Raw genomic sequence first — 66,422 nt, 5'->3', positions numbered from 1 at the left:
CGATTTTTCTGTTAACCTACAACTGCTCTAAAAATAAAGGTGACAATTTAAAAATTGGGAGAGAAATTTTATTTAAAAATATATACTTAAAAAAAATCTATACACACACACACAGTCTAGGGATTGAACCCAGGGCCTCTCACATGCGAAGTCTGCACTGTACTTGCCTATAAATTCTCCCGTGGCTTCCACTGGACCTAAAATGAAATCTAGGCTTCATATGATGTTGGCTTATAAGGTCCTCCAGGACCTGGACCCTGCCCATCTGTGGGATGCCTTCACTTCCCACCCTCCTGGCCCAGGTGTGGTTACCTACACCTGTAATCCCAGTGGCTTAGAAGGCTGAAGCAGAAGACTGCAAGTCCAAAGCCAGCCTCAATAATTTAGCAAGGCCCTAAGCAATTCAGTGAGACCATTTCTAAATAAAAAAAATAACAAGGGCTGGGGATGTGGCTCAGTGGTTAAGTGCCCCTGGGTTCAATCCCCAGTAAAAAACAACAACAAACCCACTGTCCACCCAGCACTCAGTGCCTCAAGGCTGGAGCCCTGGCTGGACCCTAAGGCATCACTGACCTTGGTCGCTGGTCTAGCCCGGCCTGGTGAGGGGCCCTGAGTGCTCAGATTGATCTCAATCTCAGAGGTCAGACCAGCATACACCCCGAGCTAAAACCTGCCCGTAACTTCCAAATTACAAACAAAACAAGATCCAAACAAGGTCAAGGTCCTGGGTGATCCTTCTGGAAGCTTCTCTCCCCTCCCTTTGCCACCTTCGCCAGGGTCACCGTGTGACACACCAAGCCGTTCCTTTCCTTACGCTCTGACCCTTGCCTGGAACCGTCCTCCCGCTCCCCCACTTTTGGGCAGCTGGTGCCGCTCCAGGACTGAGCGCCCGGGGCTCTGGGAACCTCTTCTCTAGGCCCTTTTCTCCACACCCTCTGACTTTCCAAAGACGTCTTATCTGTGGATTGGCTTTCTGTCTTCGAGCTAATCCGTGGGCACAGGCTCTGCGTGCGTGTTCTTTCCCTGCCAGATCTGCAGGGTCCAGCATCCGACACCCAGGGGAGGTGCTCAAATCGACTTCTCACCTGACCACATGAATGGTCAGAACCCAATAGCTTTATCGCTTCCCCAGCAGATAATTTTTTTAAGATAACGGGAGCAAAATTGGGCTCAGGTATCTCAGGTTCATAGAGGGACTGAGTCCAAATTCTCCCACATAAGAGGGGGCAGTGCAGATTGGATATTAAATGGTATTGGGAAATTATTGTTCAATTGTGGTATTTTGGTTTTAAGAGGGTATTTATCTCCTGCCCCTGCCCTCTGGTACTGGGAATTGAACCACTGAGTTACATCCCCATCCATTTATTTATGTATTTACTTTTGAGACAGGGTCTCCCTAAGTTGCTTAGAGCCTCACTAGGTTGCTGAGGCTTGCCTCAAAATTGTAATCCTCCTGCCTCAGCCTCCCAAATGGCAGGAATTACAGGTGTGCACACAGCACTGGGCACAAGGGTACTTGTCCTTTCGGGATGTGTGCTAAAATATTTCTGAAATATCTGTATACTCTCATGAGTTGCTTCAAAATCATATTGGACCAGGGAAGTAGGTTGGGGAGAGACAGCACAGATCGCTGTAAGTTAGGAATTATGGAAGACCAGAGAAGGGAAATGGGGGTTCATGCTAAGGTTCTGGCTACTTTAGTATATATTTGAAAAATTTCAGAGTAACAAATTGGAAGTACTGGTTTTCCCTTCTTTTTACTTTCAGCTGTGCTGGAGGTGGAAGCCAGGGCTTTGCACATGCTGGGCAAATGCTGTAGCTGGGCCGCACCCCCAGCCCTCCCCTACTCTTCGAAATGTGTAAGTTTGGAGAAGGGCTTTTTTGTGAAGTGGGGAACGTGACAGCTGCTCCCTCCTGGGGCTGGTTGTGAGGATCTCTGGTTGTGAGGATCTCCTGGGTGTGTGTGCACAGCAGGGCACGTCAGTCACACAGGAGAGTGGAGGGATGAGCCTGGAGGGATGAACCCGGCATCCTTCCCGGGACAGGTGCAGGGAAACCCACCCAACCTGGTTATCTAGGGGGAGGCCTCCCCGGGAGAGGACTGTTGGGTCTTCTCCTCCTCCAGCCCCTGACGTGGACAGCAGCTAGCCGTTTCAGGAGGGGAGGAAGCAGACCTGGGAACACCCCCCCCAACCCAGACTCAGTGAGTTCGCAGACAGGCGGCTCCACGAGGCTGCTCTCGCTCACATCTGCAGCTCACATCCGCAGCTCACGTCTGCTCTCGCTCCTGCCCGCCGCGGCCAGGACATCTTGCCCGCTCACTGCAGACCAGCCTAGGGAAGGAGGCCCGTGGGAGGACGGGACTCACCTTCCACACACATGCAGTCGTCGAAGCATTTGTTGTTGAGGCCGCGGTTGTGGGGGGTGCAGAGATGCTCTCGCAGGTCACAGCAGGTCCCTGCCACACAGCAAGAGCATGCGGTCAGCCAGGCCGAGCAGCCCCTCCCTGCCGCCCGGCTCACAGTCCCCCCAGACGGGACATCCATCATCGCGGTGGCAGACCGTGCCCCGGCAGTGTGGGCCATCTGGTGTGCAGGGCTGCCCGGCCGGAACCGCCGATGGACGTCAAGGCTGAGGTCCCTGGGGGCGGAGGGCAGAGACCCCAGCTGCCCCAATGGGTGACTGATTGATTATGGGAAGCGGGAAGGTGGTGTGGGGTCACCTCCCCAGGAGAGCGGGGGGGGGGGGAACAGCTGGGGGCTGCCAGTGTGGAGTCAGCTCTGAGCAGCGAGGGACCTCCGGGACCAGTGACAACCAGACTGGGAGACCGAAGCCCCGGGTGGCTGGAGGATCACCCCAGACAGGCCAAGACCTGGCCTGCAGCCGGCTGCCCAGGACTGCCCAGGGGACAGGCACAAGCTGGGGCCTGTCTTTGTGCCCAGGAGCAAACAGTAGCTTGGGGAGGAAGCGGGCTGTGAGGGCATTGGCCTGGCACCATGCCCAGCGGCTGGTTTGGTCGCTGTTTTGCAGAATACCCTGGGCACTGGTGGAACTGTCCAGAGGTGCGCCCCTCCGGGCTCTCCCCAGGCAATGGGGCTCAGTGGCAATGACTGATGGCCTTCAGCTGTGTGACCTTAGGCCAGACACAGCCTCTCTGGGCCCAGCTGCCTCGCCGGAAATCTGAGGAGGACAGTGACCCTCTCTCTGGGTTGCAGTGAGTAAAGGGTTAGGTGAATTGACGTACGATAGAGATTCTTCGGACGGACATTGGTGGCTGCCGTTGACATTATTTATTGTCTGCAAAGGGACAGGGAGCCTCTGACCTTGCTCATGTGCCCGGGAACCCCTGACCACCTGGTTTCCTCCCAGCCCAGAGCCTGGACCCGGGAGTACCTGGCAGGCAGTCCTGGTGATGGTCACACGGCTGCCCTTGGGCTGGCGATGTTCCGTTGCTGTCTCTGGACAGACCCCAGGGCTTCTCTGGGAACACAGAGGCAGGGTGTCAGAAGCTGAGGCCCCGGAGAGCAGAAAGGGCAGGAGTCACGGTGCTGTGCCGCTGCCCCCGCGGGGTGGCTCGGACAAGAGCCATCCTCTCTGTGCCTCGGTGTTTCTTCTCTAAACTGGGCCAACAGTCGTTCGGACCCCACGGGTCACCCTCCCCTCCCGCTGACACCCGGGCAGTGTTTGGCACGTAGGGACACTTACCGGAATTCTCCATCTCGGTCAGCTCCGGCTTAGGCGGATCCACCCACCACCCACCACCCACCTTGCACATCAGCAGATCAGATGGGGCTCACTGACCCAGCAGGTGGCGGTGGAGGGGAGCCCGGGCCTGATGCAGGGTGCGCAAGGCGACCGTACCTTTCTTCTTGGTAGAGGGCCAGACTTCGGGTTTTAAGTCTTCATAATCCGTCCAGTCGAACAAGGCCATGTCTAGCGTGGGCATCACCTCCCCGTCAGACCTGGGCTGTGACTACAGAAGACGGATGGAGGGGACCCTCAAGCTCCCCACAGATAGGGCAGGAATGTGGGGTCTGGAGGCCAGGGGACAAAGGAGAGGCTACGCAGAGGCCACTTCTGCTGGGCAGCTGGGCAGCCCGACTCCCAGCCCAGGACACCAGGGCAGCTGTCCGAGGCTCCTGCTCAGCAGCTGGGTGAGCTGCCCACGGGGCCCTTTGAGCAGGGCGCTGACCCCGGCCGGGCTGAAGGAGCTCCTGCTTGCTCAGGGGTCTTTCTTTCTTTCTTCTGGGGGTACCAGGGATTGAACTCAGGGGCACTCGACCACTGAGTTTTGTATTTTATTTAGAGACTGGGTCTCACTGAGTTGCTTAGCCTCTCACTTTTGCTGAGGCTGCCTTTGAATTTGTGATCCTCCTGCCTCCCGAGCCGCTGGGATTACAGGCGTGTGTCCCTGTGTCCGGCGTGAACAAGTCCAGCCGCTCCCTTCTCTGTCCTTTCCTCTCCTCAGCTCCCTGAGGCACTGTGGTGGCCAGGGACGAGGACTCTGTCCCACTCAAAGCTCCCATGACTGGCCTCCAAACTACTGAAGACCAGAGACTATGACGGACTCTGCACAGGGTCACTGCACACAGTAGGACTCAGGCAATAGCTATATTTCCAGAGCTGGGTTCTCGACTGGTGGCCTTCAAGGGACCTCCAATGACATAGCTAACCATGGACTCCCTAGCTTTCTTCAGAATATCAGAAGGGTACAGGACCCAACAAGAGGACAAGAAAAATCTAAGTCCCTCTTCATTCATAGCAGACCCATTCCAAGGCCACCCTGGTAACGCTGAAGCCTGCACACAGAGCTCTTCCTGTGCCTGCACGCCAGTGGTGGACTGTGATTTGTAGAGTGGGCACAGGTGGACATTAACGACAACTAGTAATGAAACAATCATAGAGATATGCTATGATGAAATTACGTGAATATGGCTTTTCTCTCTCTCTCCAAATCTCCAACTGCATGGCACACTCTTCCTTTCTGTGACAGGCGAGAGGATATGTGAAAGAAGTGCTTTACAGCTTGTGTTCGTCATCTCTGAATTGCCAGCAGCCCTGTTCTTGTGCTTTGGGGCCATTATTAAGTAAACTAAGAGTAACTTGAACACAGGCACTGCTGTACCACTACATCAATCTAATGCTAACTAGTAGACAGCTGTAAAGAGACTAACGGGGAGGTAGCATATACAGCATGGACACGGTGTATCTGATAAGGGAACCATTCATGTCTCTGTTGAGACTAAGTGGGATTTCACCTTGCTACTCCAGACAACAAAACCTATGAATTGAGTTGGGCACAGTGGTGCACACCTGTAATCCCAGAGACTCAGAGGGTAAGGCAGGAGGATCACAAGTTCAAGGCCAGCCTTAGCAATTTAGCAAGATCCTTAGCAATTAGGGAGACCCTATCTAAATAAATAAATAAATAAATAAAGTCTAGGGATGTAGTTCAGTGGTAAAGCACCCCTGGGTTCAATCCCCAGCCCCCCCCCAAAAAAAAACCCTATGAATTATTTATTTCTGGAATTTTCTATTAATGTTCTTGGACTATGATGGATTGAAATTGTAGAAAGTAGACTACAACAAGGGGGGAAACAACTGTACTGACAAAATATCTATTTTTATTTACTATTTCTTATACAATATATAAAATAAATTATGTATATTATGGATCCTTTCAAATAGTTTTATTTAAAAAAACAAACAAAAAAACAAAACTCAAAGCCACCATAGAGGACAAGAGTGGCTGGGTTCATTCCTACATGCCCTCCTGGTACTGCCACTGGGTGGCACTTTTACTGTGTTTTCTGGTTTGGTTTCCTGTCTTTCTCAAGAATCGGAAAGAGCCGGGCGTGGTGGCGCACACCTGTCATCCCAGCAGCTCAGGAGGCTGAGGCTGGAGAGTTCAAAGGCAGCCTCAGCAACAGTGAGGCACTAAGCAACTCAGTGAGACCCCGTCTCTAAATAAAATACAAAATAGGGCTGGGGATGGGGCTCTGTGGTCCAGTGCCCCTGAGTTTAATCCCTGGTTTCAAACCAAACCAAACCAAACCAAAACCCAACCAAACAAACAACAATAACTACAAAAAACACAAAGTTGGTCCCGGTCAGGGGACATGGTGTTCACAGCTATTGTGACTGTGCTCTGTCCTCTTCTGGACTCTAAAGCTCTTTCCCAAGGGCCTGGCCGCTCTGTGCACAGAGGCCAGTGTGCTAGGCTGCACTGCTTCCTTGGCAGTCCCCAGAGTGGCCCCAAGCCCCTCTTCCCCTGGCAGGTGTGCCCTTCCCCAGGAGGGAGGGGCGGCTGGGCGGGGCTGGACTGCACTGGCATCTGGAGACCAGGTGTCCACCTGGGCCTGGGCCCCCCAGCACCCTCCTGCCGGGCCTCGGTCCCCTTCGTGTACTGAGAGGGCTTCCCGTGACAAGGTCTGAAGTTCCGGCTCCGAGGTCTTGGGCACCTTACCTGGAGCCTCAGCGAGGTGACAGGCAGGATGAGGGACTCTTCGGTGGCAGGTGCTGCCTCCAGGGTGGTTAGGAAGAGCATGGTGGGCGCCAGGCTGGTGGAGGACTCCTCGGGGGCAGCAGCCAGGGAGGGGTCTTCAGAGAGCTCTGCCCTCCTCCTCAGGGAGCTGGGGCCTGGGACCGGGGCAGAGGCAGAGGGCTTTACCTGCCGCCGCCTGGGTCAGCCGACGGTCCGACCTACCTCTTCTGCTGCCAACCAGGGGCGGCAGGGACTCAGGGACAGCCCTGGTTCAGCCACCATCAGGCAGCATGCCCCCTGGGGAGCTCAGTGGGGGCACAGGCGAGGGCGGGGCAGGGGCACTGGTGGGATTCACCATGGAGGCCTTTGGGAAGGCTGGGAGGTGCGCACGTAGCCTGCCACACACCTTGGTGCTTCCTATGTGCTGACATTAGTCACCACCCTATTTATTGAGCACCTACTCTCCTGGATCCCAGAGGAGCCACTTCACAAATATTAGTTCATGGCAGCAGCTCTGGGAAGTGGGCGCCCTGTTTATAGAGGTGGAAACTGAAGCACAGAGATGTGAGGTAACTTGCCTTAGGACTCACAGCTCATTAGTAGCCTTGAACCCAGGCTCATCTGAGTGCAAAGCCAATGTATTTAACACTGATATCACCTGCCAAGCCCCACGGATGTGGGGTGGTTTGAGTGGGAGGGCGAGAGTGCAGGGCCACAGGGGGCTTATGAATGGTGGGACTTGGACTTGGAGGCTGGAGGACGGGGCTTTGTCCTTGCCTCTTTTGCTGTGAGTTCAGCTGGGTCCATTGGGGTCCCCCCACCCTGAAGAAATGAATCTCGGGAGGAGACGGGGTCTTGGGAACCATTCACTTTTGCAGCCTCACGCAGGTGACCGCTGGGGAAGGGGGCGGAAAGTCAGGCTGGGGCCCTGGTTTGGTTCTGGGTCCTGGGGGGCTCAGGAGGCCTGGCAGGGCAGAGGGCCCCGCCAGCTGCAGCAGAGCCCCGGCTCCCCGCCTTCCTCCCGAAGACCTCCCACCCCTTCCCGTCTGTGGCAGTCTGTGGCACGCAGAGGCAGTGTCCCCTAGAGTCAGTCTGTCACATAGAGACCTGGAAGCTGAGCTGCCTGTGGGGGCCCAGGGCTGGGGAGGGGGTCCTCCTGGTCTGTCAGCCAGGTTGTCCAGAGATGGATGCACCCAACGGGGAGGCTGGGCCCAGGGCCTGAGGCTGAAGCTCCCGTGTGTAGGGAACGTGGGGAAGTCAAGGGAGGTGAGCGGGGGCAGGGGGAGGAGGCCCTGCCACACTCAGGACAGACGCAGGAGGGACAGGGATGGGCCATCCCCCCGCCTCAGCGTCCTGAGTAGCTGGGGTCCCAGGGGTGCACCTCGGTGCCACTAAACCTTCTGCCTTCATCATTTCACAGTGCCAGGAAGCTACCTGTGTCCAGGTTGGAGGACACAGGTTAAGGGACCTGAAGGTTGACTAGCAGTGGCTGCTGGTGGCTCCCAACACCTGCGTTTTGGGCACTCTTAGAGCAGAGCTCTGGATCCACCCGGGGGTGAAGGGGCCGCCCTCCTCACTGTGCAGAGAGGAAACTGAGGCACAGACCAGGAACTTGGCCAGGGCCACAGACTAGTGAGGGTGGGGCCAGGACCTGATCCCGGACAGACCTGGGGTCAGAGCCTGTGCTCTATTCCAGAGTGGATTAAAGGTGTGCTTGGAGGGTGCCGAACTATTCCATCTCTACTCAGGACTTAGAGTAATAGATTTAGGTCAGATAAAAGGTAGAACTTCCTGACTTAAGAAGATGCTCTATGGAGGAGACTTCGCTTCTATTGCTACCCATCCCCGTCGGCCTCCTGTGTCCCCCCCCTCCTCTCCCTTCCTCCTCTTCTTTCTGGACCCTCTGACTTTAGTGGGCCTCTCTCCTCTCTTCTGGGTGCACTGCCTGCCCGCTTTGGGGCTTCTGGCTCATCTCCCAGGAGCCTCCTGCAGTGTCGCCCCTCTGGCCTCGCCCCTCTGGCCTCCCTCCCCTGGCCTGGCCTGGGCCTTGGGATCTGAGCCCTGGCCCTGCCCCTCCCGCGGGTCCCCGGGCCCCCTCCCCGCGCAGGTCTCGGCTACCTCGGTGCAGCTCTGGCCTGTCCCTGCGTCTCTTGTGCTTCCTGCTGCGTTTCTTCACCCTCTCCCACCCCGGGGACCTGGGCTCCTTGTTCGAGGAGGGCACGGCCAGCCCCGGGACCAGGTCCTTGTCCAGCAGCAGCCCCCCAGCCCCTGGCAGCCAAGAGGCCTGCCTGGAGGTGGTGCCCCCCGCCCCCTCCTGGGCCCGGCCAGGCGTGCCCGGGCCCCGCTCCTTCTTGCCCGGGCCCCGGCGGCGGTGGTGGCTGGCCTGCGGTGTCCACGGGGCAGGGAGGTCCAGGAGGTTCTCGGGCAGGCTCCGGGCAGGCGTTCCGGGTGCGAGGGACTCTGCCAGGCTGGGCTGCAGGAGCACGGGGAGGACGAGGAACAGCAGCGGGGCGCTGCGGAGGGCGGGCCCCGCCATGGCTCCTCCCTGCAAGAAAAGCAGCTTGCTCTCTGGGTGGCTCCTTCTGGGGCCCATCCCAGGTCCCCGCAACCTGCACCCGGCTTTCCAGGCCAGCTCCCGGGGGACGTTGGGCCAAGCCTGGAGACGCTTTGAGTTGTCAAAGCTGGGGATGCTCATGGTGCCCGGGGTGGGCCAGGGACGCTCTAAACTGCCTCCAGTGCATGAGGTGGCATTAGAGGGTCCCAGAAAGACAGCGGTGCCAAGGTCACAGATTGGATCACTGAAGCCGTGTCCAGGTTCCAGACTGGACCAGATGCCTTTCTCGGCCCTTTGCCGAATCCCCTGGAGCAGCGCCAGCCCCTCGGGGCTCAGAAGCACACCTCTGGTCCCTGGGACTTGACCAGAGCCTCCATACGTCCAAAGGGACCGACGGAGAGCGCAGGGGCCTGTGGGGTTGCCCTGGGGCTCTGTGTGGACCAGTGTGGCCCGTCCTCCCAGCTGCTCTCTGAAATGGCTCCTGTTATTCCCCCCATTTTTCCGAAGCAGCAATTAAGGCACAGAGAGGGTAGGGGACCCCTCGTAAGTGGCCTTTCTCCTGTGCTCCTGAGCCTCTGTGGCTGTCCCGGGTCAGCTCAGCTCTGCCCTGGCCCCTGTACTTTGCCTTCCACCTTGAGCTCTGAGGTCCCTGGGGGTTCTGACCCTGGGGGTTTGGGATGGCTTCCTAGACTTGGCTCTGACCCCTGCAGTGCGGAGTGACTGACCCCACCTGTGCGCCCCCTCCCCCCAGAAGCAGAGTCGCCTGGGGTCTCAGGACCCTCGCTCCAGGCTGAGGAGGAGCTGACCCCCTGGTGGGTCCCAGGACGTCCTGGCTAAGGCGAGGAGGCCTGCAGCCGGGGGCCGTGGGGTGTCTGTGGGCTCTGGAGACACCCCACTCCCCCCCCATCGGCCAGGCTCTGCAGATCAGCAGCTGATGGGATTTTTCCGGCCACCCCCCCCCCCATTCCCTGAGACTCCCACAGGTGCTGACGATGCGGCTTCCTTGTGATTTGAAGCCACATAATGGCCCAGGGCTGAGGGAAGGCCGGTGGCCTGTCGTGATCCTGTCCCCAGAATCCCTCCTCCAGCGGGCTCAGTGCCTGTGGCCCCCAACCCCACCCAGGCCAGCTCCCGCCCACCTGAGGGCAGCGCCTGGGACTGCCACCGCCCCCAAGCCCTGACCAGGCTGCCCACTCCCGGGCTGGCACCTCCTCCCAGACTCACGCTGTGTGCTCTCTGCCATCCCTGCCCAACGTGTCCTGGTCCCTAGGGAGACCAGGAACCTGGCCTCCACTGCCTGAGGGTCTGCTGTTCCAGAGCCATGAGCCGAGCACAGAGTGGTCCCATCAATTTCCGTCTTGTCCCCTACCCTGGCTGGGAGGGGGGCTTCCACCGGGGGCCAGGCTATGTCAAGGTCTCTCATCACATGTCACTCTGCGCCTGAGGTCAGACGCCACAGAGCTCACCCACTGTCCTGGCCACCGTGCAGGCAGCCAGTGCCCTGGCCCCACCTCCCACCCTTCCCTAATGAGAGCCCGAGGCCAGCCTCCTGAAGCCCCAGGCAGCACCCGGCAGGACCAGGCTGCTCTAAGGCCTGTCAGTCAAGCGCTGCTGGGCTCAGGGGACGCTCAGCCCTGCCTCAGGGTCCTGGCGGATCCAGGGCTAGGTCCAGACGGCCACTGAGCCTGACAGAGCCCGGCCTGGCGCTCTGCTCTCCCTGCGGTGGGAGACTTGGAATCTGTGTTGGGTCCATGCAGGTCCAAGAGCCTGGCTGCCCTTCAGTCCTGGGGGGACACCGAGAGCCTGGGCGAAGCCTGCAGGACACCCCGCCCACAGGGAGCCTGGGGGGTGTTTTCCAATGAATGGACTCACCGCCCTCCCCTTCCAGAGGGGGCCAGGAAGGTGGCAAGAGGAGGCTTGGTGGGGGGGGATGGGGAGGGCAGTCTGGGGGCGCTTAGAGCAGTTTGCTGTCCCTGTGGACACACTTGAGGCCAGGCGACGGATCTCTGGGCATGGTGACCAGCCTGGGCGTTGGTCTTGGGGGTCAGCTCCTCCCCAGGAGATAAAGCCATCCCTGCCCCAGCGTCAGCACCCCAAACTTGCCATCCTTCCTGTTCCCCCCAATTCCCTTGCCCAGCCCCTGTCTGTGGGCTCCCTCGTGGTACCAGGAGTCTCCACCTCAGTGCCATCTTTGTTCCCAACTGTCCTTTGTACCCCGCGAGTCACACAGAGTCTGGGCACAAGTGGGATTTCAGGGCGGGGGCCTGGCCTCTCCCAAACCTCCTCAACACAGGCTGCTGCTGGCCCCCCCCATTGCCGTCCCACTCGACGACTCTGTCACTCAAGACCTTGTAGAAGGTGGCCCTAACCTCGCCTGCAGCCCTGCTTTCCACTTCCTCCCCTTCACAGCCCACAACGACTGCTTCCTGGGCCCCAAACGCACCGCCCCGCTCCCGTCTCTCGTACCCTCTGCCAGGACAACCTGTCGCCTCCACCCCCAGCTGTCTCTGCCCAGCCCTGCCCCTCCTTTGGGACCCATTCCCGATGTCCCTTCCTCCAGGAAGCCTGTCCAGGCCCCTCCTCAACGTGCTCCGCGGTGCTCCCGTGGCTCTGCCCAGCTCCCCGAGGACCCCCCGTGCCTTCTGGGCTGGGATTATGGCGCCTCTCAAAGCCCCCGACTAGACTGGCAGCTCCCGTGGTGCACGGGGACCCTCCAGGTCCAGGCGCCCATGAGCTGGGACCGGGATGGAAGTGGATTCCCCAGGATGTGTGCAGGCCCCGGGCCGAGGGTGTGGGGAGCCTGGCGGCCCCTCTCCTCAGCTCACGGGATCTTGGCGCAGCCCAGCCGCCGCGATGCCAGCCTGGCAGAGAGCCACCCAGAAGCCGTGCCAAGGATCCCCGGTGACGGTGGCGCCAATCCATTTCTGTCACTCTGGAAGCCAGCTGGAGGCTCTGCCACAAGCACCAGGCGAGTAGGGGAGGCAGGTGCTCCCCCATCCCCGCCCCCACCCCCCATGGTTCTGCTGCCTGGCTCACAAAGCGCCCCGTGGGCCTGGGTCTGATCTCCCCCTGACTGGGGACAGTCAACAGCCAGGGTGCGCCCTGAGGATGTCAAGACCGTCCCCAACCCAGAGGTGGCTCTAATAGTGAATCATTAAAAAACAAAATGGAACAAGTTACTTGGGGAGGCCCCAGCTCTACGGGCTTCACTGGCCTCCCAACTGCCCTGTCTCAGGTCATTTCCCACATTTATTTTTTTTATTTTTTTTTTAAGAGAGAGTGAGAGAGGAGAGAGAGAGAGAGAGAGAGAGAGAGAGAGAGAGAGAGAGAGAGAGAGAGAGAGAATTTTTAATATTTATTTTTTAGTTCTCGGCGGACACAACATCTTTGTTGGTATGTGGTGCTGAGGATCGAACCCGGGTCGCACACATACCAGGCGAGCGCGCTACCGCTTGAGCCACATCCCCAGCCCCCCACATTTATTTTTGTACCAGGAATTGAACCCAGGGACACTTGACCCCTGAGCCCCATCCCAGCCCTTTAATATTCTATTTAGAGACAGAGTCTGACGGACGGGCTTAGTGCCTTGATTTGCTGAGGCTGGCTTTGAACTGGCGATCCTCCTGCCTCAGCCTCCCCAGCCGCTGGGATGACGGGCGTGTGCCCCTGCACCAGGCTAGTTTTCCACGGTTTTACAATGGGGAAAACTGAGGCTCCAGGAGGGCACGTCACAAATCCAAGATGACACCACCGAGGCCTGGGGGGGGGCGCACAGGGAACCTGGTCCTCGCACTCATGGCTGTGCCCAGAGCTCCACCAGGGCCACGTGCCTCTCCCTCTCGGTGCCTGTCATCCTGTCACTGCTGTGACAGCATCTTTGTGGCTGAATGCTGGCAAGACCCTGGCAGCTGGGAAAAGGAAACTATCGGGAGGGAGAGGGGTTTCTCTCCTGGCCCAGCCTGCCCCCTCCCTGCTGTGGGGTGGGGATCGGTCTCCAATCTAGAGGCTCCAGGGAGACTGTCATATGCAAATGAAGGTGATTAATCAAGCTTTGAGCTCAGTTTGATTCCTGAGCCCCTCCCTCCCCTCAGTCTTTCCTTTGGGGACCACCAGACCGGGGAGACTCCTGCGCCACCTGCCTGGAAGACAACTGTGGAGCTTGCCGCCTGGCGCCCGCCCGGGGAGAGTGGCCAGCATTCCCGCCCTGCTCCTCTGCCCACCGGTTGCCTGGTGGGCTGCGGTGGGGCGGAGGGGTTCCTGTGGGAATGCTGGGTCAGGGACATCAGAGATGCTCCGCTGGATCCCAGGGATGGCGCCTGTCCACGCTCCCAGCAGGACAGGCCCTGACCAGAACTTGCACCCACCCACCTCCTCCCTGAGCCCAATCTCCTCCTCGTGGGGAAAGCGGTACGTTGGAGCCTCCTTATTTGGCACAGATGTTTCGGGGGTTCTGAAGCATGAGTCTAATTCATTTTAAAATATATATATTTTAGGGGAGGTGTAACTCAGTGCTTGCCTGGCGTGTGTCAGGTCCTGGATTCAATCCCAGAACCACACACGCAAAAAGAAAATTAAAAATACATGTATTTTAATACTATTTTGAAGCTTAGCAAAAATAAGCACTCTGATAACAAACACTCTCAAATGTCTACTCTACCCATTTTTTTTTTTTTTTTTTTTAAACAGGGTCTTGCTAGGTTGCTGAGCCTGGCCTTGAATTTGCAATCCCCTGCCTTAACCTCCTGGGATTACAGGAGTGCACACCACGCCCAGCTTCTTTACCCAACTTTTGCACAGGCCCAGCCCTATCATAACCCGGACTTCTTCTATTCCCTGAGGAGAATCCAGGGATGGAAGGTGACTTGTTGAAGAGGAAAACCTGCTGCAGTTCGGTGGCCCACGCCTGTCATCCCAGAGGCTCGGGAGGCTGAGGCAGGAAGGAGTTCAAAGCCAGCCTCAGCCAAAGCGAGGCCCTAAGCACCTCAGTGAGACCCTGTCCCTAAATAAAATACAAAATAGGGCTGGGATGGGGCTCAATGGTTAAGCGCCCCTGGGTTCAATCCCCAGTACCAAAAAAGAAAACAAGAAAGGACTGGGGATGTGGCTCAAGCGGTAGCTCGCTCGCCTGGCATGCGTGCGGCCCGGGTTCGATCCTCAGCACCACATACCAACAAAGATGTTGTGTCTGCTGAAAACTAAAAAATAAATATTAAAAAATTCTCTCTCTCTCTCTCTCCTTTCTCACTCTCTCTTAACAAAAAAAAAAAAAAAAAAGAAAGAAAGAAAAAGAAAGAAAGAAAGAAAGAAAACAAGAAAAAGGAGAAACCGTTGCCGTGTCAAAGTGCTTCAGGGCCTGCTCCAGGATTTCTGGACGTGAACCACCAAAGCGAGTTAGAGGTCTAGCTTTGCAATGGGTGGGACCCACATCGATGGCATTGTTTTAGATTCCTGAGGAAAACTCCCCTTCCCCCCTTTATGGACCTATTTTAAATAAGCAAATATTATAAAGTGGGGGCATAAATTAGAGGAGATTTTAATTCGAGAGAGGAATTCCTGGTGTGGGTGCTACACTGCTCATAAAAGACTGCTTTTATTGGTTTCCTGGATAGTATGGGGATCATGGATTAGATCTAACTTGGGAAAGATTTCTATTGCTTAATATGTGATTTTGGTGGGGAGCAGGGGAGGGGGGTTAGACCATCCCAGTGGCCCTGTCTGTCAGGGAGCCTGGGAATTTATCATCTGTCCTGACAAGTCTCCTCCATCTGTCCGTCCAACTGCCAGAGGAGCTCTCCGGGCTCATGGGGAGGGGTGACAGATCATTTGCCCCAGGACCTGAAAGAGCCTCCAGGGGCTAAGGACATGTACTGAGCCAGCGCGTGTTCAGAGGACACATTTATGAATGTGAAAAGACAGAGCACAACGTGGGAATCAGGAGACACTCCCAGGCCAGCCTCCGGGAGCGCGCCTAGCTCTCTGTGGCTGACCCTGGGCATAGCAGAGACCCTTAGCGGCTTGGCTGCTGGGCTGGGCACGCTGAGACCAGCACGGGGCCTCTTTTTAGTGGGTGCTGCTATCTTTCGGGGGCTCTTTGGAAAGGAATACAAGTTGGGGAGCAGAGGGCTGAAAGGGGTGGGGTACCAAATCTGGCTGCAGCTCCAGGGCGGAAGCGCCCCTCCCCATGGGACAGTTCAACCCTCTCTGCTCCCCGGGAAACTTGAAGGCAGCCATTCTCTGCCACATGTGAGCAGGGAGGGACCTCGACCCCTCAGAGGCCAAGAAAAGTCTCCTAGCCAGGGAGGACATGCAGAGCTCACCTTCACACACGGCCTCCCCCTGGGGCCCTCCGGGAGGCCAGGGTCCAGGTGAGGAGCTCTTGAGGCTCATGGGAAATGGGGTCTCTAGGCCTGCAGACTCCAGCGGGCATTCCTTGACTTCTCCCACAGGGACCCTGGGACTAAAGGCTGAATTTTGTCCTCAGATCAGCAGCCGAAGACCAGGGGGTCCCGGCCCCTCACCTCTGTCCCCGCTGTGTCTCAAGTTGGTGAATGCACTGCTCTGTGCCTTGCCTGTGACTTCTGTTAGAGTATTCTCTGCTTCATGACACCCCCAGTCTGGGATCCCTGGGGGTAGCATTAGTGTCCCCAACCAGGACTCATTGGTGCTTAAAGACAAATCTTGACACACGTGGGAAACTCCCACTTTATTTCCCTACTTCCATGGAGATGCTAAGAGTGTTTTGCCTGGAGCTTCCCTGCCTGCTCCCCTCCGTATCCTCCCCACCTGTCCTCCCCGCCCTCCCTCTCCTCCCCCACCCTCTCCTGCCTGCCCTGCACCTCCTCATCTGGGGGTTGGAGGTGTCCACTTCCTGGAATAGCTGGTGACAGGATGAAGATAGCCACCCCCCAAGTCCCTGCCTGCTCCCGGGGCAGTGTGGCCACCTTGAGGTCACTCTGCAAACATGGGGTGCCCTCTAGGGACTCCTAGGGCTCTGGACTTAGGCTGCATGTGTTCATTAGAGGCAGCTGACTCCCCCAGGACCGGCCATGAGTGGTTTTGATTCTTTAATAAGAGCATTTACATTCTGCAGGGGGTGGATGAGGGGGTGACCACTCAAAGAGCTGCCTTTCTAAAAGGAAGGGCCTCCCAGCTCCCCAGGGGCTCAGAGCAGCCAGAGCCCCACCTACGGCTCCTCAGGCCTTCCTCAGGGAGCCGTGGAGCCCCTGGGTGCAGACCCCGATGCCACGCCAGGGAATCTGCTCCAGTCTGAGGCGGCAGCCCCGGTCCCTGGTCCTGAAAATGGCCAGTGTGGTGGGGAACACAGAGCCCAGGCCCCCTGTGACAGGGGAGGTCCCTGGAGGAGCCTGGGAGGGACAGAGGCACAGCCCCACGGGCCTCAGGGTTCTCCCAGGGTGAGCAGGAGGAGAGCCCCTTCCCTCAGAGAGCTTGCAGGCTGGGGGCCACCCTGTGCTGCCCTCAGGGGCTCCCCAGTCTGATGGGAGAGGTTCTGACCTTGGGAAATTTCCAGAACACAGAGCTTCTAATCCTCCAGCAAAGACGCAGTCCCTGCCTCCAGGGTTTCCCTGACAGTCCCAGCCAAGGGCTGGGGCCAGCGAAAGGTGGAGGCCTGGGGACAGGATGGAGATGGCCATGCCCGAGCCCCGGCCTGCTCTTCCCCACCACAGATGAGAACACGCAGCTCTCACCGAACCCACCAAGCGGGGTCAAGGGGAGCCCCGCTGAGCACGGAGGAGGGAGCCCTGTGACTAGTGAGTCCTCTCTCAAAAATGCCAATCGTTGTGGGTTGGGGAAGGTAAAGGTGTCTTAGCCAAAGGGACCCAGGGCAAGGACTAGACAAAGTGGCTGCTGTTCCTATGGGAATGGGAGGGACAGGGAGGAAGGTGGCCAGGGCTGGGGTGGGGGCGGGCCTGAGAGCATTGTGCCCAGGGTGCAGGGGGCAGGTGCAGGTGGCCCTCCTCTGTCCTCAGGAGGGTGATGGATGGCAGGGCACCAAGGCCTAGATCGGCCTGGAGGGGACCATTGTCTTGGAAAATGAGGTTTAGCGTCCCTGCGGACGGCTCCATCTGCTTTTATTGTTCCCAAGGCAGCCCTGGGACTCCACCAGGCCAGGCCTCACACCTCAGGAAACCTGAGTGGGACTCGGGGGCTTCTCGGAGGCCTTGGACCCCCCTCCCGGGGCCTCCCACTTTGTGCTCCTCATGCTCTGTCCTCCCCACCTCCTGAGTGTGGGTCTCAGCTCCTGCTGGACTGGGGCACTCAACACCCCGCTGAGCAGCTTGTGCGTGTGTTGGCGGGGAAACCCAGCTTCCCGTAGTCCCCAAACGTCACTGTTGCGGTGCCCAGACAATTTAACATCATTTGCCATTTGGTCAGACTAATCACTTAATCTTCAAGTGACAAAATGCCTGCTGTCTGGGTTCTGGCCGAGGCCGGGATGGAGTGGTAAAATACCTGGGGTCCAGCAAGCCTGGCTCCAGATGTGAATCCTGGCTCCCACACCTAATAGCTGTGGGACCTCAGACAAGCCAATTAACCTCTCTGGGCTTCAGTTCCGTGTCTGAACAATGACTGTGTTTGTCTGGGTAGCATTTATGGGGCATCCTAGTCTGGGCCTAGAGCTTTCCAGACGTCCTAATTTAGTCTATTGAAGTTGACAGCATTTTGCAGACATCACCACAATGGTGACTTGGTGATATCAGGATGAAGACTGTGAGGGACTAGCCCGAGATCACATGGTAGAGCTTCGATTCAAACCCACAGCACCCATCTCCTCCCACTCTGACCACTCCTCATGCCACCATGCAGTAACCAGTCCCAGCACAGCTGCTGTGATGCTCGGGGACTGGTGACATGTGCTCGGGGCTTCACCCAGAGCCTGGCACACAGAGGACACTTAAAAACCTTAGATCCTACAGTGAGGCCATCCCACTGCTCTGGATTCCAGCAGGAGCCTCATGTCCACTCCCCTGTCCCCCACCCCATCAAGGAGGTTGTACCAGATGGTCAATGGCAGCGTGGGATTGCCAAACTGCAACCTGAGTGGGGGACCCCTGGAGGCAAGCATTCAGCCACGTCCATGACCTCCCCAGGGAGAGCCTGTTGCCCTGTTGGCCTCAGAGCTCCGCCCCCTGAGGAAGGGCTGGAGGGGGACGGGCAGGGAGGGCCAGGAGCAGGAAGGGGGAGACAGGTCTCAACCCATGGGCAGAGTAGATGTTCCGATGACAGGTCCCTGGAGAACATGCCTAGGAGTCCTCTCTGGAGGGAGCCCCTGCTCTTCCCAAGCTTTGGAGTCAGGGAGGCTGGGGTGCATATACCTGCTCCAGCACATCCCTGGCAGAGATAAGTGACAGACCTCACTGGAGGTCACATAGCTGCTAAGTGACCAGCTGGGATGCAAACCCAGTCTGCATGGTGAGTCACTTGCCTGGTCCTCTTTGCCTCCTGCTCACCAGGCGTAGAGATCATCCTCATCTTCCAAAATGAAGCAGAGTCCAGAAACACAAAAGATTTTCCCGTAGCTGGCTCCCCGGCCAGCCTGCTCAGCCAGAGTCCTTGTATTACCCCCCCCCCCGACCTGGCCAGCAGGGCCCAGAAGAGCCCAGGAAGAAGGTACAGCTGGCAGTGTTCTATTCCTTCCTGCCCCTTGACCGAGGATGGCATGTAAGATAACCAATGTGGGCCGACATGGGCCACAGTGGGGGAGACCCTGCCCCACCCAGGGAAGGGCAGACAGTTTCCAGATCAGATCAACGGGAGCAGGCCCCGCAGAGCCAGGGAGGCAAGGAGAGCAACGGTTCTCCACAGGAGGGGCCATCTGCCCATGGCATGCAAGGTTGGGCAGGCTTCGGCTGAACACAGGGATAGAGATGGTTCAGACAGAGGGAAGAGCCCTTGCAGGATGGAAGAGGAAGTGTGGGGGGGATGATCTGTCCCAAGTGCTGAACCCAGGATGCAGATGGGGGCATGGGGGAGCAGGCAGGATAGAGGGAGTCTAGTTAATCCAGTGGCCACAGGGGGCCACTGAAGGGTTTGGGTAGTGGAGAGGGATGGATTCCATGTGAGTGAGAGTCCTGGAGGGTCCCCACGGGCTTCCTCGGGGTTGCAGGAGCAGCTTGCCTGAGAACACAGGGACAGGGATGACCTGAAGGACCAACTTTGCTAAAGCTGGATCACGAGCAGGAGCCTGGACGGGGCGTGTGGATGCCTGTGTGAGCGGGTGTGTGGGGTGTCCCCAGCCCCTTCTTGCCCCTCTAGAAGGAAAGCTCCAGGTGGCAGCCTGGCTGAGGTTGAAACAAAAACTCAGGCAGGGCGGCCGCAAACCTGCCAGGTGGGACGTCCCCCTCTTCCAAAGCCACCCTCTTTGGACTACTTGTCCCCTGTCACTGGAGAACTCAGGGTGGTGTGTCACTTGTTCTGATGACACAGATGACAATCAGGGGGTTTGAGCAATTAAAAAGCAGGTCCAGGATCCAGCAAGACAATCCCCCCAGGGGAAAAGAAATGGCTTGTGAATTGCATCATTAAAAAAGAAATCGGTGCTAGACAGAGGCTGGGAATCGGACTGAGTCACATGGACGCCTCCTGATGGACGGCCAGCTGCCAGCAACACCGATGCAGCCACAGTGACCTCATTTGGAAAGCAGAGACCCCACTTCACCTTAATGTTTTAAACTCTGATTTTTAGGAAAGCAGAGAGGAGGAGGTAAAGATGGTAAGAGTGTAACTGCCCATTTGGGCAGGAGGTGGTGTGACTGGCAGGGTAAGGGGGAGGGTGCTGAGGTCAGGGTTTCTCTGAAGCTGTCTCAGCCTCGAATCTGTGATCCGTTTCTATGGAGTCCATACCCCTGCCCCACCCAAGGGCTGCAGCCTCCCTCCCCCCTCCCCCACCAGCACCATGTGGGCATGTGACAGGCTTTTCTCTGTTTCTGCACACCATCCCTATAGGTAGGTCCTGTTATCCCCTTTGATGTCGGGGACACTGAGGCTCAGAGAGATGCATTCCTTTGTCCAAGATCACTTCCAGAGTCCCTGACTGCCCAACCCCAGAGGGATGATACTGAACGGGCTCTGGACACCTGTCTCGCCAGACTGGGAGGTGGGCAGCGTGAAGGAGTGCGGTGGGCAAGGGCGACCACCGAGGAGGTGAAGGCTGAGGGAGCACCCAGCAGGGCATGGGAGACTTGGCGGGAAACCCGCGCTCACACGTCTCTAACCAGCTTCCGAAGGCAGCTGAGGCCCCGGGGGCACCGACGGAGACCAGGCGGCAGAGAGGAGGGAGAGGGAGAGAGTCACCCCAGAGGAGGGAGCCCAGCGCCGTCGGGTGGCTGGGGTGCAGCGCTGGCCTCGGCTGGACTGGGAGAGCGCGGCTCCCTCAGCGCCCCTCCACACACCCCAGTCCCCTGGGCGGCCTCGAAAGGGACAGGAGGGCACTGCCGCCACCTCTGCCGCGACTCGGGAGTTTCGAGCCTTCTTCCCATGGTAGCGGTGGGGTCCCCAGCCTGGGAGACCACCCAGAGATTCAGAGACAGAGAGACAAAGAGATACTGGGTCGCAGCGGGAGAAGGCTAGCGCCGCGGAGGCGGGTGGGCGACAGGCAGGACCCCGAGAGGGCGGCGAGGCAGTGTCAGAGCGCGGAAAAGTGAGCGTCCAGTGGAAAGTGGGCGGACGAGGGGTCAGGAGCAAAGCCAAGAACCGAGGGGACACGCGAGGCGAGGAGCAGAGGCGGCAGCCAGAGTGGCTGTGGGACCGACGGTCAGAACCGAGGGCCGGGGAGGAAGCGGCACCCTCACCTCCAACCTCCACGCCCTGCGCCCCGCCCCTGGGCGCGCCAGGTAGCCCACCTTTGTCCGGGCGCGCAGCCAGGTGAGGCGGGAGGGCGGGGCCAGGGGCGGGCCGAGGCCCTGCCTTACCTGTCCGGCCAGCGGGGAGGGGGCCAAGGGGCGCGAGGCCGAGCGCCTGCGGGAGCCGAGCGCAGCCGAGGGCCGAGCGGCGGAGCCAGGACGGCGCGGAGAGGTGCGCGGGCGGCGGGAGGCTGTGCCCAGGCGGAGCGGGGCTGGGAGGAAGGGGGCGGGGGCGGGCGCGCGGGGAGGGGCCAAGGGAGGGGCCGGGGAGGGGCGCCGGCCGCGGGCTCGCTGCCCCCAGCCGAGGGGCAGCCCTGGCCCGGCCCGTCCCCGCGCGCTCCCGGCCGGCGCGCCCTCGCCAGCTGCGCTCGGCGTTCGGGGCCCGCTCCCCAGAGGCCCAGCCGCCGCTGCCGCGAGGGCGCGGGGCAGACAAAGGAGGCAGACAAAGGCGGGCGCAGCCCGGCGGTCGTGCGGGCACCGGGCGAGGCGGGCCCGCTCCTCCGGTGCGTAAGAGCCGCCTCGGCGGGGCCCCGGGGCGCGTGGGACGGGAGGGGCGCCGGCAGCGGTGGCGCCTCTGTAGCGGCTCCGCGGGGAGCGGGCGACAAAGGGCCACGGCGGGGGGTCCCTGGCGGACCCCAACAATGGATCGAGGTTGCGCGCTCAGCTGCGGCCGCGTCTGGCCAGGCAGGGGCCGCCGGGTCCCCAAAAGGATTATTCCGCCTAGGCTGTCAAATGGGACGGAAGAAATGCCCCGGGCGGGGAAGGCGGGACGGGGAGCGGCGGGGCCTTTGTGGCCTAGGAAAGTGCGCGTAGTGGGGGTGGCTCTCGGAGAAGTCTCCTTCTGGGGTGCACGGAGGGTCTTCCGAGTGCTGCCACCTCACCTGGGGAGCCGACGGCGCACCTGCGGCACCCTCTCCCGCCCCAGCAGGGAAGGAAGAAATACGCCCCGCACACACACGCACACACACACACGCACACACACACACTCACAAACAAACACACGCGGTCCGCCTCTCGCCACGCCTCGTCCAAAGCCTGCCTGAAGCGCCTCAGTTCGGCCCAATCAATCGGGACAAAGCTTGAAGCCGGCTCATCTATCACCGCGCGGGGCGCCAAGTCCTGACGACCCTGGGAGTGCGGGAATGCCGGATTATGGGTCCCACGGCCCCCATAACTCACAGCGGGGTCAGCCGGGGCCTCCGGCACTGCAAAGATCAAAGAGCAGTGGGGCGGGACCCTGACACGTGGAAAGCGGCGGCATCGCTGGGCGCCCAGAGCTTGCCGAGCGGCTTCCATTTCTCCAGAGCGTGACAAATCACAGCTTAGAGGTTTAAGAACTCGGCTCTGCGGTCAGGCTAGATGCCTGGGTGCCTCTTCTCAGCCATCCTGGGCAAGTTGCCTAACTTCTCTGAGCTCATCAATTTGCCCCTCTGGGGGTTCAGGACTAGAGGTAGTGGCCTATATAAGAAGATAATATTCCTAAGGCCCTGACCCCTAGGAAACTTCCAGAAAAATGAGTTGCCATTGTTATTGAAAGATTAATATCATAATGGGCACTAGAGGGTTTGGTGAGAATACTGTTTATTCACTGCAAGGCTTGAATCATTCATTCCCTAAGAATCTCTTGAACACCTACTACGTGCTGGCCAGCACAAAAATGCAGGGGTAAATGACCTGGACAAGAATCAATCCTTGCTCTGTGGAGCTCAAGTTCTAGTGAAGGAGACAGAACATAAACAAGTTAGCAAATAATCAGGTGGTGGTTAGTGCTAGGAAGACAACGCACATTCAGGAAAGAAAGCATAAGAGGTTTCCAAGAGGTGTGATTTTACATAAAACTGTCAGGAAAGCCATCTTTGGCAGTTGGGTTTGTTTATTTCGCAAAGAAAATGAAACATGTGACTGAAGGAGAATGCAGTTCAAAGGAACAGCCAGTGCTAAGGTCCTGAGGCAGGAGAATGCTTCATCTGTTCAAGGAAGGGATCTTGTGCAATAAAGTCAGACAGGAAGCTGGCACTGATCAGATGAGTCTGTGAAGGCCATGGTAAAGGCTCTGGGTTTTTTAGTCTTAGTTGGAGGGCTGTGAGCACAACAGAGACATGCTCCTACTTGGGTTTTAACTGATTGACTGATTTCTAAGCTTGAGGCTCGATTTCAGTGGGGTAAAGGCAAGGGCGGCAGGATTCTTCTCTTCAAGGAGAAAGCTGTGGTATGGCATTTATGCACCAGATGATAAACCCTGGAGACTCGGGCTCCAGGGCAGCTGTAGCTGTTTGGTGATCTTTTGATAAGCTTGAACTCTGTTCTCTGGGTTCTTCCAAAGTGATACGTGGGGAAATGGTGGATGTTAGGAGAGACCCAGACTCCTTCCCCAGCCAGGTTATGGCGACTTTGGCCCTCAGTTTCCTCATCTATAAGTTGGGGCAGTCAAATGGCCAAAGACCCATCAACTGAGGAGAGGGTAAGGAAAAATGTGGTGTATTCATGAGGGAATAGGATTCTGCCATAAAAAGGAACAAAGTATAATACCTGACACAACCTAGATGAACCTGTGACCTTGTGCTAGGACTAGGACCTAAAAGGCCACAAATTCTATGATTACACTTATAAGAACTATTCAGAACAGGAAAGTCCACAGAAGCAGCAGGTGGATTGGTGGCGGCCAGGGGCCAAGGGAAGGGAAGGCAGGGCCGGCTGCTGGTGGGGAAGGGGAATTTGGTTTTCGGGTGATGAATTAGGTGGTGGTGATGGATGCATGACTCTGCCTGTACTAAAAACAGCTGAATCACCCACGGAAAAGTCTGAACTTGGGCTTGTGAATTATATCTCAACAAAGATAGTATTTTTTTTTAAAGTGGTAGTTGAGCTGAATCAGTGATTCTTGTGGTTCAGGATGGCTTCAGAGAATCCGAAAACTCCGAAAATCGTGTAAGATATTTAGCGTCCTGGTGCATTTCTTTGAAAAGAGAGCAAAGTTTAAGAAGAGATGCTCTAAGGTCCCCCTGACCAACGAAGGGTCAATACCACTGGGAAGTCAGCAGAACCCCCCAGAGGGCCCGGCATGGGTGGGCTTTGGTCTGGCTGAGGTGTTGGAAGCTGTCCAGTGTTACTGGAACAAGATCAGGGTTCTGGTCATCAGTGGACCCCAAGATCAGGCACAGCTGTGCAGGCCCAGCCTCACTCCAGGCCAGGTGAGGGAGGAGAGGAGTGTCTGTGGGTCCCCACCCTCATCTTTAGGCTTCTCATGCCACAGGGATGTGTGTGCTTCCCTAGGTCACCGCGGGTGCTGCCGCCTTGGGAAGTGGAAACCGGGAGGTGGTGTAGCTATGAATGGTTAGGACATTGGCTCGTACAAAGTGGTTGTTCTGGGGACTTCAATAGTGAGCGTGGGTCTTAATATCATTGTCATCATGGCCATCAAATGAGCATTTATACACCAGGCACTATGCATTTTATGTTTTAACAAAGAGTATCCCATTAACTCATCCCTATGGAATTGACCCATTATCCCATTTTTCAGACGAGCAAACTGAGGTCCAGAGAGAGAAGGGCCTTGCTGTTGGTCACGGAGCAGTGCTGGGGAGAGAAGCAGGCCTGGTGGGCATAGGGGGCGCTGTGGGGAACATGGCAAAACCCTGCTTTGTTTTTGAAAACAGCTCTTCTCTCCACATCGCCACCTACAGCCCAGGCTCTGAAATCAGAGGTGTTTGCTCCTTACCCAGACCACACGGGACCGAGTTAGGCAAGTGCTGACGAGCTGCGTCCACCACAATTCCCTTCCTCCAGCAGGCTTTTTTTTTTTTTTTGGTGGGGGTACTGGGGATTGAACTCAGGGGCACTGGACCACTGAGCCACACCGCCGCCCTATTCTGTATTTTACTTAGAGACAGGGTCTCACTGAGTTGCTTAGGACCTCACTTTTGCTGAGGCTGGCTTTGAACTTGCCATCCTCCTGCCTCAGCCTCCTGAGTCGCTGGGATCCTTCCTCCATGATTCTTTGGTCCACGCATTTAACACACTCCCTGGGCACCTGAATTTGGCCAGGCCCTGGGTGAGGTGCTGAAAGACTGAGTGAGGCTGGGTCCCTGTTCAGGAGATATTCCAACTGCCTAGGCCTTGAGCATCAGTGGGATTGTCACCAGGCTGTGTGCCTCACTCACTATGTCTGTCCCCTTTTCCTGGTGTCCTGGGAACCTCAGGCAGGATAGGATAGCGAATCCATCCTGGGACCAGCTTCGGGGCATGGGAGTGAGCTCAGAGCATCTTGGGGTCTGGAGACTTCACTGGGTCTTGTTTTACCAGTGGGTTATGCTGTGATTGATTGCTCAGCGACCCCAGCACCCGCGCCGCCTGGGTGGGCCCCAGTCCTGGCTGGCTGCTGCTCAGCCTGTCTTGTGCTCACCTGCTCTGTTTCCATGTAGATGTCTCTTGGGAGTGTTTCCCCTTCAACCCCTTGCGGAGCCCTCAGGGGCCTGCTCCAGGCGGCAAATAAGCTCTTTCTCCCCCTTCACCCCACTCTTCCCTCCCAGCTGCCCTCCTCTGTATTGTCATTATGGTGGAAAACATGCAAATAACTTTGAAAAACAGTCTTCCGGCAAAGGGGTATTCAAAAATGTAATAAACTAACCCCATGATGTAATCTGGGTCCCACGGCCATCCATCACGCTGATACAATTAAGACATGAAGGACCAGATGGCCCAGAGACCCATGCACAGGTCCCCTGATGGTCCCATGCTGCATCGGACCCCTGCCCTTCCTCCTGCCCCGTCCCCAAGGAATTGCTCCCCTAAGACTGTCACGGCCTGTCACCAATAAAAAAGCTGCCAGGAGCAGCCTCCAGAGAGGGGTAAAGAAGGACCCTCTCGCTTTCCACAGTCAAACATCTGAAATCAGAAGGAGCCCAGGTTTGTAAGCCCCAGAGCGGCTCAGCCAGTTCTGTGTGGAAACGGCCCTCTCCTACGTGGTGTGATATGGCAGAGTCCCCAAGCATTGCTGTGCCCAAAATGTGCTGCCAAGTGTATCAGTTCCTGAAGCAAAATCATCTGTCCTTTGGGTTAAACATTGATATTTTACAAAATGCAAACTACAGTAGCAATTTCCATACTTCCTAGGGCATCCAGGCCCCTGGGGAGCTTGTTAAAGGGCCAGTGCCCTGCTGTGTGCCCTGATCAGGTAGGTCAGGGGGGCTGGATGGCCTTGTGTTTAATAGGCTCCCTGGGGATTTGGATGCAGATTTCCTAAGTCTGCATTTTGAGAATGCTCTGCTGCCATCCCTGGCTTAATCAGCCAGGTCACTGATCCCCTTCCCACTAGAAGTAAGTAGTTGCAGGTTTGAAGGCACCTGGGCGGAGCCATCCAGTAATGAGCTGCACAGGGTCAAACCTCCTGCCTAGATCTGTGTGCCAACAGATGGGACTCCCAATAATCTCTTACATCCCTGAGGTCAAGACAAAGTCCTCTTGGCTTCTGGTCCTGACCTGTTGTTGCGCATGACTCCACAGCATCTTCTCTTCTCTTAGATTTCCTATCTGTAAATTAAAGGGGTATATTATTAGTCAGCTTTTGCATCCCTGGGACCAAAATACCCAACAAGAACAACTTAGAGGAGGAAAAGTTTATTTTGGGTCAGTCCATGGTAGGCTGAGTCCATTGCTCCTCCAAGGGGAGGCAGAGCATCCTGGCTGAAGGGCAGGAGGTTGAAGGGTGGAGGAAAGCTGTGCAGGCCCTGGGCAGCCAAGAAGCAGAGCAGGGGACAAGGGAAGATGAACCCTTCCAGGGCAAGCCGCGCCTGCCTACTGTCACCATCCAGTCACTCAGTCCATCCAAACTTGGACAGACTGATTAGGTTTTAATGCCCACCATCTAATCATTTCACCCCGGAATATTCCTGTATTCACAAAGGAGCTTTTGGAGGACAGGTCATATCCAGATCCTAAGAGGGGAGACGTGAATTGGTTGAAGCTCTCGTGTCCAAACAGGCATCAGAGCTGTGTTCGTATCCCACCTGTGTGATTTTGGTGAATGGAAAGAACATCTCTGGGCCTCTTTGCCATTCACAAAGTGGAACTGTAAAATGGATACTTAGCTCCTAGGACTAATGAGGGAATTAAAGAAATCAGGGGTGCTCAATCCATGATGGTGATTATTTTAATGTTATCACCTCCGAGGGCCTTTTCCGTTCTTCCAGACTTTGTCCATGCCTCTAGGGGACTCCAGAGCAGTAAAGTGTAAAGGCAGAAGGCACCTCTGCCTTCCTCCTGCAAGCTGTGTGATGGACAGCTTTTTTCACCCCTGACCCCAACCTCATTTGGCTCATCTGCAGAAAGGGGACAATCCTAGCAGGCCACATGGAGTTATTCTGAGGACTTTCTGAGACAGTCCAGGAATCCAGTGCCTAGCACTAGGCTGGGACTTTACAGGGGCCAGCTACTGTTAACAAGTAGGAAGTTTTTCCTCTTGGGCGGTCAAGCCAGGCTGCACTTAGGTCCAGGGTAGTAAGTGGTGGGGCGGGGCTTCCGGTGCTCCCTCTTCCCCGCCCCCCAAGCCGGCCGATTCTCAGTTGGGTGGCTGAAGGTCTTGGGGATGGTAACTCTGAGGTTAGCAGCAGATGTCGCTGTCCTCAGTCTCCACCTATGTCCCGTACCTGGCTCTCACCAGAAACTCCTACTTTCTTTCTGCGCTTCCCAAAGCAAGACACACCCTGGAGGGAAAATACCTAGCGACCAGAAGTGGGGACCACAGTTATCTTTAGTCGCACCCACCTGAAGTCGAAGGCCGGTCTCCACTTCCCGGCTGGTAGCAGCGCGGCCACCCAAGTTGGGTCCCACCCGTTTCCTTTCGAGCCCCTCCCACGAAGGCTCCGCCCCCTGCGGTCGGACCCGCCCAGCGAGGCCCGGGTTGGCCAGCGCCGGGGGTGGGCGTGGCCGGAGGCTCCCGAGCGCCGTGTACGTCACCGAGCGGCGCCGAGGCCGCGGGCTGAGCCGGAGGCGGTAGCTGCCGGGCGGTTGGCTCCCGCATTGGGGCCCGGACCCGAGCCGCGGCGGGAAGCGAGGCCGCAGCCGGTACCGGGGAGGGGCGGGGAGCGGGATCCTCGGCGCGGGCGCTCCTGGTTTCGACCCGGCTCCGCCTTTCGCGTGCTGCGCTGTGCGCCCGGCCCTGCACGGCGAGCGGGTTCTCTCCGCGTGTGCGGCCCTGTCCTCCTGCGGGCGCCGCTCGGGCTTCCCTGTCCCCGGAGACAGCCGGGCGAGGGTCGATCGGGGCGCAGAGGGAGTCCCGGGCCGTGGGGCCCCGCGCCCTGCGGCCTGGTTCCTTGGTTTACCCCCTGCGCCCCGCCCCCTCAGGCCGCGGAAGATGACCACACTCACGCGACAGGACCTCAACTTTGGCCAAGGTAGGGAGGCCAGACCGGCAGACCCTGAGGGAGGGGTCTGGGCTTCGGGCTTCCCCGGAGCACCGGCGAGTGTCCCCTTTTACAGTGGTGGCCGACGTGCTCTGCGAGTTCCTGGAGGTGGCCGTGCACCTTATCCTCTACGTGCGCGAGGTCTACCCCGTGGGCATCTTCCAGAAACGCAAGAAGTACAACGTTCCGGTCCAGGTGAGCGCACACCGCAGGGTTGGGCCCCGGTGGCCCCAGAATCTCAGAGTGGGTAAAAGAATTTTATCCCCCCCCACCAGGCCTCCTCTTTCTGGTAGCCCTGCAGTTACTGGTAGCCCTGCTTACTGTAGAGCTTTCCCTCGCCTTCCCTTAGCCAGAATTTAGAGAACCTCAAATTAGAGTTGTCCCGGGGGCATAGTGGTATTCTAAAAGAGCTCCTGCAACCAGCATGGTGACATACAGCTACTCTGGAGGCTGAGGCAGGAGGATTGCACATCCAAGGCCAGCCTGGACAGCTTAGTGAGACCCTGTCTCAAAATAAAAAAGGGCTGGGGATGCAGCTTAGTGGTAGAGTGCTTGCCTAGTATGTGCAAGGCCCTGGGTTCCATCCCCAGTAGGGGGAGAGGGAACTAGCTAGCTCCTCAGCCAACCAGCCAGCCAGAGGGGAGCCTTAGTTTGGGGAGAGGATTCCCAGAAGCTTCCAGCACTTTCTTCCCCATTCATTGGCTCTTTAATGGGTGTTTAAGGTTAAAAGGCAGATAAAGCAGTAAACATGCTGTGCTATATCCAATCCCTAAAGTGCCTGTTCCATAGAAGGCACATTAGAATACATGACCACTAGATATTGGAAGTGGTACAAACTTAAAGGTTGTACAGGGAAAAGGAAAAGCCAAATAGCAACCAATATGTCGTAGGTATGTACTTAAGACTTAAGAGATGAAATAATTGAAGCTCAGAAAAGTTATGTAATTTTCCCAAAGCCACACAGCTCCTTAGTGCTTAATTTTCAAACTCTGATTAAGTTTGTTGAGATTCTCTGAGAAAATGGCCATGGGCACAAATATAACTTGTGCACAATTTTAGGGACTTTTCAGACTCTTTGAAAATCCCATTCCTAATGTTCCATTAAATGCTAGTGTTGAGACTGAATTATTCTTTGAACTTTTCTTTACCATGGATAAACTCATAATTTTTAGCCCCATGAAGGGAAGCCAGATCTCTTGGGCAGGGAGCCCTGGGGAGCTGCTGGGTTTCTGTTCAAAGGCAAGCGGTTGGGTGGCGTGTCAGTTTTCCCCCATGCTTCTGGCCTCAGCAGCCGTGTGGGGTTGTATGCAGATGTCCTGCCACCCGGAGCTGAACCAGTACATCCAGGACACACTGCACTGTGTCAAGCCACTTCTGGAGAAGGTGAGGGGACACCAGGCCCTTCCACCCTGTCACCCCAGTCTGTTCCTCTTGAGTGGACTCTGTGGGCCCCCATGGCTCTAATACCCAGAATCCTGTCCCCTGCACTCCAGAGACCACTCCCTACCAATCGACAGGCCCCAGGGCATGTGGGCCACATTTGGGGAGCCTTCTGCGGGGGGCTGGAGTCTGGGCTAGCTGGGCTGGCCGAATGGGGGCTGCCCCAGAGGGTCTGAGTTCCTGCCATGTCTGCCCCCCACCATAAGTTCTGTCTGGCCGGGGCCCCAGGCTTGCCTTTCCTTCCTGTCCTGGTCTTAGGCTTCCTGGGCCTCCACGGCGCCACCCTCTCCTCCCAGCTGTACCTCTCGTGTCCTGGGGTGCCACTCTCTGGGCTTTCAGGGAGCCTTGGGCTAATGGTGGAGGTGGCCAGGGAGTACCCTTTGCTACCTTCCTTGGGCAGGGAGGGGCAGGGGGGCAGGGTAGAGTGCCCGGCTCTGGAGCTCTGGTGCCTGTCCTTGCAGAATGACGTGGAGAAGGTGGTGGTGGTGATCTTGGACAAGGAGCACCGCCCGGTGGAGAAGTTCGTCTTTGAGATCACTCAGCCTCCGCTGCTGTCCATCAGGTGGGCTGCTGTCCTTGCCACCTGCTGGCTGGCTGTGACCTGGAGCAGTGACCCCTCTACCCCACTGAAGGCAGCCTCTGACCACCTGAGAGGAGAAATTGGCAAGACGTGCCATTTCTTGAGACATGTGTGGCTGCATCTTTGTGGACAGTACACAGTTGTCATGGACATCCTCCTGTGTTGCACTTAAAAATCCTAGCATTGAGGTCCAGAGAGGTGACACAGCTGCCCCAGAGTGCCCCAGTTTCCCAACTTAGCATCAGTCCATAGTGAACTAGAAGTTGGCCTTGGGCACGCGCATGCTTCCTATGGGAGGTCGGCACTGGACCTGGCACTAACCTGTTCCCACTGGCCGCATGGCCCCAGACAAGCCCTTCCCCTTCTGGCCTGGTGTGCAGAGTCCTGGCTGCGTCCTGGCTCTCCTGCCTGACTCCACACTGGAACCGCCTGGGAGGTCTCTGTGCTCTTCCTCCACTGTGTCGGGGGTGGGGGGCTGGGCTGGCATCCTCAGGGGCACTGCAGGGGCTCTGGGCCTGGAGGAGGGGTGCCTGCGTGACCGGAGACCTCCTCTCACTCTCAGCTCTGACTCTCTGCTGTCCCACGTGGAGCAGCTGCTCCGAGCCTTCATCCTGAAGATCAGCGTGTGTGATGCTGTCCTGGACCACAACCCCCCAGGTCGGTGACCTCCCCCTAGTGTGTCCCTGGCTGTCTTGGGTTGCTCTGTATTCCCTGTTTGGCTATACCCACCCTGGTCTTGACCTTCGTGCCCACCTCCTGGGAAGCTTCCCTGATTGACTGCACCTGGCTTCAGCCTTCTAGCGACTGTGTCCCCTCTTAGCCCTCAGCGCACACTCTGCACCATGGGGTTTCTGAGCCAGCTGGGGAGGTGGGACAGGGCTGGGCCCAGGGCAGGCTCCTGGTGGCTCAGTCTTGGTCAGACTCTCGCCTCTCCAGGCTGCACCTTCACAGTTCTGGTGCACACGAGAGAAGCTGCCACCCGCAATATGGAGAAGATCCAGGTCATTAAGGTGAGATGAGAGCAGTCTGGCGGGGACAGGATGGCCACTGGGGGGCTCTGAAGCACGATGCCACAGCTGCAGGCATGAGTGTGTTGTGGCTGGTGTCCTTGGGTGCTGGCAGCAGTGCCTGGCACCCGGCAGGTTCCCATGAGTGTTAATTGTGTGGCCGTGTGCCTGGTCCTGCTCCATCTGGGCACCCAGAGCGGAGAGGAGCCCAGATGGAGCCACATGCTGGGGCTGCCAGCTCATCTTGCCTCTTCTGAAGTGGGGGTTCTCAAGGGAGGGGTCCTTACCCACCCATTTCAGATTCAGTGCTTGAGGCTTGGAAATCACTGGAGTTTCCAGCCTTCCTGGTGGGGAAGCCCGTGAATCTACATTGCCAGCAGCTCTCCAGGGATTCTGAGGACCCCAGCTCTGGAGGGGAGGGTTTGCAAAGGGAGGGCTGGCCAGGGTCCCACTGTCCCACCCCTCTTTGTGGGTAACCTTCCTAGGACTTCCCCTGGATCCTGGCAGATGAGCAGGACGTCCACATGCATGACCCCCGGCTGATCCCCTTGAAGACCATGACATCAGACATCTTAAAGGTGAGCTGGCTGAGGAGGTCCAGCCCAGAGCCCAGGCTTGGAAAAGGACTAGGGAGGCTCCGCCCCTTCCCCCTCCCTCCACCTTGGGCAGAGACCACCTGCCACCTGTGAGCTCGCCAGGGGGTGGCAGTGGCCCTCACTGAGGCTGCCTGCTTCTTCTCATTAGATGCAGCTCTACGTGGAAGAACGAGCTCACAAAAGCAGCTGAAGTGCACCTGCCACCCTGATGAGGGGGTCCCCAGCCCAGGGCGGCGCTGCAGGGCCACCCAGACTCCAAGTGCTCTTACTGCCTCTGTGTACAGATGCCACCTCCAGCCCAGGGCTGCTCAGGCTGGTGGCCTTCATGGACAAGGCCTCCCTAGGAGGGCAGTCGGGACGGTGGGACCATGATGTCTTGGTCTCTTGGCTTCGGCTGGCCAACACTGTCTGTCTCAGATACTGTGCTGTGAGTTATTTCAATAAAAGGGCCCCAAGGGCTGACTGGGCTGTCACTCACTAGAGCAGGGACAAGTGCAGCGAGCCAGCCTGGGCTGCTTCTCTGAAGGGGTGCCAGCACCCCACCCCACCTGTGAACTCAAGCCCAGGCTGGTTTCGCTGGAAACATTTATTTTGACAAAACATCAGCACTGTGTGACCATCTGCCCAAGGCTGGAACTGGGGCTGGAGCTCTGGGGCAGGGACCTCACTGCGCACTACAGGCTCAGCTCTTGCCTGGAGGGACCCTCCCTTTGTCCTGGACAGAAGATGGACGGATGGCTGCAGATGACCACAGGCTGTCCTCTGGCCCATGGAGATGAAATGGGAAGGGCCACTAGGAAGCCTCCCCCTGTCCCTGCAGTGTCTCAGGCAGAGTCCCGGAGGGAGCCGGGTTCCTGCTGGTCTTGGGGCTGATGATGATGCTGCTGTTGGTGACACGAGGCCCATACCAGCCTGCCCAGAACTGGGTGTCCTTGCCCCCGTGCTGGAACAGGATGTGGCGGACGCCTGGAGGGTAGTCGGAGAAGGTGTGGGAGACCTGGGGAGAGGAGGTAGCCACCGTTACTGGGGACGGAATGAAGAGGGGTGACCCTCCTCCAGCCAGGTCCCGCCCCTGTTTGCTGCCATCCTGGTGCTGGGAGAAGGATGGGCAGCAGGTGAGGCCTCACCTCTGTCCACGTTGCGTCGTTCCACTGATGGACAGTCACGGGAGGGGGCTCGAAGGAGGCCAAGACGATGTAGTCGGCGGAGGCCAGCTGCACCCGGATGTGGTAGGAGCAGCCACAGTCGGCCCTGGCAGCGAACCTGGGTGGGGTGGGGGGGGTTCAGCTTCCATCAAGAGCCACCGAAGGCTGCCCCGGGGGCGGGGGCAGGGGCAGGCCAAGCCCAGGACCTGAGCTTGCTCCCTCTACCAGCTGCTCTGCCCAGGAGGCCCACCTGGCCTTGGCACTCCCTGTGCCCTGGGGTGCAGTCTATCCATGGGGAGCCTTAGTTACCCCATTTGAGAAAACGGGCAGCCTTTGAGCATTCTACCAAAGATCTGACCCCAAAACAAAAAGGTCCTCTACAGAGACCAAGGCCCCATCTGTCTAAGTTGTGTCACCTATGTCACAGTGGCCCAGAACATTCAAGTTGGGGACCTGTGTGGTGGGGGCTGGCAGAGCTCACCTCTCCTCAGTTCAGCCACCCTTCAAACATCACCCCTTCTCTCTCAGAGGTGGCCCTGGGACCTGCTGGACCTGGTGCATGGCCCAAGCCAGTGCCAGTGCCTCACAGTTCTGTGTGGGCAGGAGCCCGGGCAAGTGCCGTGGGATGGGCGGGTGCAGCCGGTGGCAGAGCAGGTGCAGAGCATGCCTGAGGCCGAGCCCTTCCCCAAAGCCGTAAATTCAGAGAGCTGTGGGTGACCAGGGAGAAAGTGTGTGGAGGTGCCCACAGAATCCTGCTGCTCCCAGGCCTTAGTGACTATTTTCATCCATAGGCCTCAGTCTCCCATCTGCAAACGGGCCAATGTGTCCTGCTGACTACATCGTGGAGAGGGAGGGGGACTGGGTGCTGGGTCCCTAGCCAGCAGCCCTAGCCCCCAGGATGCTGCTGGGATGGCAGGGGCGCTCACCGTAGGCTCTCTGACCCAGTGACTATGGCAGGAGAGAAGGAGAGGGTGTGCAGCGGGGACACTGGCCATGGGCCCCACTCACCAGTCCTTCACCACGATTTCAGGCCGGAATGTGTCCAGCAGCTCCTCCCAGTAGCCCTCAGCCTTGAGGTCCACCAGCTGGGACTTGAGGCACATGCTGAGAGGCAAAGGGCAAGGCTGTCACACCCATATGTGCTATGCAGGACTCTGGGCCCAGTGAGGTGGCCCAGGAACCCAGGGGCTGCTCTCAACCGCTACAGGACTCCATCGTCCACTCGGGGACAGACCCATGGGAAACAACATGTAGGTGATGTGACCCGCTTAGGCCTAGGCAGCATCTGATCCCAGTTGAAAGGCCCAGTCTCCTGGTGGCTGTGGAGGGCCTTCTGTGACTCCACTCCTAGATCAGGACCGCCCGCAGACACCCTGCCTTACCCTACTGCCCCGCGAACTCCTGGCGGCCTGAAACTCCTCTCCCCCTGCCTGGACATGAAGCTTACTGGCTCCAGGAAGCTGTGGGCTCTGAATGTGTCTGGGAACTGCCTCCCCCAAGCTTCCCGAGGCCCTCAGGTAGGCCTGAGGTTTGCAAAGGTGTCCTGGTCCTCAGCCCTCAACCCAAGCCTGCTGGCTTCAGCCCGTCTTACCCGTAGGAGGTGACAAAGTACTTCTTGACTTGGGGGTCAGGAAAATCTGTGCCATGCTCTCCAGGGAGGCTCTCCACCTTCCAGTGGTCCCCCCCATTGGAGTCGATTCGCCAAGACCCCATATCCTCTAGGAGAAACGGAACTGAGGTGAGATCCCTGCGGAAAGCTGAGGCCCACCTTCCCCAGCTGGCCGGCTTTCAGGCCAGTGACACTGCAGCCAGGGTCAGTCCCCCACCAGCTGAAGAGCATCTCACCTGTGCCTCGGGGCCCCCAGTACATTCCCATCTGGGTCCCCGTGCTGGGCTCTGACCTGGACTCATTCCCTCCCGCTCTGTTCTGATCTGGCTTGGCTCCTAAGGTGCAGTTCAGTTCTTAAAATTAAATCTCAAAAGAGCCTGTGAGAGTGCTTGGTCCCCAGGACTGATGTGAGTTCCATCAATGCACGCCACTCACTTGACCACTGGCCTCCCCTGACGTCCAGGTGGAAGAGGACGTCAATTAACTGCATAACCACAATCCGGGAGGACTGGCTGGAGGGTTTCAGGGAACCTGTTATTCCAATATGACTCTACCCGTGGCAAGAGTGGCCAGTGGGGACAGGCACCCTGGGCTGGTGGCTGTAGGAACCCTGTGTTCAAGGACCTCCATCGAGTAGGCTCAGCAGGTGCCGGGCGCCTCCTCCTCACACTGAGCTCAGAGGAGCTGAGCAGGCGACAGTGCCCCAAGCAGAGAACCAAGAGAGTAATGCAGAACCACGGGGGCTAGGCTGGTCTGAGCTTAGGCTCAGGGAAGATCCAGCCAAGCCTGGGGTGACTGCTGGCAGACGCAGGCCCAGCCCCAGGCTCTGGGAGGCCCCATTGGCGAATGGGCAGCTTATGAACAGAATCTGGAGCAGGCAGGAAGAAGGCTGGGCACTGGCAGTGGGCCTCTGAGAGGGCCTGAGCCTTTGTTAGTCAGGACTGGACCTCAAGACTGCCAGTTCCAGATCTCCGGGCATGTCATCAGGGCCCACAGCCCCCGCCTAGCAAATGGAGCTGCCCTCAAGGTCAATGAGGACGAAGAGAAAACCAGTGGAAAAAGACCTAAGTGCCCGGATGAGGCCTCTTAATTGCCACTGTGTCCTGAAAGGAGCCTGGTGCTCTGGGCATGGTAGGTGCTAAGTGAAGGAAGGAGGAAACAGACACAAGAAACCCTCCTGGAAAACACAAATGTACTACAGGCGACACGACGGTCCCAAACTATGACTGGAGTCACCTCTGGATCCTCACTCTTTGCAGAGGAAGGTTACCACGTCTGGAATATCCTCAGACAAGTACAAGTGCCGGGCGCAGAGAAGGCCCTGGAGAGCAAGGCAGCTTGTGCTGAGCTAAGGGGACAGGCAGATCTGCAGCGTGTTCATCCAGCAAACATCTCTGGGCACCTGCCACGCGAGGGCATCTTTGTGGGCACTGTACAGTGGCTCATTAGGGCCTCTGGAACTTCAAGTTTGTACCAGAGGGGAGAAAACTGTAGCGTGAACAGTGCTGCTACAGGGCGGTAAAAGGTAGGCAACAGGTGGGAGGCACTGTGTTTAGATGTGAGGTCAGGGCAGGTCTCTGAACTGAGACCTGAAGAATGGAGAGGAGCCAAGGTGTTAGGGGACTGGAATAGCAAGTGCAAGGGCCCTGAAGTTCAGAAAAGCCAAGGAGCCATCGCCGTGGTAGCCCCAGCCCACCTTCAGCACACGGGTTGCGTAGGAGGTTCCTGCGGAGGCTGCACAAAAAGTAGAAGATCTTCCAGTCGGCCACAGGCTGGTCCCAGTCCTCTGTGACAAAGCCCTCGCGCAGGCATTTGCGCTTCCAGAGGGTCACGACGTCGATGAGGTCTCGCCAGAGGCTGCAGACAGGCCGGCAGTGCAGCAGCAGCTGGCGGGCAGGCACGTGCGTGAACAGCTCCAGCAGGATGTTCTCGGGCAGCTCGTTGATGCTGACCAGGGCCATGGCGGTGGAAGGTAGTGTGCACCCAAGGGCCTGCGGGGGACAGTGGTGATGAGCCCAGAGCAGCCAGGTGGACCCTGAGATCCAAAGGACTGGCTCTTCTCCACTCCTGTTTCCTCTTTTGTGAAAACAAGGCGTTAGGGAGCATTCCCAGGGTCTTCCCACTGCACAGGGGTGGTCCCATTTACACACATTAGGAAGAGTAAATAAAAGTAATTAAGATTTTAGGCACAGAGCAGGGCACGGCAGCCCACCTGGATGGCCCCAGCTACTTGACTTCAAAGGCTGAGGCAGGAGGACAACAACCCCAAGAGTTCAAGATCAGCCTGGGCCAGGTAGTGACCTGTAGCTCAAAAAAAAAAAGATTATTTTCAAACCCCAACTAAAAAATAATTGTTCAATTCTGAAGCCAGGTGCCTGGGTGACCTGTCCTAAGAGTTTGCTGGGGCCACCTGTTGTATGCAGGTTCTGCGAGGTTTTCGTGATGGTCCTGCACTACTGTGAATTCAGAATATAGAAATCCAGCTTCCAGCCGCTGACTAATGTTCCTGGGGGAGGGGCTGCTGCTGCAAACAGCTTCCCTTTCCCAAACCGCTCCCTTTGGCCTGGAATTCAGATGAGGAAACACACCCGGAGCGACCCTGCAGCAGTGGCTGGGCTGCCTTGGTGTGTCTGGCCAGGCCACTGGGAAATCTGTAGCCTGGGGGCTCCGGTGGGTGAGGGTAGGCTCTGCACTGTCACTCTGATGAGCCTGGTCTGCTGACATCTGGGGACAGAGTTCTCCGACCACGGATCAGAAAAGAAACTCGCTGGCCTCTTCTGATTTGGCACAGACGTGGCCAAAAGAGCTGCCTGGTCTTGTGAAACTCCCATCCCAGATTGCGGAGGGATGCGCACCCTGGCTCCTGTGGGAGCAGCATTTCAGTGGGCGGGGAACAAACTACAGGAGACAAGGTGCCGGTGCCTTGTGCGAAAAGCCTTGGCGGAAAATCGCCACCAGGCCGGCACGGTGGCCAGCTCTTCCTACCCCGGGCTTGAAACTGGGCAACGTCAACTTCAAAATGCCCCCAACTTCTAAAAGCACCAAACGAGCGCCAGGCGGGGGCGCCCTGGAGCGCGCGGCGCCGGGTCGGTCTCGGGCTTCGGTGGCGCTCTGCCCCGCCTCCGAGTCCCCCTCCAAGTCCCCGGCCACCCGCCCCGCGGGGCGGTTCCGAGGTCGCCGCGGCGTTTCCCGTGCGCACTCGCGCCGGCCAGGACACCGCCTCCGGGGAGGGCTCCCAGGTGCCCGCAGCGCCCGCGCTCCCCGCGCCCCTCTCCCGCGGCGCCGGGCGGGGAGGGCCGGGCGCGGTGGGTCCAGTTGCCGTCCGCGCGCCGGGGCGCCGAGGGACCCGCCCCGCCCGCGCCCCCTCCCCGGCCGGCGTCCGCGGGCCCGGTGGCCGCCCGGTGCCCTCCCGCGCGCGCCGCTCCTTCCCGACCCGTCCCCCTGGGCCGCGACCTGGGCGCGGGGCCACCCGGCGGCGGCAGCTCCGGTCAGCCTGGGGCCTGCGCCTCGCCGGCGCCGTCCGCTCTCGCCCCGCCCCGTCCGCCCGCGTCACGCGCCGCGCTCGGGCCGCCGCCCGCGCCCCCACCCCCGCCCGCCAGCCCGAAGAGGAGCCTGGGGTCCCCGGGGCCCGCCGCGCCACCCGGAGGCGCTCGGCGAAGACCATCCTGGCGTCTCGCGGTCGGGGTGGGCGCCGCGCCTCCCGGGATCTCTCGGCTGCCGGCGTTTCCGGAGCCTGAGTCTCCCTCTCCAGGCGGTGGGCAGCTCGACAGCCGGCACCCACCTCTTCCCCGCTTCCTCCTTCAGCAGGGGAAGCCCAGTCGGCTGCGTCTCGGTCCTGTCCCGCGCTGGCCACGCCTTAGACTTCTTTTCACCTGTTTACCGCACACGGTTGGAGGTGGGGCCAGTTCTAAGCCCTGGATTCGTGGCCCCCTCCCCGGAGGGCCAGAGCTGACATTTTGGGTTTGGGCTGGGCTTTTCGTAGGCCTCAGCTGATGCAAAGATAAAAACCTCTTGTGTGTGTGGTTGTTTTTTTTTTTTCCTTCCTTGTTAATTCACAATAATTTATCAAGCACCCATTTCAGACGGCGGCTGAGAGGGTTGCGCAGGCTGAGCACCGCACGAGGGCTGGCCCAGCAGCATGGCTCCAGTCAGGGCTGCGCCTTCTCCATGGAAGGTGTCTTTTTCCGCTTGGTCCCACCTAGCATGGCCCCAATTAACTCATAATTGAGTGTCATAAATTTAACAAGTACTTACTAAGCACCTCCCTGTATGCCAAGCACAGCTTCAAATGCTCTGGCCTCATCCAATGTCAACAGTGGCACTGCTCCCAGCAGCAGGTGTGCGAGGGCTGCCCAGAGAAGCCCATCCACGGGCCCAGCCCTGTGGACGCTGTGGTGCCTGAAGCTTCGGGAGTGCAGTCTGTTGAGGGGTCTGCCCCACGACCGGCCTGTGAGGAGCTGATTCCAGAAATGTCAACCCCTCTCTACTCTGGACAGAAGCCACACTAGAGCCTCTGCAGGTCCAGGCAGGGCACCCAAGAAGTTTGTCTTTCCCTCCAGAAGCCACAGGGCACAGGCTGGCTGGAACACTTTTATTTGGCAGCATGCGGCAGGCAAGGTCAGGAGGACACTGCTGTCCTTGGTGGGGCACTGCTGGGGTGGGTTTTACTTTGGGGGGGTAGTGCTGGGCTGGAATGATTTCCAAGCTGTCGGGAGCGTAGCCGGGCTGGAGGTGGACAGCTGGTCCCTGAAAACCATCTACCCTACTCATCCAAGGTTCACGTGTCCCAGCCTTGCCCCCACTAGCCTGAGTCACCCTGTCCCCCAGGACCCACCTGGCTGCGGGGCTTCGGTGATGGTAAGGGCAGCCCACACCCGCCTGCAGCCACCCTACCTGGGGCCTGGCTTGTCACCTCAGACCAGGTCAGAGCCTGGGGCCGAGCCACCTCTGGTGAGCAGGCAGAGTGAGGGTCAGGGGTGGCCACAGGGCAGAAGTGGCTGGCAGAGCCTGCCTCTGCTTCTCAGACCTGTCATCTTTCAGATCTGTCATTGTGACGGCTGTCACAAATGTGACAGGTGTCTTGCCTGCTCCTGCTCCAAAGACCCCCAAAGGACCCAGAGAGAAGGGCCAGGGCGAGGTACAGGCAGACGTGGCCCGGCGTCCCCGCTGGAGACCCCTGTCCAGGAAGCCTGGGGATCCCTGCCCCTGCCCTCAGGCTCCGTCTCTGGGAGGGGCCCAGTTAGGCCACCCCTGACCTCAGTGGGGAGCGGGCCCCCAGCATGGGACAGCTGCCCAAATCCAGAGGCTCCACAGAGAAGAGGTGAGTGGGGGCAGGGACACACTGAAAGGCTGGGGACACCTGGCTTCCGCCTCCCCTTCCCAAACTCAGCCCTCTCCGACAGCAGTTTACCAGTCAGGGTTCAGTTGATGGGGGGCCAGGGGGCGTCAGGGCAGCGGGGGCCCGATGGTGATGCTGCTGTTGGTGACCCTCGGGCCGTACCAGCCGGCCCAGTAGTGGGTGTCCACGCCGCCGTGCTGAAACCAGATGTAGCGGACGCCGGGAGGGTAGTTGGAGAAGGTGTGGGAGACCTGGGGTGGGGCAGGCAGAGGGAGGCCAGAGGTCAGGGCCACCCCCAGTGGCACTGCCGGGTGGGGGCTGGGGAGCCGCAGTCCAGTCTCCAGGATGGACCAGGAGCTCCAGCCCCCACTCTGTGCCTGGGGCAGACGGCCTCTCTCTGTGACTTGCCTTCCTCATCTGTCAAACAGCAAAATCCCACCCAGGCCACTGGGCCCAAAGGACCTGACAGTGTGGGCGCATGGCCAGGGTAAAAAGCACAGGATACTGGGGCTGGGCCGGGGGCTCAGGGCAGAGCGCTCGCCTAGCGTGTGTGAGGCGCTGGGTTCGATCCTCAGCACCAGTAAAATAAAAAAGTAAAGTGATAAAGTGATAAAAACAGTAAGAATTAACACTGCAGCCCCTCAGCCGCCCGGGAGCGGCTCCTCCTAGGGGCCAGCGTCCTGTGCGGCCCCTGGCTAGTGCACGGGCGGTGCGGACAGCATTCCTAGCACTGCAGCAAGCTCCCGGGACCCAGCAACAGCCTGCAGGACCACGGCCCGGCCCGTCTCTGTCCATCACGTGACTGGAACAGCCGGCCCGGTCACATGGTGACAGCAGGGTGGAAGGCTGAGTGGCAGTGACAGACAGAGGCTGGTGAAGCCTAAGGACTCTGTACCTGGCTGCTTCAGAGGGCCCGGGCTTGTGTAGGTGACCCAGGTGCCCGTCTAGGCCCAGGTGCTGCTCAGCTCACCACGGGACTGTGTCCAGGTAAACGCACGCAAGCCGAGCAGGACGGGGGGCCCTCAGGACCCTGAGTGGAGACCTGCGCTCTTGGACATAAAACGGGGTCAGAGCCCGAGGAATCAAGAAGGCCCGGGTCACGCTGCTGTGAGCGGGGACCCTCTGTGGTCACAGCTGAGAGCGGTCATCTATGGCAGCCCTTCTGGACAGTTTGATCTCGTGTCTCTTTCTCTCCCCAGTGCCAGCCAGTGCTGCACCTGGGAGCTGCCCCTGCCCAGCTTGCTGTCTGAGGGCGTCCCTGGTCACTGACTTCCTCCTTTTCTGAGGGAAGACTAGTCCAGGCAGCAGAGGGGCCCAGGCGGGAGGCGGCTGGCTCTGAGCCCCACAGTGGGAGCCCTGGGCCCGCCCCTGCCTGCCAGGCCACGCACCTCCCTCCATCGGGCGTCGCTCTTCTGCTGGATCATCACTGGGTCTGGCTGGAAGGTCCCCAGAGGGGCGTGTGCGGAGGACAGGAGCTGGACGCACAGCTGGTACTTGGACCCGCAGTCTGGCCTGGCTGCGAACCTGTGGGCAGAGGGAGGCCCATGAGGGCCTGGGAGAGTGGGGGCAGGGTGGGGGTGGGGCGCCGGAGTGGCAGGCCCCACCCAGACCCTCGCCCCGGGCACTCACCAGTCCTTGACCTGGATGTCCGGTCGGGTGGTGTCCATCAGCTCCTCCCAATACCCTTCAGCCTTGAGGTCCACCACCTGGGACTTGAGGCAGGTGCTGGGGGCGGTGGAGGGTGGGACGGGGCTGGGACTATCCCTCCCAGGGGCGGGAGAGACCCCAGGGTGAAGTGACTTGGGCTCCCCCCCGAGACCCCCGATCTTACTAATAAGAAGTCACGAAGTATTTCTTGACCTGGTCATTGGGGAACTCCTTCCGCTGGTCTTTGGAAAGGTCCTCCACCTTCCACTCATCGCCTCCGTTCACATCCAGGCTCCAGAACTCAAAGCCCTCTGTGGGAAAGCCAAATTCACCACGCGGGGACGACAGTGGCCACCTGCTCCCCAGGCCCTTCCTCCCCACTCTTCTCCCTGGGTCTCAGCAGCCCCTCCAGCCCCATGCTGTGGGTCACTGCAGATCAATATTGTCCACCACAGGTGCTTCCTGTGTCCGAGTCTAGGTAAGTGATTTCCATTGAGAGTCCCGGGCAAAACCCACCAGACCCCTTCTGTGTCAAGGGCAACACAGACCCTGGTCTCAGACAAGCTCTAACAATACTAAGCTGTGTGATCTCAGACAAGTTACTTTCACTCTCTGAGCTTTAGTCATCTCTGTAAACTGCAGTCAAGAATGCAAAGACACTGGGTGCAGTGGCACACGCCTGTAATCCCAGTGGTTCAGGAGGCTGAGGCAGGAGGATTATGAGTTCAAAGCCAGCCTCAGCAACTTAATGAGGCCCTAAGCAACTCAGCAAGACCCTGCCTCTAAATAAAATAGAAAAAAGAGCTGGGATGTTGCTCAGTGGGTGAGTGTCCCTGGGTTCAACTCAGGTACCCCCCCAAAAAAGGGGGGGGATGGGACGAGAAGCGTCTCCTGCAGAGTGGCACATATTTAGCTTTTGGGGCCCTGTGCCATTTCTGTCACACAGGGTTTTTTCCTTGCTTCCTTTTTTTTTTTTTTTTTAAATAATCTTTGTAAAATGTAAGGTTTCCCTTCACTCCTTGACCACTTCTGGTTCGAAGGCCATGTTTTGCCGAACACTGGTCAAGAAGAACGTGCTGGGAGGGCAGGAGCACAGCTGGCAGCAGCTGTTTTGTCAACACTTGACACTAGAATTTGACCATGGAACAGAGCACAAGGTCGCCATCCCACCCGGGTGACGAAGGAAGGAGGGGGTGGCTGTGGAACCCTTGTTTTGCCTGTGGGGGCACCACGCTGGAAAGACTGGGTATCCCCTCTTCTATAAGCAGAAGCCCATGTCCTCTAGGGCAGTCTGAGGAGTCCCAGGCTAGAGTCTGAAAATGAGGTCCAAAAAATGTGCCTCCAACTTATGTCTTGGGCACAACCAGTCCCCACTGGACAACAGTTCCTTTCCTAGGGAAGGTCACTGGAGAAATAATTGTGAGAGTCGAATAAGAAACAGCATCCTTGGCCTCAGTCTGTCCACCTGAAAAATGGGTGCATGGACAGTGCCCACCTCTAAGGGTTATCGTGAGAACATAAAAGGACTTAGCTACAGGAAGTGGTCGGTATGTGTCAGCTGCCTCCGTGTGTGTTGGGGCACGCAGACCTCTCTCACCCACCTTCAGCACACGGGTTGTGCAGGAGGTTCCTGTGGAGGCTACGGAGGAAGTAGAAGATCTTCCAGTCGGCCACAGGCTGGTCCCAGTCCTCGGTGATGAAGCCCTCGCGCAGGCACTTGCGCTTCCAGAGGGTCACCAGGTCGATGAGGTCTCGCCAGAGGCTGCAGACCAGGCGGCAGCGCAGCAGCAGCTGGCGGGCAGGCACATGGGTGAACAGCTCCAGCAGGATGTTCTCGGGCAGCTCGTTGATGTTGCCCACGGCCATGGCGGTAGCTTCTGGACACCCCCTGTGGTTATTGAAAAGCCGCACTACAGACCTGGCCGTCTCCCCAGAACCCGCTATTTGCAGCACCCAGTAGTGGTGGAGGTTCCCATCCCAGCTGTCATTGACTGTGTCAGGAAAGTCACTGTGCCTGTCTGAACTTCCGTCTCCTCCTCTAAATTTGGCCAAGAACAGTCCTTCCTTCCAGGGGTCATGGGCAGTCTAAGAAGCATGGGACACAGCAGGTGCTCAACACAAGGTGGGCTCTGTTTTTTTTCACTGACACCTCAGAACCACCTCTAGGGAGACTAGGGAGGTCCAGAGAGGTTGAAGGAACTGCCCAAGGTCACGCAGACAGGGGCAGAGGGGAGAAGGAGCCCGGTGCTTTCTGAGTCTAGGGCTGGCCTTTTTCAATAGGCCCGTCTTTAGCGGAGGAATAACAGTGCCCAGCGCAGGGCACCTGGGCCTGTCCAGGTCTTCTTCATCCTCTCCCTCTCCAGAGGAGAGGAGGGGCAACGCTGGAGGGCGCTGGGGATATAAATCACTGTCCTCAAAGGTCCAATGGGCTGGGCGACTTTCCCAAGATCACAGAGAAATGCCCTGCCTCGCTGGGACTGGAGAGGGTGGGCCAAGGGCCAGGGCCCTGCCTACCTCCCCGCCCCCACCCCATGGCTAGGCTCAGCCCCAGCCCCCCAGAGCGACTGTGGCGCCCCATTCCCACCAAAGTCGGGACCGGACCTCAGCGCGTCGATGGCGACCTCAGCTCGCGCTCCCGGCCCTGTCGCGGTGGGCAGCCGCCCTGCGGCGCCGGGACAAACCCCGCGGCCTGGGCCTGGTCGGCGCCGAGCCTCCCCGGGCGCACTGCGGCGCGGCGAGAGCCACGGAACCCACAGCCTGGCGCCCACGGCCGCGCCCCCTCCCCACGGCGCTCCGCGTCCCCACCGCGGGTCACCTGCGCTCGTCGGCCGCTACGCGATCCCGCTCGGCCTCCGGGGCTGCGCAGCCTGGGCCAGCGGTCGCCGAGGATGCGGCCCCGCCCCGCCCCGCCCGCAGGCCCCGCCCACCCAGGTCCCGCCTCCACCAGGCCCCGCCCCGTCCCCTCCAGACCACGCCCCGCTCCCGCCAGGCCCCGCCCCGCCCCTGCTCCTCTTCTCTCCGTGCTCCTCTCCCCTTCCCTCCCCGCGCCGCTCCAGCCGGGGACGCGCCCCGCCGCCGCGTAGGAAAATTACCTGCGCGGGGCGGAAGGAGCCTCCCACCCCCAACTCCGCCCGGGCCGCGCGCCCCGCAGGTCCAGGCTCGCCCTGCCCCCTCGCCGCCTCGTCCCGCTGCCACCGCAGGGGCGAGCTGCGCGACACCCCACCTCGGACCCCCATCCCCCAATCAAAAAACCGACTCTGACCTTTGCCGGCCTCCCGGGTCCACCGAGGAACCCGCAGCCTCAGGCCTCCGGCCCGACGCGGGGACTGCGGGGCGGCCGGGCGCCCGGCCAAAGGCGGGGCGGGGCGAGCGCGGGGACCTTTAAGAGGCGCTGCCGCCCGGGCGCCCCGGTCTCGAGCGCGGCTGGACTCCTCGCCGCCGCCGCGAGACTCGGCACCCGCAGCGCTCCGGCTCCTCCTCCTCCCGCGACCGCGCTCCGCAGCGATGGACGGAGACGGAGACCCAGGTAGCCGCCGCCTGGACCCGCTCGCTCCAGCCCGGGAGGGGAGACAGGGCAGGCGGGCCAGTGCCCCCGAGGGTCCTCGGAGAGCGCGGGGTCCCCGAGAGCCGGCGCGCAAAGTTTCACGCAAGCAAAGCCCTTGGACAGCCTCGAGGCGGGAGGCCTTGAGGAGCGACAGGCAGGGAGGGAGGACTGCTGGGTTCCCAAACTGGCATTGCACTCCCCCGTTCCGCCTGCTTCCTGAGGGTTTGTGGGACTGGGGGCTTCTGGGCGGAGGAGCCCCCAAGCCTTTTTCTTCCATCAACTTCTTCCGTTTGTCCGCTCTGGCCCGTCAGCTGCCTGGACCCTACGGGTTTCTTGGGGTTTCTAGCCTCTCCCCACCCATTTCAGTCTTCCCCTGGGGCTCCCTCTGGGTGGCAGGAGGAACTGAGGGACCGCTCCCCAACCTAAGGTCCTCCAGATTGCCCAGTCATCTTTGCTGGCACCCAAGACCCTCCCCCATTCCTCAGCTTCCTGTTGGGCCTGTAGGGGTTGCCTGCTGAGTCAGGGTGGGGACAAGACCTCCCTGCAGTTTGCCCTTACCCAATTCCTCACCTCGCGGGTGGCTTTGGCAGGCCATGAACCCATGCACACCCAGGTGGCCAGGCCCCCTCTCCTGGCTCTGAAATTCCAGCTCCTGCATCCCCCTCCCAATCTGTGGCCCCCCCATGTCACACTTTACCAGCCCTGGGCCTGGTTTTTCCCAGGGCCCAGTTATTCCTGTGGACTCCAGGGCCCCATCCAGGTGAGTGAATCAGCCTGGAAGCAGCTTCCAGGCCCAGATAACTTTCCTCCAGCAACAATGTGAGGAGTTGTGTGAGCGAGAGTGGGGGTAGGGGGCTGTAATCAGATCCGGGGCCTCAGTGCCAGGCCAGGGGGCCAGGAGAGAGGACTGGGCAAGGTGCACCTTTCGGGGGAGCATCAGGTGTCCACTGGGGCCAGGGCAGGGCAGGTGTGTGTGTGGAGAGGTGAGGACACTGGGCCCAGCTCCCCAGAGAGCTGTGGGCAGCAGAATGGCCAGGCATTTTCCTTTCTGCAGTGTGACCTGGAGAAGCTGCTCAGCCTCTCTGGGCCTCAGTTTTCTCTTTGCCAAAGGGAAGGGGTGAACCCATATATCATTAAAATGTGACCTCAAAATGCTAATCACAAAGAAGAGAAAGGGCAGCACTTAGTAAGGTTCACTGAGTTCCTGAGGCCTCACTGTGCGCACTGAGCTCTGAAAAGGAGGTCAACCCGAGCTGGAGGTGCTGGTGACATCAGACTTGGGTCTAGGCTCTGCTACCTGTCCCTTCCCCCACCGCCACCTTGGCTTTCCAGGGCCCAACCTTCAGGAACTCCCCATCTTAGTTCTGAGAGTGGTGGCCTCCCCGCCACTAGCTGTCCCTCCTCCAGAGCTCCTGGGCACTGCATCTGCTTCCTCAAACTCCCATGGCCCAGCAGAGGTGGGCTGGGATCCAAGACATGGTCCAGCCGGCCACTGCTGACACTGCTGGCCCTCTGCCTCCAGTTCACAGTGTCCTCCCCTACTCCTTGGGGGATTTGAACATCAGCACCATCAGGATGGCCGTTTCCAGATGAGAAAACTGAGGGTCAGGGATGGAGAAAGAACGGGTGACAAAAACTTCCTTTCCCAAGCCCCTAGAACATTTTCTTGTATGATATACTATTTCCCACCCCCAAGTCACTCAGCAGTGGCTGGTTGGGGGCAGTGGGTCTCCAGCCCCTAATCTTCAGGTCTAATATTTCCTATCCTAATATTACCTTTAGCAGGTCACTTCGCATCTCTGAGCCTGATCGTTTTCACTTGGAAAATCAAAACCACAACTGTGCCTAAAAAATAACCCAACACATTATTTTGTTGGAACAGTGTGGTCAAAGGTGGCTCTAGAGCCAGAGTGGGCTCCAACACAGGTCCAGCTACTCATTAGCTGTGGATCACTGCTCTGTGCCTCAGTTTCCTCATCAATGAAATAGGGGCAGCCATAGGCTCAAGATTCTGCTGATTCTAGAATAATTGAAACGTTTAAAAACAGCACTTGACGTTTGCTAAGTGCCTGATAAACACAAGCTCCTGAGAGCCCCAGGCAGGATCCTGTCTCCCAGAACTGATTCGGGTGAAGTCAGTCTAGTGCAGAAAAAGCTCATCAAGTCATCATACCCCAGGCAAAAGCTAGGAAGCCCTGGGAGGCCTCTGAACTTGGGCTGTGAGAGAATGTACTAAGGGGAAGTTTGGAAGGCTTCCGGGAGGAGGGGAGGGGAGCAGGGGTCCTGGAGGGTGTTTAGGAGGACTGAAGGGATTGCTCTGGGACAACGCTATCCATGGCAGCCATCAATTACGGTAGGGTGGCTGCTGTCGTTTGTTCAAGGGTGGAGTTTCCCGCCAAGCAGGGGAAAAAGACCCATGTGGCAATTATTCAGACCTAGGGGACCCATCTTAGTTCTGCACCCTTGGGCTTCCTCCCTGTGCCTCGGTCTGGAGTCCCAGCTCTGTGCCTCTGTGCCTCGGTCTCTGTCCCCAGCTGTGGTTGCCCCAGGGTGGGTGGAGGGCCCATCTGGGGCGCGGAGGGGGGACAATCTGGAGGTCACAGCCGCCTCTCCCCTGGTCACAGAGAGCGTGGGCCAGCCGGAGGAGCAGCCGGAGGAGGCGTGTGTGGAGGCCGAGGAGGAGCAGCCCGGGGAGGAAGAGGCATCAGGCGAGGAGGAGGCGGCGGCGTACCTGGCGGAGCTGCCCGAGCCGCTGCTCCTGCGCGTGCTGGCCGCTCTGCCGGCCGCCGAGCTGGTGCAGGCCTGCCGCCTGGTGTGCCTGCGCTGGAAGGAGCTGGTGGACGGCGCCCCCCTGTGGCTGCTCAAGTGCCAGCAGGAGGGGCTGGTGCCCGAGGGTGGCAGCGACGACGAGCGAGACCACTGGCAGCAGTTCTATTTTCTGAGCAAGCGGCGGCGCAACCTGCTGCGCAACCCGTGCGGGGAAGGTGAGGGTGACGTCCCTGGCCCCGCGCCTGGGGAACGGGCAATCAGTGCCAGCCCCTCCTGCTGGCGCAGCGTCACAGGAGATGAAGAGCTTGGCTTAGGGCCTAGCACCCAGCAGCCCCTGTTAGCAAGATTACTGACAGCTCCCCGGCCACCTGCTCCTGGGGGGCCTCTTTCCCAGGGGGGGTGGGTGGGACTGGCCCTGTGGACAGCCATCCCAGGGGAGAATCAGGAAGTGCCCACCACGCCACCCCCCATGGTCTGCACACTCCTGATTCCGTGAAAGTACCACGTTCACCCTGTCCCCCACTGTAGTGGTCAGAGCCAGCCCTGCTGCAGCTTCAGCAGGCACTGGGTGACCAGGGTGGGGCTATCGTGTTCCTACAGAAGACTTGGAGGGCTGGTGCGACGTGGAGCATGGCGGGGACGGCTGGCGGGTGGAGGAGCTGCCTGGAGACAGTGGGGTGGAATTCAGCCACGATGAGAGCGTCAAGAAGTACTTCGCCTCCTCCTTTGAGTAAGAAGATGGTGTGGGGGAGGGCGGGTGTGGGGGGCTCCTCTGTGTCCTAACTCCAGTTCTTCCAGGTGGTGCCGCAAAGCACAAGTCATTGACCTGCAAGCTGAGGGCTACTGGGAGGAGCTGCTGGACACCACCCAGCCGGCCATCGTGGTGAAGGACTGGTGAGAGTCAGTGGGGACCTCTGGATTGGGATGGGGAGGGGAAAGCCGAGGGGACACCACCTCTAGTGTTGTGATCCTGGGGGCCACAAGTCTGCAAGCGTTGACAGCTTCCAAGTTCTTAGGAAAGGGTGGAAAGCCATGTCGGCCTGAGTTTCAAATGTTGGCACAGGCAGGTCGATAGTCACCGTCTGAACAAAGTGACTCTGTGAGCTGGCTTTGGCCGAACTGGGGTTTAGTCCTTGTTTTGGATCTTGGGCCAGTTCCTTTCTCTGTTTGGCCTCGGTTTCCTCATCTGTGAAGTGGGTCGCTGGTCGCGGGGTAGGGACCCTGGGCGCACAGGAGACCTCTGGGAGAAGGCGGGTCCCCAGCCGCGCCCAGCAGGCCCGGCGCTCTGTCTGGCAGGTACTCGGGCCGCACGGACGCGGGCTGCTTGTACGAGCTCACGGTGAGGCTGCTGTCGGAGCACGAGGACGTGCTGGCGGAGTTCAACAGCGGCCAGGTGGCGGTTCCCCCGGACAGTGAGGACGGCTGGATGGAGGTGAACGGGGCGGGGACAACGGGGCGGGGACGCCTGGGCGGGCGCGGGCGGGCGGGCGCAGGGGCGCGCTCCTGCAACCGAGCTGCGGCTGCAGGTGGGTCGCCGCGCGGGACCAGCCCTCGAGGCTGACGTCCTGCATCCTCCCTAGATCTCCCACACCTTCACCGACTACGGACCAGGAGTCCGCTACGTCCGCTTCGAACACGGGGGACAGGACTCCGTCTATTGGAAGGGCTGGTTCGGGGCGCGAGTGACCAACAGCAGCGTGTGGGTGGAGCCCTGAGAGCCCCCTGCTGCTCCCAAGCCGCCCTGCCCCGTGGAGCGGAGGCCGGGGTGGACAAGCCTTAACTTAGTCGCCAGCACCTCGCCCAGCCGTGCCCACCTCGCCCCGCCATGCGCGCCCCTCCGCTCTCCCAGCCCCACGCGGCACCTTCGCTGGCTCACATTCGCTTCTGTCGGCGGCAGCTAGTCGTCGCCGGCCGCTTCTAGGGTGTAAGATCCGAGGGGCGCGGGCCTGCTGCTGAACCCGCACCCAGCACCGTGCCTGCCACAAAAGGGGGTGCAGAATAAATATTGTTTGTCCAAGGAGGGAATGAATGAACAGCGGATGAATGGGCGCCTCTCCCTGCCCGTCCGTCTCCCGAGGCCCCGGCCCAGCTTGGAAAAATACTTGGTGGGGCTCCAGCTGCTCCGGTTTCCAGGGCTGCTATGGAGCCTGGGCAGAGTGGCCCGACAAAGGCGGAATTGTGAGGCTCAGGAGGTGGCGAGCTGGGCCTGGCGCCTGACTGACACTCGAGCTGCCCAGAGGCCAGAACAGGGCGGGGGGCTGCCCTCCAGGCCTCTGTGGGCAAAGTGATCATTCCTGGCCTTGCTGCACCCGCCCCTACGCCCTTTTGGAAGACAGGGTGGGCTCCCCTGGGCCCAGGGACAGAGGAGAGTGGCTGGGGGTGGGGAGGGTAGCCTGGCCTCCCTGCCCCTTCACGGCCTCTTCAAGCTGTCCTTTCTGGCCCAGTGTGGGATTGGACAGGAGTCATTAGTCTCTGGTCTCGTGGTCATTTTCCCAGCCCTGTCCTGGGGCTAACCCCTGTCTCCCAATTGGGGGAGGAGCGGTATGAAGGGTGTGCTAGGCTGTGGATCCTGGCCCAGCCTCTGGATCCAGCCTCCCAGCAGCTCTTGAACCCAGTGACATCCAAGGGCAGTGGGTGACTGGTTGGGGCCAGTGCAGCCAGTAGCACCTTCTAGACCCCAAAGGTGGATGGGAGTTTCAGCTCCCTACTTGGGTGGGGGGCTGTGGTTCAGCTCTGCCTTGACCCTGAGCCTAGCGCCACCTGCTGGTCGGGGCATGCAGGGCTCCGGTTGGCTGGCAGCCATTGGCCTTGGGCTCAACTCACTGTCCCAATCCTGGAGCCCCAGCCTGGGCCAGGCCCTGAAGTTCAGACGTTCTGTTCCAGGAAGAACCAGCAACCTGGCAACATGGAAGATGGGCACTTGGGCAGGGATGTCAGCCTCAGGCTGAGAGGGGAGAAGGGCCTTGACCTCAGGGTCCAGGGGAAGCGGAGCCCTTGGCCAAGGGAACCGCCATCCTGCCATCCTCGCTGGAGGATCCCCAGGGTGATAGGGAAGGCCCAGTCCACACCCTCCCGAGTTGCCAGTCACAAGGGCCAGGTCCCTGCCTGGGGCCCAGTGGGATGCGGGCGGGTGAAGGGAGACACCCTGTGGTTAAATACACAGCAGCAGGCGAGAGGCACCTTGGGCGCGGGATGGGCTGCGAGGGCAGCGGCCGGAGCCCATGCGCCCTGGAGGAACCTGCAGGCACAGAGTGGCGGGGAGGCGGGGGTAGGGGCAGGTACGGGGGACGGGGTGTCAGGGCAGGAGTGTGGGAGGAGCTGCAGGGGGAGCCCCCTGAGCTGAGGGGCCCCTGTGCATCCAGGAGAGAGGCCCTGGGGGCCCCGGGGCTCTGGCTGGGGATGCAGCGGTGGGAGTTGGCCTGTGGCCTGCAACCAAAGCCAAGTGCACCCAGAGCAAGGGTGGAAGGAGGCGGGACAGGCCTGGGGTTGGGATGGATGATGGGCAGGAGGGGCCGGGGGACCAGGGGGGCTGGGGGGGCGGGAGGGGCAGGCCCCACAAGGCCACCTCCAGCCAACTGCCTGGTCTTAGAGGAAGGAGTCAGAAGCCCACAGGAGCCTGAGGGGCATGGAGGACGGGCTGTGGACCCCTGTCCATGAGTGGCGGTCATTGGAGGGACAGTTGGGTTCGACAGTGGCATTTAGTTCAGGGAGACCAGAGGTCTCAGGTGGCCTCTGCGCTGTCCAGAGGTTGGTGCTGCAGGGGAAGGTGGCCTGCCCAGCTCACGGTGCATGGAGCACTTCCTGTCGTGCCTCCATCTGTCCAGTCAGAGATGGGGGCAGGAGAGGGTGTCACCACTCCTTCTATACCTGAGGAGACTGGGCACCAGAGAACTGACCCCCAAGTCCAGCACAAGCCCAACACAGCTGCACCAGGTTCCAAGTGCTCAATTGTACTGTCCCCACCCTAGAGGGCAGAGCCAGCCCTATGTGTGACTGTCACAGCAAGTCAGATCAGTCTGCTGTGAGAAAAACATTGTGTTGTCCAGCGGGGACATCCCAGGGCTCTCTCTGGCCAGTGGGGTCAGTTGGAGCCAGAGACGGCAGACAGGGGCTGCATATTCCCTCCATATTTATTGAGCACTTACTATGTATTGGGCAATGACTCTGCTTTCCTGGAATATGTCATCTAGGTGGAGGAACTAGATGAAGAATCAGACAGTCACCAGCATGCTGTCACAGGTACACAACAGGTGGAGTTTCATTTACATAGATTTATCATATTCTTATGAAATGGAAACTGTTATTTCCATTTTTATTAACAGATGAAACAAATTTAAACAGAGAAGTTCAGCAACTTGCCTGAGGCTATGCAGCTAATGAGTGGTATCTCCTTAGCCACCAGGCACTTGACCTCTAAAGTAAACAAAGAGTGAGCACAGTAGAGTGCTCCTCTGACCAAGGTAATCAGGAAGGACCTTTCTGAAAAACTGGCTTTGGAATTGAATGGTGAGGAGGATCAATCCATTTCCCTGGGGGAGTACATTATAGGAGAGTCAAGTTCAAAGGCCCTGGGGTGGGAATGAGCCTATTTACAGATCAGAAAGGCAGCCAGCATGGCTGGAGCAGCAAGTAGGGAAGTGACTTGACACGAGCTGGGAGAGGCAGACAGGTAACCCTGCGTCTCCTGAGGTCCTACTGTGTGCTCTGCCCAATATGCTGTAGATGCTGGGGAGCAGATGTGATGTCAGTTTCCTTTAGGAAACTTTGCTCTTTCCATCAGAAGCTGGATGGGGTGGGAGTCAGGCACCAGTAGCTGAGGTTATGAAGCCAGGCTTCCTGAGAGTGGCTGGGTGAACAGGGTGGTGACCATGTGCTGTGGACAGTGACGGTGGCAATGACGATGGGTGTTTGCTGGGGCCTCGTGGCTGCCAGCTCCCGAGCTGAGAGCACAGGCCCCTCTTGCCTGGGCAGTGGCCTCTTTGGTGGGTCTGACGTCCCCACTTCATGGAGAACAGAGCAGGTCTTCAGAGGTGGGAGCTGCCTGGGTCAGTTGACCAGGAGGCGGGCAAGGCTGGGCTTCAGGCTCGGCCTGAACCAGGTCGCCGTGGGCAGGATCGAAGACAGAGCAGGGGAGGAGCCAGGGGCTCCCAGGGGTGGGAGGTGACCAGGACAGAGGCCCCAGGACTTCTGTGGGTGGCGCTACCCCCAGGCAGCGGGAAGGGGTGCTGGGGTCTCTGGGCCGCTTTGGTTAAGGGGTCAGAGGAGGTTAAGTGAATTTCCTCTTGGATTTCGTGGTGGCCACCTCCAGTTGACCTTCTGTGGCACTGTGGGGCATTCTGTGCTCCTCTCTTGTGATTCATGGCTGCGCCAGTCGAGGCTGGATGTTTGGGTGAAGTCAGGGGAGGGAGGCAGAGGCAGTTCCTCCGAGCACCACTGGGTGGCAGCATTGTCAAGGCGGTCCCCAGGCTGGGCGCCTCCGCCCGGTTGGTCGGGATTTGAAACCCAAGAGGAGTCTCTCTCAGTTGCTTGGGGGCTGAGGCGGGTCCTCAGGGGCTGGTTTTGGAGGCTCTGGTAGCACAGGGACTGCAGAAAAAACTTAGGAGCTGGGTCCTAGGAGCTGGGACTAGGAAGGGCTGGTGGCCTTTGGGGTCCAGGAGCTAGACCCGGTCCCTCTCTGCCTCAGTGGGGGGCCCTGGGCCTTCCCTGAGCCCCCGCCCCCATGGCCTCCAGTGAGCACAGCACACTCAGGCAGATCCCATCCTGATCTCCTGGTGAGTAATGACTTGGCCATTTTTTTTTCTCCCTAAATTAAGCCTGATCTTGTGTTGACGCTGAACAAGGAGAATAATGAAGAAGATTAAGATGAGACGGTATTCATTCTCCTCCAACAAAAGCCAATTATTTGTCAGCAGGATTACTGCCCTGAGCCAGAGCTGCTATCAGCTCTGCAGACAGGGTCGGGTAGGGCTGGGGATGCTTATTGTGCTTCAGCTAGGGTCAGGAGGTGATGCAGCAGGAAAGATTTCAGTTAGATATAAGGAAGAACTGCCTGGTTGGGGATGGGGGCTGGAGCCAAGGAAGGGGATGTGAAGAGCGTGGAGTCATCCACGGAGAGGATGCTCATAGGTCACGGAGGGAGCCTCCACGGAGCCGGAGTCCTGCATGTACAAACCCCACGTTTGTTTCCTGAGGCCCTGGACCCCCTGGCCATGTCATTGCAGGCCACTTGGGACCCTTTCTGGGGTGTCTTTTGACCAATGAAACTGTCTGCAGTGGTTGCCAGCCCCCTCCCTGCTCTGCTTTCCCTTTTCTCTTCCTCTCCCAGGAATCAGGGAGGCTGAACCGCCGCGGCCTCCACTTTGCCATCCCAATTGATGGAGGGGGAGGCGGAGGCCCAGAGGGGCAGGTCTCAAACGAGAACCTGCAGCTCTTGCTGGGGGCCTCACCAGGGCTCTGGCCCTTCGTGCCCACGGCTTCGTGCCCTGGAGGGCGCTGGGCGCTGGCGGTGACCGAGGGAAGCCGCGCAGCCCTCGCACATTTCCCCGGCTCCACACGGTCCCCTTAGTTCTCTGAGCGCAGCAGAGGTGTCCCCGAAGTCCAGCTGGACAGGCTCTGAGGGCCACAGCGCGGGCTCGGTGTTCAGAGCCCCGATCTGGGTGGCTTTATCTGACCCTCTGAGCACCCCCTGGGGACAGGGACCTGCCATTCCCCTCCCAGAGGCTGAGGTGAACTGAGGCTCAGAGAGGTGCGGCCTTGACCTGGACCACACAGCAGGGCTCGCCCAGCTGGATCCAGCCTCATCCTGGGCCTCTCCCCAGCAGGGGCTGCCCCGGGGTGAGACTCCCGGTGGACCGGCGACCGCAGCCCTGGGGGAGCTTGGAGGAGGTGCCTTGGAGCTGTGGGTTTTCTGTGTCCCACAATCATCCCATCTTGGCCTCGGGGACTGACCTCTAGTCATTTCTTCCAGCATGTCTTGAGCACCTTCTGTGTGCTGGGCCCCTTGTTGTGGGCTGAGGGTCCATCAGGGAACCGCGAGGCCCCCCTTCCAAGGGAGCTCACAGGCTGAAGCGGAGGCTGGTTCCCCGTTTTGAGCTGAGCCGAGTCACTCGGCCGTGGGTGTCCCGTTCCCTCATCCAGAGACGCGGACGGCCCTGGTTCCCACCTCCCAGGCTCGAGCCACGCGGATGACGAGTCAGGCTGCACATCCAAGGGGGGATCCGAGTCTGCTCAGTCAGTGGAAGGAAGAGGGACACCTGCGTGACAGTTCAGGAGGGCAGGCGGCAGGCAGGAGGGACCCTAACCTGGGCCTTGGTCAGGGAAGGCTTCCTGGAGGAGGCGGCCTGTGCACTTGGGCCTGAGGCCGACCACAGCCTGCTCAGGCCTCCCAGGCCGTCACAGGAGGGGTGGCCCCACCTGGCCTTTTCCCGTGGTGGCCTGAGCAGAAGTCTCTGTCCACAGGGACCCTGGGTGGGGGTGGGAGGGGAGGGCCCTGCCGGGGAGAGCAGGCGCTGGCCGAGTGGGAGGCCCCAGAGCTGCAGGGAGACAAAGACGCCTTTGAAATAAAGAAAGAGGGGAGAGGCAGAAGGGGCCGGGAGGAGCGCGGTTCCTGGCCGCCGTTTCTGGGGGATTCAACGTCGCCTTCGTCCCCTCCGAGTGGGATGATCCAATATATTAAGGCAGGAGCCCCCTCCTGATTATGGCTGCCCCTGACCCGCAGTCGGGCTGCGTTTGAGATTGTCCCAGGGAGGGAGAGGCGGCGGGGAGCCTCAGCCCCCAGATCAATTACTCTCCTCTCCGACACCAGAAAAATGAATTACTCCCTGAAAAGCAGGCTCCGCCGACGGATTCTGCACTGCGGAGCTGGCGCAGAGCTACCAAATTGAATCTGGTCTTTGAGAGGCATCAAGACCAGGTGGAGCGGGTGTCGGGGGCTTCGGCTGGTCTGGCTGGGGAAGCCGGGCTCAGGGAGGAGGGGTGGGGGGCAAGAGGTCGCCGTGCTCTGCAGAGAGAGGATGGTTGGGTCCCAGCCGGAGACTCAGAGAGGTGAGGCTGCTTCTCTGAAGCCCCACTGTGAGCTGGTAACCATGGCAATCTGTCACCCACATGTCCCTGTCTTTTGGGTCCTGCTGAAAATGTCCCTGCATCCTTCCACCCTCCCAGGGAACCCCACATTGAACAAGGGATTGGAGATGTTCTGCTCTGGAGCACTGGTGCTGCCTATCCATAGCTGGGTGGCCTGCAGCAAGTAGCTTACCCTCTCTGGGCCTCATTTTCCTGATCCAAAAAGCAAGGCTAATTGGTGCTGGTTGCCACTCTGTCGGCTACAAACCACAGAAGAGCAGGTCAAAGTGGCTTAGCCAAGCAAATGTTGGGGTTCATGTAACCAAGAAGCCCAGTCAAGGTTTCCTTCAGCTGGATCCAGAGGCTCTGCCATGTGTGCTGAGAACTCAGGTGTCCCCTCTGTCTCAGTTCTCGGTGGCTCCATCCCAGGCAGGGTCACTGCAGACAGGACTCGGGAGTCCCAGGCCACGTCTTCCAGCTGATCCCGTGGTTCACGCTTCCACCTCTGAGCCGGTTCCTGTGGTGACGGGGTGTTACCAGGGGACAGGGCCATGAGGACCACGTGACTGAGATAAGGGGAGATGCTGTGGGGCTCACTGAAGAGGGACTGGTCCTGGTGCACGGCGTCCACCTCCCCGTCCTGGCCTGGCTGTGGAGGGCAGGGCTATGCTGGCAGTGACCACTCCCATCCTCCTGGCAGGAGAGGGGTTCCCTGGCAGACCCCTCCTCCCTCGTGGTCCCCAGAGCAGATGCTCGTTGGCTGGGGAGGGCTGCGTCTCCCATGTCCCCAGCATGGGGGGGGCAGCCCCGGAAGGAGCTTGAGCAGAAGCCCCCACCCCAGGTTTGAGCAGGGCCTCAGGCTGTGAGCAGGCGGGGGTGGGGGGGCGGGGGGGCTTCTGGGAGGCTCGGCTCGTCCTCGGGCTGCCGTCCTGCGGGGCTGGAGGTCTGGCTGGGAGAGGGCGGGGGCTGTGCTCCCCGGGATGCGCTGCTCAGCTCAGGTCACCCCTGCCTCCTGGCACCTGCCACGTGCTGACCCTTGAGCAGGGGACTTTCCGGGTGGTCAAGGCAACCTGGCCAAGCTCTGTTATCTCCAGGGCCCTGGGTGTCCACTCCATTGCTCCCCAATATAAAGTCCTGTTGTGACACAGCAGGTGCCTGTGTGTGATCCCTCCAGAGAGCTTCGGACCCCCACCCTCTGTCTGGACGCATGTCCAGGGGGGAGGAGGACAAGAGGGAGGAGGGGGATAAGAGGAGGGAGAGGAAGGGGACAGGGAGGAGGAGGAGGGGGAGGAGGGGGAGGAGGGACAGCGAGGGAGAGGAATTCACGAACACACCCTGCCCTGCGCCTCCAGGTGCAGATGGCTGGGCTGGCTGAGTTGGGCAGGGACGAGCCCAGTGTCCCCTGAGAGCCAGATTTCTCCTGGGTTTCCCACCTGGGGTCTGGGTGACGTGGGTTTGGGGGGTGCAGAGATGTCTCTCTCCTGTTTCCCTGGGGTGGAGACAGGGAGAGGAAGGGCTGTCACGGAAGGTGCTGGAGCCAGGGATGACCCGGACATGGGCTCTCGGGGTCCTCAGGTGCCTTGTCTGTCCCCACCAGGGGACAGCCTTCCTGGAGGGACTAGGAGTTGGGATTCTCAGAGGTGGACAGGCACCCAAGTCCCCAGCTCAGGCCTGGAAACCAGTGCCCTGCTCCACCCCTCCTGCTGTGTGGCTCCAGGTGAGGCTTCGGACCTCTCTGAACTTTGAGCGTGTCCAGGCAGGAGGCACAGTGGCCAGGGTCAAAGTCTTCCTGCCTAGGACACCCTCCCCTGGAGCTCTGGGTGTGCCCTGGACATTTAGGCTTGGAGGTGATGTAACCAGATGTGGGCTGGGCCTCACGTGCTGCCCACACCCCGTTGCTGGCCTCTTTGGTTGGATACCTGCCCCATCTGCGAGACCTGGGGTTCCAGGCCTCGCCTGGCACGGGGGGCTTCTGGTTTTCTCTGGACCTTTGTTGCTGGGACTACAAGATGGGGCCACTAACCCTGCCCCCCCTCCCCTCAGCCCTACGTGTACCTGGGTGGCGGTGCACAGACACCCCCACACCCACACACACCCACACCCACACACATCCACACCCCCCAGACCTACCCACCCACACATATACACACACACAGAGCCCCCCACAACCACACCCCACACCCCCCCCACACACAGCCACCCACACCCTCCACACCCCCTACACCCCCCACACCCACACCCACACACACACACACCTCACTCCCCCACCCCCCCCACACACCCACACCCACCCACACCCACACCCACACCACCCACACCCACACACACCCACACCTCCTCAGTGGACCACCTGTGCATCAGGACCACCAGGGCCAGCTCCCCCAGCTCCTGGACCTTGGCAGCCAGCACACACTGGCCGGGGCAGAGCTCCTCTGCCACCCGTCCAGTACCCAGAAGGAATGGGGGTCAACAACCAGAGCCCCAGAGGGCACCCACCAGAGCCCAGGGCTGCACCTGGGCTGAGCTGCAGCGGGTGAGGGTTCTCCTGGGCCCACGTGACCGGAGACAGAAAAGGGACCTGATGCTTCTCCTTTGGGGGCTTCTGTCCCCCGCCCTGGGCCTTGGACACTTTTAGAAACGGGAAGGCAGAACCTTAGGGGAGATTTGGGCTCCTTAGGTGATCCGAAGTGACCACCTTTGGGGTGAGGATTTCAGAGCCAGGTGACCAGGAACTGAGGCCAGGGGACAGATGTGCTTCAGCACCACGGACAGCACCCCACGGCCCTCCAGGACCTGATGAGCAGGATCCCCACGGGAAGGCTCCACAGTGACAGGTGTGACGGTCCCTGTCCCCAGGGAAGGCGAGAGGGAGGCCCACAGCTTATCTGCCAGAGCAGGGCCGGGCAGGAAGACCTGGCTGCCCTCGGCCTCCTGTGTCCTCATTTTGCAGTTGAGAGAAGCAGACTTGGCAAGGCGAGTCAGCGAGAGGACATGTCGGCCCTCGGAGCTGCCTGGCTCCAGGGTCCCATCGGATTGAGTTTTCCAATCAGAGGGAGAGGCACGGCCTTCGCACCCCGGGGCAGTGCCAGTCCCGACGCCGCTGCTGGCGTCTGAAGCCGGGAGTCAGGGCGGGGTCTGCTCGTGAGCCGCTGGGCACGCACCCAGGAAGCTGGGCAGTGTGATCGCCGACCAGTCCCCGTGGGAGCTGAGGGTGGGTGTTGTGCCCCACCTTGGGGACCCTCCCTGCTCCCGGCTCCTCCACCGAGACCTAGAATTTGCTGCTGGCTTTTTTTTTTTAAAGCACTTAAAGAACAGACCAGAACTGATAGCTAAATTAGACCCGCTGCGAGCGCCCGTTTAATTGAAAATGCCATCTGTAATTTAACGTCAGAGTCAGGACGTTGTTATGGCCGCCCCGGAGGCCGGGCTCATTTCACAGTTTCAAAACCGACCGGGAAAGGCGGCAAATGGGCCGTGGCTGGCTGTGTCCGGGGGCCACTAATAACTTCTCTGGTCCCGCTGGGGACTCCGGCTGCGAGCTGGGACTTGGCTCGGGCTCCAGGCTTGGCCTCCTCTCTGGGCCCCTCTGAGGCCTGTCGGGCTTCAGCCCCTGCCACCCGCCTGCTGCGGACAGCGGTGTTCCCAGGCCTCAGTGTGGGCTGCCCAGGGACAGCCACGTTTTTCTGGTCCACCACTTACCAGTGATGACCCAGCCCAGGGCCACCATCTCCAGGGGGCCTTCCGGGGGTGCCCGGGGCTGTGCTTCCTGCACCCAGGCCAGCTTCCTGGTCTCTGGCGGTCCCTTGCTCACCCCCTGAGAGCTACCACGGCTGGCCTCTCTCCCATGGGCTCCTCAGGGACTCCTTGGCACCTGGTTGCCCTCTTGTCCAGGGGTCAGAGGCCATGCCTTCTCCGTCTCCCTGGGTCCCCAAGTTCCATCTTAAACTGCTTCTTGGAGGGAGGGCCGCCAAGTCGCCCCCAGACTTCGGCCTCTGCACACCCTTGTGTTCTGTGGATCCCTCTGCCCTGCGCTGTCCCCTGACCCTCTCTTCTCTGGGGGTGTCATGCTGCCTTTTATTCCCTCAGCCCCGAGAAAAACGCAGACACTCGCTCTTAATCAGGAGGTCTCCGTCTCCCCAGCACGCGGCCTCCTGCCTGCTCTCATTAGGGGAAATCGTCTATCGACGTGGGTATTGATTTGCATAATTCAGATACAATGAGGAGACAGGTCTTCCCGAGCGGCAGGTAGTGGGGCGGCTAAGCCTATCCCACTGATCTCGAAGAGTTTGGAACTGGGACTTTTGCGGTCACCAAGTTCACTGCCCCGTCCTCCACCAAGCCCTGCGGACATTGGTCCACGGAGCTTTATCCCCCCACGAGGTCTCTAGGCCACAGGAAGCCCTCCACCCCAGGCATCTCCTCGCTGCCCCCCATCTGGAATGCTGACCGTGAGCTGCCCCCGGGGACCCGCCGGGATGAAGGGCCGTGGGCCTTCCTGGAGCCCAGGGGACACGGGGACCCTGCGGTGCCCGAGGCCCACCATATGGAGCAGGGAAAGGACTTCAGGGTGGCGTTGTCTTGACAATAGGAGAAAAGAAAGAAGACGGAGCAGTGCTCAAAGCAGGAGAGTAGGAATCGGTGTGACCCGGTGAATGATGTCCCCGCTGTGATGAAGAGCGGTGGCGGGGCCTCGGGAAGGTGAGGAGCTTGACGAGGCCAGAAACAGGTGAGCGGTGTGCGGCCGCCTGTCCTGCCCGAAGCACTTCCCCGTCCCTTTATTTATTCACCTCGTCACTCCACAAATATTTATTGAGGCAAATAGGAAAGAATCAGGGGTTAAAGCTGGGAACAGAGGTGGTCTACTGTCATCGTTATGGGTGAACTTGGTTCCTGGCCACTTCAGCCTCGGAGGCCGGATTTGGACCTGGGATTTGGGACCTGAGGGGACCGTGTGCAGGCTCTGGGAAGGACGAGGACCCGGAAGACCACAGGGTGCCTACTCTGAACTGTGCCTCCGTGTGTTTCACCTGTGAGCTGCTCCCGTCCCAGCCCAGGAAGGCTACCGACGGTAACGGGGAGGGGGACATTGCCGTTCACGATGACCACGGTGGGGGGCGGGGTGGAGCACCCCTAATCGGGACAGCTGTGTGGAACGGGTGAGTTTCCTGGGAACGGGGAGGTGGAAGATTGCTCTCACGTCCACCCCGTCCCCACGTGACCCTACCACTCTCACATGGCCCAGAAGAGTGGCCATCACCAGAAGCCACCTCCAATTTCCCCAGGGAACAATCTCCAGGCACCTGATTTACTCGTTGGCTGTCACCGCGGCCCTGAATAATAAGGCTCTTCCCGCAGGAAGGATATTAGAGGCCTGGACGGGAGGGGACAGGGCAGCATGATATTTATTTCCTGGGCCTTTGCTGCCATGAATCACGTGCCTGTCTCTAACCTGCTCTCACACAGCTCTGCGGGCCCAGGTACAGGCCCCAAGACACTGTCCCCGTGTCCCAGGGGGTGGCTTTCCTGGTGATGGGTTCCAGGGCCTGGCGGTGATTCAGGCTGCCTGTCAGGGACATGGGGGGACATGTTTGTGTCCTGGGGATGCTGAGCGAGGGGAGGAGCAGCACCTGGGTCTGGGGAGGCCTCCAGGGCTCATTCATTCACTCAGAACATTCACCGGCTTCTGCTCCTGCCTGCTGGGCCCGAGGCTGGGGCTGCAGAGGGCTGAGCCGCCCGCCTGGTCCCTGTCCTTGGGAGCTCAAGCCATGTCCCTGGCAGCTCTGAGCACTGGCCAGGCTGCAATAGATTCCTAGGTCTCTGTGCTCCCCTCTCCGCCATCTTCACCCCAGCCAGGCCCAGGACAGTTGATTAAAGGAGCCGTCCAATCCCTGCCTGCTCTGGTCTCCCCGCTTCCTCCCAGGACCCCAGGAAGCCCTCCCCTGCTCAGCCCCAGCCTGGGCGGCCCGCCCCCGTTACTCGTATCATCTCATTTAACACCCCCTTTACGGAGGAGGGAACGTGCCGGGGCGCCCCTGAACTGGTGGGCCACAGGAGCAGAATGGCACGAGGGTTCCTGTCTCCCTAGCTCAGCCCTCAGTGACGCTGGGTGGTGGCCGCAGCGGGAATGTTTACACCCTGGAAGTTGGCAGAGGCCATGTCAGGTGGCCCTTGGAGGCCAGCCCCTGGCTGCGCTGACCGAGGCCTTGCTCTGGGGCAGGACAGGTCAGGTTGGGGCAGCCGCCAAGAACCTGGAAGAGCAAGATGACTGGCCCCAGGAGTGGCGGCCTCAGCCCGTTGGGCACTTTTACCGTCACAAGGAGTTTAAACTCCGCTGTGGCCCCTGTGCCCCCCCTCGCCCTCCCCCCCACGCCCAGGTTAATGACCCGATAAGACCTTGCTGCTAATGGGGGTCTCGCTGGAGGGTGACGGTGCGGTCAAGGGCGTGAGTACCGGCTTCTCACTGGGCTCTGAGCGCCAGGCAGGACTCTGGCCTGGGTGGCGCAGGGTCCCCCGCAGGGACCTGAGGTGTCTTCTAGGGTGCACTCTGTGTCGCTGGGCTTTCTTCTTCCTTCAACCCTTGGTCTTAGTGTAGAGGTCATCTCCTTGGGGACCTGGCCATCAGGTCTACAGGACGCGTCTCTTTCCTTCACCAGACACAGGCTCCATGGGCGGGGGCTGAGCCGGAGGAGCAGTCTGTGTCTCCTGATGCTCCTCCGTGCACTCCAGGTCCCCGCTGTGGTTAGCTGTGCTTTGTCCCCGAGAGGTGCTGGTCCCTGAAAGGTGCTGGTCCCTAGTGTGGTGGTGTCGGGGTGGTGGGACATTGAAGAGATGGAGGGTGCTAAGGTCATGGGGCACCACTGTCCCCTAACACAGACCTTGTGCCCACAGAACGGCCTGTTATAAAGAGAACCTGGCCCCTGCCTGGTCCCTTGTTTCCTTTCTCCCCATGTCTCTCTCCTGCACGTGCTGCCACAATTGTGACACCCCCCTCTGGGGAGGAGGAGCAGAGCCAGCACCACGCTCTTGAGTATAGAACTGTGAGCTAGAGCAACCTCTTTTTTTCTTAATAAAGAACCTAGCATAAGGCATTTTGTTATGGCAAAGGAAAACCGTCTAAGGCCGCCCCTGATCTGGGAAGATCTGGCCCCTGCTCCTTTCCCCTGGCTCAGCTGCCCGTCAGAGTGACAGGATGAGGCCGTGGCAGGTCAGGGTGAGGTCCCTGGTCATGGAGTCGGAGGCCTGACTTTGCACCCTGGCTCGCAGTAGGGGGACAGAAGGGACAGCGTGGATCAGAAGTGGCGGGACAATGGGGCCCTCTCCCGCTGCCCCTCGCCCAGCACTCTGCAGCTCCCTACTCTCAGAAGCAATTTTCTTAAACACTCCAAATCTCCCTGACTTGAAAGAAAAAATCACTTTTGATATTAAAAAAACAATGTTTGCCATTGGAGAAATTTGGGAAAATACAGAACGGTGTTAAGACAAAAGCCAAAGTCGTCTCAGACGCTGGAGCCCGGCTCTCCGCCCTTTTCCTTTCTAGAAGGAGTCCTGCCCACCCAGGCCCCGGATCCCGCCTCCTCCGGTAATTATAACTAACATTAAAAGTGCCTCCCGGACCAAGTTATTACTTCCAAGAATAATAGTCTCTGTTACTACAAGAAACTAATTAACAGCATGCAATGAGGGGGAAAAATTCAATTAATTAGTGGCTTAATAAGCACTAGTGACGACTCTGGGCCCAGCTTGGGCCTCGGGGCAAGAGGGATGGGGACCCCCAGAGGACCAGGGGAGGGGGCTTCAGAGACTGGGTGAATAGGGGCTTGGAATGGGTGGGGTCCCACAGGCTCCCCAGAGGCTGACGGTAGCCGAGAGGAGAGATCCGGGTCTGTTTCCGGGAGGTTTCTGCGGGGCCTGCGGGGCTGGGCTCCTGGCCCACCCGTGGCATCTGGGGTGTGTTCCCAGTCTCAAGGTGCCCAGGGACATGGGGGAGGGCCTGCTTCTCTCTGTTCTGGGGCTGGGTGGGGAGGGGCCGGGCACACAGGGACCTCCTCTCCCTGGAGCCCTCCAGATCCCCAGGCGGAAGCCCGGGTCATTGATGTTGTCCCTTCCCAAGCCCCACCTCCAGCCTGGCGCCAGGTCTGGTGGCTACCACCTTGAGGTAGTGGTCCCTCCCCTTCCTTACCCTCGACATCACCCACTCTCACCTCCCACCATGCCCTCCCTGGGCTTCTGCAGGAGCCTGCCCCTGCCCACACTGTCTCCTCCCGCCATTCACTTCCTGCCACCTGACCCTCGCCGTCCTGCTCATGGCTGGGGAGCTGAATGAGGACAAGCCCCTGCTCCAAGCTGCGGGGCCCTTGTGGGTCTGGCCAGCACCCCAGGCTCACAGCACCCAGGCTCACAGCACCCAGGCTCACAGCACCCCACTCACAGCACCCCACTCACAGCACCCAGGCTCACAGCACCCTAGGCTCACAGCACCCAGGCTCACAGCACCCAGGCTCACAGCACCCCACTCACAGCACCCAGGCTCACAGCACCCAGGCTCACAGCACCCCACTCACAGCACCCAGGCTCACAGCACCCAGGCTCACAGCACCCCACTCACAGCACCCAGGCTCACAGCACCCCACTCACAGCACCCCACTCACAGCACCCAGGCTCACAGCACCCCACTCACAGCACCCCACTCACAGCACCCCACTCACAGCACCCAGGCTCACAGCACCCCACTCACAGCACCCAGGCTCACAGCACCCAGGCTCACAGCACCCCACTCACAGCACCCAGGCTCACAGCACCCCAGGCTCACAGCACCCAGGCTCACAGCACCCAGGCTCACAGCACCCCACTCACAGCACCCAGGCTCACAGCACCCTAGGCTCACAGCACCCAGGCTCACAGCACCCAGGCTCACAGCACCCCACTCACAGCACCCAGGCTCACAGCACCCAGGCTCACAGCACCCCACTCACAGCACCCAGGCTCACAGCACCCCACTCACAGCACCCCACTCACAGCACCCAGGCTCACAGCACCCTAGGCTCACAGCACCCAGGCTCACAGCACCCCACTCACAGCACCCCACTCACAGCACCCCACTCACAGCACCCCAGGCTCACAGCACCCAGGCTCACAGCACCCAGGCTCACAGCACCCCACTCACAGCACCCAGGCTCACAGAACCCCACTCACAGCACCCAGGCTCACAGCACCCAGGCTCACAGCACCCCACTCACAGCACCCAGGCTCACAGCACCCCACTCACAGCACCCCACTCACAGCACCCCACTCACAGCACCCAGGCTCACAGCACCCTAGGCTCACAGCACCCAGGCTCACAGCACCCAGGCTGACAGCACCCAGGCTCACAGCACCCCACTCACAGCACCCAGGCTCACAGCACCCAGGCTCACAGCACCCCACTCACAGCACCCCACTCACAGCACCCCACTCACAGCACCCAGGCTCACAGCACCCCACTCACAGCACCCTAGGCTCACAGCACCCAGGCTCACAGCACCCAGGCTCACAGCACCCCACTCACAGCACCCCACTCACAGCACCCAGGCTCACAGCACCCCACTCACAGCACCCCACTCACAGCACCCCACTCACAGCACCCAGGCTCACAGCACCCCACTCACAGCACCCAGGCTCACAGCACCCAGGCTCACAGCACCCAGGCTCACAGCACCCAGGCTCACAGCACCCCACTCACAGCACCCAGTCTCACAGCACCCAGGCTCACAGCACCCCAGGCTCACAGCACCCCACTCACAGCACCCCACTCACAGCACCCTACTCACAGCACCCAGGCTCACAGCACCCCACTCACAGCACCCAGGCTCACAGCACCCAGGCTCACAGCACCCCACTCATAGCACCCCACTCACAGCACCCCACTCACAGCACCCCACTCACAGCACCCAGGCTCACAGCACCCCACTCACAGCACCCAGGCTCACAGCACCCAGGCTCACAGCACCCCACTCACAGCACCCAGGCTCACAGCACCCCACTCACAGCACCCAGGCTCACAGCACCCCACTCACAGCACCCAGGCTCACAGCACCCAGGCTCACAGCACCCCAGGCTCACAGCACCCCACTCACAGCACCCCACTCACAGCACCCAGGCTCACAGCACCCAGGCTCACAGCACCCCACTCACAGCACCCAGGCTCACAGAACCCCACTCACAGCACCCAGGCTCACAGCACCCAGGCTCACAGCACCCCACTCACAGCACCCAGGCTCACAGCACCCCACTCACAGCACCCCACTCACAGCACCCAGGCTCACAGCACCCAGGCTCACAGCACCCAGGCTCACAGCACCCCACTCACAGCACCCAGGCTCACAGCACCCAGGCTCACAGCACCCCACTC

General features: G+C 59.7%; 5 protein-coding genes across 7 annotated transcripts in view; 2 read left to right on the top strand and 3 right to left on the bottom strand.

The window, feature by feature from the left end:
- Draxin (dorsal inhibitory axon guidance protein) overlaps positions 1-9,020 on the bottom strand; it is a 9,837-nt gene extending 817 nt beyond the window's left edge. Inside the window, exons 1-6 of the mRNA XM_026397859.1 lie at positions 8,603-9,020; positions 8,152-8,169; positions 6,467-6,639; positions 3,862-3,973; positions 3,394-3,480; positions 2,369-2,458 (exon numbers count right to left, since the gene is read on the bottom strand). Of these exons, the coding sequence (XP_026253644.1) occupies positions 2,369-2,458; positions 3,394-3,480; positions 3,862-3,973; positions 6,467-6,639; positions 8,152-8,169; positions 8,603-9,020 (898 nt within the window). The remainder of the gene's footprint in view (positions 1-2,368; positions 2,459-3,393; positions 3,481-3,861; positions 3,974-6,466; positions 6,640-8,151; positions 8,170-8,602) is intronic.
- An 18,852-nt stretch (positions 9,021-27,872) lies between these two features.
- Positions 27,873-32,377, top strand: Mad2l2 (mitotic arrest deficient 2 like 2). Its single transcript, XM_026397941.2, has 9 exons — positions 27,873-27,961; positions 28,241-28,290; positions 28,376-28,494; positions 29,611-29,682; positions 30,201-30,301; positions 30,882-30,976; positions 31,256-31,329; positions 31,812-31,904; positions 32,071-32,377. The coding sequence occupies exons 2-9, from the start codon at positions 28,251-28,253 to the stop codon at positions 32,110-32,112; spliced, it is 636 nt and encodes a 211-aa protein (XP_026253726.1). The 5' UTR covers positions 27,873-27,961; positions 28,241-28,250; the 3' UTR covers positions 32,113-32,377.
- Positions 32,378-32,502: 125 nt separating this feature from the next.
- Positions 32,503-38,205, bottom strand: Fbxo6 (F-box protein 6). 2 transcript variants are annotated; one of them, XM_026397939.2, is made up of 6 exons: positions 38,130-38,205; positions 36,373-36,667; positions 34,659-34,785; positions 34,076-34,171; positions 33,050-33,185; positions 32,503-32,919 (listed from the first exon to the last, which is right to left on the bottom strand). In XM_026397939.2, the coding sequence occupies exons 2-6, from the start codon at positions 36,635-36,637 to the stop codon at positions 32,716-32,718; spliced, it is 828 nt and encodes a 275-aa protein (XP_026253724.2). In that variant the 5' UTR covers positions 36,638-36,667; positions 38,130-38,205; the 3' UTR covers positions 32,503-32,715. The 2 variants fall into 2 exon arrangements, with proteins under 2 accessions (XP_026253724.2, XP_026253725.2); XM_026397940.2 differs by lacking the exon at positions 38,130-38,205 and adding an exon at positions 36,889-37,052.
- A 1,057-nt stretch (positions 38,206-39,262) lies between these two features.
- Fbxo44 (F-box protein 44) lies at positions 39,263-44,554 on the bottom strand. 2 transcript variants are annotated; one of them, XM_026397899.2, is made up of 6 exons: positions 44,477-44,554; positions 43,263-43,549; positions 41,846-41,972; positions 41,644-41,739; positions 41,403-41,538; positions 39,263-40,265 (listed from the first exon to the last, which is right to left on the bottom strand). In XM_026397899.2, exons 2-6 carry the CDS (start codon positions 43,525-43,527, stop codon positions 40,122-40,124), a joined length of 768 nt encoding a protein of 255 aa, XP_026253684.1. In that variant the 5' UTR covers positions 43,528-43,549; positions 44,477-44,554; the 3' UTR covers positions 39,263-40,121. The 2 variants fall into 2 exon arrangements, with proteins under 2 accessions (XP_026253684.1, XP_026253685.2); XM_026397900.2 differs by lacking the exon at positions 41,644-41,739 and having other exon boundaries at positions 41,875-41,972.
- A 521-nt stretch (positions 44,555-45,075) lies between these two features.
- Fbxo2 (F-box protein 2) lies at positions 45,076-49,902 on the top strand. The gene is made up of 6 exons (XM_026397960.2): positions 45,076-45,187; positions 47,830-48,189; positions 48,575-48,704; positions 48,773-48,868; positions 49,271-49,406; positions 49,555-49,902. Exons 1-6 carry the CDS (start codon positions 45,166-45,168, stop codon positions 49,687-49,689), a joined length of 879 nt encoding a protein of 292 aa, XP_026253745.2. The 5' UTR covers positions 45,076-45,165; the 3' UTR covers positions 49,690-49,902.
- Positions 49,903-66,422: the final 16,520 nt, after the last annotated feature.

The sequence above is a fragment of the Urocitellus parryii genome, chromosome 11, assembly GCF_045843805.1.
Source record: "Urocitellus parryii isolate mUroPar1 chromosome 11, mUroPar1.hap1, whole genome shotgun sequence".
Taxonomy (NCBI): Eukaryota; Metazoa; Chordata; class Mammalia; order Rodentia; family Sciuridae; genus Urocitellus; species Urocitellus parryii.
This window is presented reverse-complemented; position numbering and strand designations above follow the sequence as displayed.

What these genes read in the sequence shown, in the direction of transcription:
- Fbxo6 (XM_026397939.2), bottom strand. Translation starts at nt 36,637, where the DNA reads ATGGCCCTGGTCAGCATCAACGAGCTGCCCGAGAACATCCTGCTGGAG. An exon ending in ACGCAACCCGTGTGCTGAAG is followed by an intron (nt 34,786 to 36,372) that starts GTGGGCTGGGGC and finishes CGTTTCTCCTAG; the next exon opens with AGGATATGGGGTCTTGGCGA. An exon ending in TACTTTGTCACCTCCTACGG is followed by an intron (nt 34,172 to 34,658) that starts GTAAGACGGGCT and finishes TTTGCCTCTCAG; the next exon opens with CATGTGCCTCAAGTCCCAGC.
- Fbxo2 (XM_026397960.2), top strand. Translation starts at nt 45,166, where the DNA reads ATGGACGGAGACGGAGACCCAG. An exon ending in GGACGGAGACGGAGACCCAG is followed by an intron (nt 45,188 to 47,829) that starts GTAGCCGCCGCC and finishes CCCTGGTCACAG; the next exon opens with AGAGCGTGGGCCAGCCGGAG. An exon ending in GCCATCGTGGTGAAGGACTG is followed by an intron (nt 48,869 to 49,270) that starts GTGAGAGTCAGT and finishes TCTGTCTGGCAG; the next exon opens with GTACTCGGGCCGCACGGACG.
- Fbxo44 (XM_026397899.2), bottom strand. Translation starts at nt 43,527, where the DNA reads ATGGCCGTGGGCAACATCAACGAGCTGCCCGAGAACATCCTGCTGGAG. An exon ending in TACTTCGTGACTTCTTATTA is followed by an intron (nt 41,740 to 41,845) that starts GTAAGATCGGGG and finishes CACCGCCCCCAG; the next exon opens with CACCTGCCTCAAGTCCCAGG. An exon ending in GACATCCAGGTCAAGGACTG is followed by an intron (nt 41,539 to 41,643) that starts GTGAGTGCCCGG and finishes CTCTGCCCACAG; the next exon opens with GTTCGCAGCCAGGCCAGACT.
- Mad2l2 (XM_026397941.2), top strand. Translation starts at nt 28,251, where the DNA reads ATGACCACACTCACGCGACAGGACCTCAACTTTGGCCAAG. An exon ending in AGTACAACGTTCCGGTCCAG is followed by an intron (nt 28,495 to 29,610) that starts GTGAGCGCACAC and finishes GGTTGTATGCAG; the next exon opens with ATGTCCTGCCACCCGGAGCT. An exon ending in TGACATCAGACATCTTAAAG is followed by an intron (nt 31,905 to 32,070) that starts GTGAGCTGGCTG and finishes TCTTCTCATTAG; the next exon opens with ATGCAGCTCTACGTGGAAGA.